The 71,721-nt window shown below is 37.6% G+C and overlaps 4 protein-coding genes and 1 non-coding gene across 15 annotated transcripts; 1 reads left to right on the forward strand and 4 right to left on the reverse strand.

Moving 5' to 3' along the window:
- Positions 1-1,721: 1,721 nt before the first annotated feature.
- LOC112169811 (TMV resistance protein N) lies at positions 1,722-24,673 on the reverse strand. The gene is made up of 21 exons (XM_040508140.1): positions 24,437-24,673; positions 23,750-23,826; positions 22,252-22,398; positions 21,344-21,533; positions 12,383-13,311; positions 11,130-12,240; positions 10,635-10,910; positions 8,822-10,543; positions 7,809-7,951; positions 7,594-7,727; positions 7,228-7,447; positions 6,957-7,134; positions 5,445-5,530; positions 5,023-5,098; positions 4,817-4,908; positions 4,315-4,560; positions 4,053-4,192; positions 3,730-3,899; positions 3,517-3,649; positions 2,777-2,927; positions 1,722-2,662 (listed from the first exon to the last, which is right to left on the reverse strand). The coding sequence occupies exons 5-8, from the start codon at positions 12,892-12,894 to the stop codon at positions 8,870-8,872; spliced, it is 3,573 nt and encodes a 1,190-aa protein (XP_040364074.1). The 5' UTR covers positions 12,895-13,311; positions 21,344-21,533; positions 22,252-22,398; positions 23,750-23,826; positions 24,437-24,673; the 3' UTR covers positions 1,722-2,662; positions 2,777-2,927; positions 3,517-3,649; positions 3,730-3,899; positions 4,053-4,192; positions 4,315-4,560; positions 4,817-4,908; positions 5,023-5,098; positions 5,445-5,530; positions 6,957-7,134; positions 7,228-7,447; positions 7,594-7,727; positions 7,809-7,951; positions 8,822-8,869.
- On the reverse strand, positions 14,394-52,803 carry LOC112169814 (long chain acyl-CoA synthetase 2). 2 transcript variants are annotated; one of them, XM_040508151.1, is made up of 19 exons: positions 52,407-52,803; positions 51,897-51,960; positions 51,699-51,788; positions 51,466-51,522; positions 51,216-51,264; positions 50,692-50,768; positions 50,377-50,416; positions 50,194-50,288; positions 49,925-50,089; positions 48,889-48,999; positions 48,676-48,763; positions 48,520-48,586; positions 48,368-48,443; positions 48,135-48,252; positions 47,616-47,861; positions 47,353-47,492; positions 46,980-47,162; positions 14,977-15,081; positions 14,394-14,608 (listed from the first exon to the last, which is right to left on the reverse strand). In XM_040508151.1, the coding sequence occupies exons 1-19, from the start codon at positions 52,550-52,552 to the stop codon at positions 14,561-14,563; spliced, it is 1,965 nt and encodes a 654-aa protein (XP_040364085.1). In that variant the 5' UTR covers positions 52,553-52,803; the 3' UTR covers positions 14,394-14,560. The 2 variants fall into 2 exon arrangements, with proteins under 2 accessions (XP_040364085.1, XP_024162641.1); XM_024306873.2 differs by lacking the exons at positions 14,394-14,608; positions 14,977-15,081 and adding exons at positions 46,428-46,699; positions 46,785-46,904 and having other exon boundaries at positions 52,407-52,800.
- Positions 34,554-45,877, reverse strand: LOC112169812 (TMV resistance protein N). 10 transcript variants are annotated; one of them, XM_040508146.1, is made up of 16 exons: positions 44,966-45,877; positions 43,726-44,830; positions 42,417-42,680; positions 40,781-42,325; positions 40,563-40,706; positions 39,568-39,716; positions 39,349-39,482; positions 38,982-39,202; positions 37,680-37,755; positions 37,466-37,557; positions 36,937-37,209; positions 36,701-36,840; positions 36,390-36,501; positions 36,178-36,295; positions 35,447-35,589; positions 34,554-35,369 (listed from the first exon to the last, which is right to left on the reverse strand). In XM_040508146.1, the coding sequence occupies exons 1-5, from the start codon at positions 45,466-45,468 to the stop codon at positions 40,611-40,613; spliced, it is 3,513 nt and encodes a 1,170-aa protein (XP_040364080.1). In that variant the 5' UTR covers positions 45,469-45,877; the 3' UTR covers positions 34,554-35,369; positions 35,447-35,589; positions 36,178-36,295; positions 36,390-36,501; positions 36,701-36,840; positions 36,937-37,209; positions 37,466-37,557; positions 37,680-37,755; positions 38,982-39,202; positions 39,349-39,482; positions 39,568-39,716; positions 40,563-40,610. The 10 variants fall into 10 exon arrangements, with proteins under 10 accessions (XP_040364080.1, XP_040364076.1, XP_040364078.1 ...); XM_040508142.1 differs by having other exon boundaries at positions 36,376-36,501; XM_040508144.1 differs by having other exon boundaries at positions 36,390-36,547.
- Positions 52,104-52,177, forward strand: TRNAI-AAU. The gene has a single exon. It is a non-coding gene; the product is annotated as a tRNA-Ile (tRNA).
- Positions 52,804-56,970: 4,167 nt separating the features above from the next.
- LOC112168780 (RING-H2 finger protein ATL65) lies at positions 56,971-59,236 on the reverse strand. The gene is given in 2 exon segments (XM_024305698.2): positions 56,971-59,065; positions 59,068-59,236. Coding segments are annotated over 2 exon segments (1,203 nt in total). The 5' UTR covers positions 59,126-59,236; the 3' UTR covers positions 56,971-57,920.
- Positions 59,237-71,721: the final 12,485 nt, after the last annotated feature.

Genomic DNA, 71,721 nt, shown 5'->3' on the forward strand with positions numbered 1-71,721 from the left:
TTCTGACTGGGAATCAACCTGAACTTCTCTCTTCGTTTGTCACCACTCTTAACAAAGAGTTTGAGCTCAATGATCTTGGTGGTCTTTCCTACTTTTTGGGTTTAGAAGCTAAACCAACTTCTACCGGTCTTCGACTCTCTCAGACCAAGTACACCATGGATCTCCTTCATCGCCACTCCATGACTGCGTGCCAACCTTGTACTACACCGGTTTGTGCTACTTCTCAGCTGTCTCACCTGCAAGGTTATTTGCTGCCTAATGGCACTGAGTATCGGCAAATTGTGGGCGCTCTTCAATACTTGACATTCACTCGCCCTGATATTGCCTATGCTGTTCACCATGTTGCTCAATTTATGAGTGCTCCTCGCACCTCTCATCTCATTGCCGCTAAACGTATACTTCGCTATCTGAAAGGGACTCCAGACTTTGGTTTGTCTTTTCGTCGCTCCTCGAGTCCTCTCACTCTTCGTGCTTATTCGGATGCGGATTGGGCTGGATGTCCTGACACTCGACGTTCCACCACAGGTATATGTGTGTTTTTAGGCCCTAATCTTATATCTTGGTGTGCTAAGAAGCAACAGGCTGTTTCTCGCTCCTCTGCTGAAGTTGAGTATCGTTCTCTTGCTCATGCTTGTGCTGATACTATCTGGATTTCATATCTCCTCACTGAACTTCAGTTTTCACCTCCTCGACCCATCATCCTTTTGTGTGAGAACCTCAGTACCACTTACATGGCCTCTAATCCAGTCTTTCATGCCCGTACCAAGCATATTGAACTCGATTATCATTACATCCGCCAATACCTTCTTTCTGGTGCTCATCGCGTTCAATTCACACCATCTCCAGATCAGATTGCCGATATCTTCACGAAAGGTCTTTCCCGCCAGCAGTTTGATCTTCTACGGTCAAATCTTGTCTCTCTTGGATCGTCAGATTTGCGGGGGAGTGCTAAATCACCTAATTAACCATCTCTGTCCAGATTCATTGTATTTTGTAATTGCTTGATCTTAGCTTCCTCTTCATTATGTAATTGCCTAGATTAAAGATCTAATTAGCTAACTCATTGTAATTGCTTAGACTAAGGATCTAGATAGCTTAGACAGAGGATCTAGATAGCTGTAATTTAGTAATTCTTTGTGTATATAATGCTTTCCTCACAATGAGAAGAATATACAGCAAATTCTATAAATCTTTTTATTGTTGATAACGTGAATTTTGTTCTGAACTTCCTCTGAAATTCAGCAAATGTTTGGTTATTTGTGATTCAGATAGTAAGAAATATAACTTCTGACCGTTCTTTCTACACATCAAAGAAGATGAAGTCTGCTCAAGTTTCAAAGAAGATGAAGTCTGCTCAAGTTTCTACTCATATTTTGAAGATTCAGATAGTAAGAAATATAACTTCTGACCATTCTTTCTACACATCAAAGAAGATGAAGTCTGCTCAAGTTTCTACTCATATTTTGAAGATTCAGATAGTAAGAAATATAACTTCTGACCATTCTTTCTACACATCAAAGAAGATGAAGTCTGCTCAAGTTTCTACTCGTATTTTGAAGATTCAGTAGAAAGAACACAAAATTTTCTCACACATTCTTCAAGGACCCTCTTATGTGATTGTTTGGGAAATGGAGTATTGTAACAAAGTGGGTTATCTCTGTTGAAGAGAACTACAAACTTACATTTGCAAAGCAAAAACAAAAACAAAGATGTATACACAATTGAAAGAATATCCACACATCTTATTGCAAATAAGTGCAGAGTGCGCTCTGATTTGAGTGATAAGTCGATAGTTTGTTCTTTTCTTCACCCCCAACATTAAAAGTAAATAAAATTACGGAGGCATGCAGCAAACTAAATCGGATAGTTTGTTCTTTTCTTCACCCCCATTCCCGCCCAACATTAAAAGTAAATAAAATTACAGAGCCACGCCGCAAACTAAATCGGTTGGCAAAGGAAATCTCCCAACCTCGAAAACAGAAAACAAACAAAAATGCAGCTGAAATTAGAGAAACAAAATCTACAACAAGCATAGCAAAAACTAAGCAGCAAGGCAGCACAAATCAGTAAAGCAAGTAACAACTCATACATCCCCAGGAAGCCTTGGTCAAGAATGCCATGCAAGTCGCCAAAAATAGCAGGCACCAGAAAACATTAATGATCACAAACGCTGGAACTAGGAAATAACTTGGAGATTATTCTCTAAAGTGAATGCAATTGGTTTTCCACTTTCAAGGTCATCATCATCATCATCTTTCATAATCATGACTGCCTATTGACCAATATATTCACCAAACCTTTATGAGAAGTCCCTATCTTCATGGACCATGACCTCCATATATAGAGAGGGTTTACATGCTACCGACGTGGCATTACTAGGAGCACCATGCAGCATCTGAAGAACACCACTACACTGCTATAAAGACTGGAAAATAACTCATCTACTAAGAAGGCAGCAGTAGACGGGATGCATAAACGAGATTTTAACAACTGGAGTTCCTGCAGCCACACATGACATTTGGTATTAGCTGATGACTCAATAATTTCAGCAGCCGCACAGACAGTGGGACAGGAGGACAGCCAATCTTGCATGTACTCTCTCATTTGAGAGTTCTGAGAGATCACTCTCCGTGTCAAAGTGATCTTCCCCAGAATCTGGAAACTGCAGGAATGCATTCCATGTCAGATGACTAGATGAGTACGATAGTGCATGCATGAAATTAGTAACAGGGAATTCATCCTTCAGACAATTGTCAACATACTAGCTGTTTCTTACCATTTACCTCATCCAAAATTCATATCTTGCCCTCAGGTTTTGACACAATGATCTAAAGTCATTGGTCAAATGATGTTCAGCTACCTGTCCTGTCCACCAAAGTCACCACAGCAGCAAGAAACGACTCAAAGTTGTTCCCGGAAACCCAAATCTGCCAACCAGAGAAAGTTAAGATATAAACAGGTTCAAAACAAAAAACAGGAACAAATTTGTATAAATCAAATGTTTGTGCAAAGATCAACTATACAAACTCATCCACTGAGGAATGTAGAGATAAGTCCTAATGTGGGGTTATCCTACTTCTATAGAAACTACCAACATAACCGCATATCCTTCAAACCAGATACTGTATTGGATTTCATTTTATGCTTTTTTCGTTTCACTTGCTCAGTGATTAATATGAGTACATGCAGTGGTGGTGAAAGCTTGCCTTTATATCCTCTGTTAATGCTATAGATCACTGATGTTGCCACTTGACTGAGGTTTGTACAATAATTATTCTAGATGTGTATATTCGTGTAAACTTTTTTTTAACTCGGCTTTTGACTATTTAATGAGGGAATAACAGGTTGTGAAGAACAGACAGAGACATCCCCAATACAAAAAGAAAAGTTCGATTGATTTTTAATCTTTAATAAAACACCTAATTGTAATACTTAGGTATTATGTCATTGCAAATTAATGACCAGTCCTTTGCCAACAAAAATGAGTTCTTGGATAGAAAAGTATAAAGAAATTACCTACTAAGAAAATTCCTCCCAAGAAAAGCAAGATAGGAGTCAAGAGAAGAAATTAGAGCCCACCTCATCATCTTCCATCTTTGCCATCTGAACCAAATTTTGAAGCTGCTTCTAACAACTCAAACCCTCGAAGCTGCAATTTAAATGTCTTTTTAGTCAGATGACTAGTCAATCAACATAGGATGAATTTAGGAACAGCGATGGAGCACATACTTGCTGTTTCTGACCCGTACTATTGAGCTCATCCAAAATGTAATTTCTTGTTTTCAGGTTTTGACACAATGATTTGTAATCATCAGTCAAATGATGCTCAGCAAGGCCTTTCTGCCAGGAACAACCACAGCAACAAGAAATGACTCAAAGCCGTTCCCATAAACCCATATCTGCCGACCAGATGAAAGGTAAGATGTAAAGATATCCAGCTGAAACTTCTGATAACATGAAAGAAGGGTAGAGGACACTACCACAAAATTCAAATGTAGCACAAAGACGAACACAAACTAATTTATTCTAGAATACAGAAGTTAGTGACATACTGATGTGATAAGGGGCCATTGCAAGTATTTGCTTTCAATGCTTTCCATAGCAACATATTCACCTTGAGACAGTTTAAATACTTCCATTTTCCTGTCTGCAACTTTCATTGCTCCATTAGGCTGCCATCCACCTATATCACCTGTGATCCATTCACTCCAAATGAATCATCAACAAAAATTTTGAAGGCACCCTCTTGAAAAGAAACCAAACGATTGAGCATCAACCAAAAAAGTACTTCATTTCTAGTATTGTAGACTTTACCTGTACGGAACCACCCATCAATAAGGACTTCTTCAGTTAGATCTTGTCGCTTGTGGTAACCAGAAAACAAGGTTTTTCCTCCTAGGAAAATCTCTCCACATGGCACACTAGAAAGTGCATCATATCCCAGTTCTGGGACCGACTCAAGCCACACTTCAATAGTTGTCAGGGGGACACCAACAGTTCCAATCATAGGATAAACATTGCCAAGGGACGTAAAACACCCACCATAGCTTTCAGTAAGGCCTACAAGATTTAACAAACTGATGAAATGTAGTTCTCTCCATTTCATATATATCTGCTTCTGATGTCTTGTGGTAGCGGATTTAGAAACTTGAGGTCATTTGAATGAGTACAAAAAAAGCATTCATACTGACATCTTATAGGTTAAACACATATACCATGAATACTTAACCTTGTACAATTTTCTTGATCTTCACTATGATTCAACTGATTCAAGTATAATATGTATCTATTCATTATGTTATGCAGTCAACCATACCATATCCTTCTGATAAATTCCTCCACATGCCTGGGCAAAGGTGCAGTACCAGACAACATTATACGAACTTGTCCTCCTAGCTCTTGTTTTATCTACCGCAAATAACACAGTTTGTTAGAATGTAACGCATAAGATAGAAGTAATGCATTGTTCGAATGTAAAACCAGATATTTCAAGAATAGAAAGATGAAGGAATAATAACTGACCTTGTCAAAAACAAGCTTGTCGAAGAGAGGTGCTGCTTTTGCTTTTGTTAGGCCCTTCTGCAGATTTGCCAACTTGCTGCCATATAAACGTTAGCCATGTATTGGTAATACTTCAACAAAGTTGCTTTGATAAAAAGATAAACTATAAAATAAATCTGCAAATAAGCTCCTTTCACATGATGATTTTACTCAAAATTGTATTAGTACCCTTAGTTTAATTAGTTGGTAGAAAATCTGTAATTTGATGGCCAACCACAAAGATTTCAGCATAATTTGATCAATATGGGATCCAACTTCTGCCAATATGAAAATATAAATTTCCCCTACTGGAGGGTTACAGTACAACCCCCAACTTTAATCAATCTGATAAAATTAAGATATGTGGAAGATGCAGTTTGAACCCCTTATCAGTTACCACTAACATCACCAAATAGAAAGCAACCAATCGGTCTAACAAGCTTCATGCAGAATGCCGTCCTCACATTTTTCTTGGCAAAAGCAACAAATCCTGAAGAATAAACTATAAGTGCTTGCTAAATTGGATTGTATCCACATGATTTAAATTTTTTTCTTAGAAAACCTAGCATTTTAAACAGGCAGAGCATATATGTATGGAAACAGATTAAGGATGGCAAATTTCATTTGAGAATGAAAAAATAATTTCATATTGATAATGCTACAAAATTCAAAATGAAAATAGTCTTGTATTGGCCTTTTCAGTAACAAAACTACTAAGTCTCCATGACCAAAAATGTTCCTTGCTTATTTGCCTCTTACACAAAAATGAGGTACATTTATGCTTTAAAACTGTGCAATAGACTAAACATAGGTACAGACCTGGTGAAAATCCATCACCAGATTGCACCCCAAACAACTCATGCCAAGTTACAGGCGCTATTCTGCCTCTTGTTTTTTCTTTTTTCTTTTTTTTTTTTTTTTTTTTGAAAAGAAACAGCTTTTTATTGAATAAACAAAAAGCGAATTACAAGGAGTCTGCTTTAAAGATCTAAAGAGGGCAGCTAGGGCTATAGGCTTAGCATCTCGTCTATTAATACTAAATGAAAGCTTAGGGGCTTATACTACAGCTGCTTGCTATTTCAAATTAATAGTAATGCAAAAGGAATAGTAAATATGCAGCTAAAGGCATTCTGAAGCAAATATGCAACTGCTGGAGATTGAGCAGAAATTATGTGCAAATGGAAGAAGAAGATCACCAAAAAGAATAGTGAGAAGAGGTATTGGGGTGTCCTTGTTTTACTGTTGATGTGTTTGTGGATTGATTTAGTAAGGAACTAAGGTGGAGAAGTTGAACATAAGGTGAAGAAGGGGGAGGGTATATAACTATATATTAGTGCATAGTTAGGTGAAAGGGAGTCATTTTAAGATGGAAAGACCATGTTATCCAGAACAGAGTAGTGTAACTCTTTCTTGGCAAGTAAGAGGAATAGAGAGGTAGGGAGTTTTGCTTGGCAAGGGCAGGAAAAATAGAAGGGTATGTGAACGAAGTCAGTGGGGTATGAGTGGGAGAATGATGGTTATGATTCTAAGTGTATTGCTTATTGTTTGGTGCAAACTTTACAGAACAAGGCTTGTATTTCCTGTCCTCATAATATAGGCAGTTACAGTACGACCAATTTCTGCCATACTTTGATTTTATGAGACCCTCTGATATAACATCTCAACAGAAAAGAAATTATGCCTAACTACCATAAGATTTCAAAGTTAACTGTAAATTTCAGATAATCTCCAAGTAAATCAATCAAAATCATATGGATGTGCTTAATATCGTATTTAGAAATTCGTCCATATCAGAATGAAATGGGCTGTGATCATTAACTCTACAATTATCCACTTACACATGACAACATACAACAAAACATAGCAAAAATTATGAAATAGAATTGGAAAACAAAAATTGGTAATCAAATAATCACCTTATAGAGAATGTATGCTTATCGGGTTGAGCATGACTATGATTTGAAGCTAATTGTGGCTGCGGCGGCAGAGGTTGCAAATCCCCAGGTGGGTTTTTCTGCTGAGATAGCATAGTAGGAAGATTGTAAAACGAAAATGGGGGGAAAAACCCAGTAGAAGGAAAGCTCGTATTCTAAGCTGGTTAGATACAAAATTACTCTGATTATGAGTATGCGAACAAAACAGCAATGAAATATGACTCGATACCCAAAAATGAAATATGAAATATACCTTGGGATGGACAGCTCTACAATCTCCATAACCAGGTGAGTAAAAATCCACTACAACCAATCTATCACCAGCATTATGCAAAGAATCAATGAGGTCTTAGCAGAATGGATCTCCACCATGTTCAGTTTTAGGGTTTTCTCCCACCATTTCATAGCTTTGCTTACACAGATTGATGCCTGTGCCTGAAACCCTATACATATCCAAAATTTCATGGTTTGCACTGCAAAATTGCAACTGCCTTAGAATTCAAAAGAGCAATACTTTTTTTCCCAAATAAGAAATTCACCAAACTTTGACATCCCAGGATTTTGTATTTTATGTGAATATCTGATACAGGTGTTATTACAGCAACACAGTAGGCCAGACCTGTATAAATGCAGGAGGTTTAGACATCCTTTGTTCAAAGGCCTTGGAGTCCCACTTTATTGAAAACTCCAATGCGATGTCAACTGAACCTTCTTCTCCAATGTGGGAGGCTTTGAAGCTATGTTCTCAACAAACTATCATTCAGGAATTCAGTTAGTTTCAAAGCAGTTAGGGATTCATAAAATTCCATCAAGTGCAGGTCAATAAATAATTACCTTTTAATCCACATAATAATCCAGAATTCACTTATCTCACTTGAAATAGTGGCCTAATGTCACAAAACTCTGGTAAATCAGAAAACCTAGCTGCAGTAACCATTAGTGATGCAACAGCTTCCTTAGATTCCTCAGGGCATTCCCTGCAATGACAATAAGGGAGAAAAGTAAACATTATGATGAGTTAACCCGTCCTTCTTTTAACTCATTAATGAAAGAAAGGTTTCAAACAAAAAAAAATTCATTTCCTTTAGCAGGAACTCAAACCACGTATCTGATGTACATTATTACATGATTCCGTCTGGTCAACAGAAAAACTGTAGTAATGACAGAATCATCTAAAGTTTCAAATACTCATGGTGTGAATATCTCTATACCAGAACCTAATCAAACTTCCTCCAATGAGTCTTTGCATCTAGTACAAATTTACATGGCATATACTAAAATCAATCAACCATGTGAAACCTGACATTCAGAGAATCTAGTAAACTGAAGTAATGCTATACTGCATCAGCAGCATAATCTGACACTAAGATGCAATCCAGGAAACTAAACTAATTAAGCGAAAGTAAGGGCTTTTATTCTTTCTCGCCAACATTTCTAAGGCCCATAAGCGAATGTATATATTAGCAGTTCAATCCGAAATCAAAAGAGCAGCTGCGTATTAATAGAGTAGTAGCATACCTTTGGATGAGGAAATAAATTCTGAAAACGATGCTATATAATCAGAAAATAGAAAGACCTTGAAAGTGGCTATCGGACGAGAAAACGTCAACAAGTTCATCAATGAGTTTAGTGAAGTAGATTAGTGCACTAGATCAAGCTTCTAAATTACAAATTTAATATTCCTTTCACTGATGCAATTTTGCACTTATTAGTTACATGGAATTGGGCATGGTAAACTAGTTCAACTCTATCCACACATATGGAGAATGCCAACAAAGAGTTGATATTACAAACCAATCTTGAAACTCCAAAGATATCAAAGAAAGGGAGAATTTGAAAATGTAAACCTGTATTCGTAACACTGGTCCATAGACAATGCCATGCTGCATCAGTAACTACAGCTTTTCGTTCTCCAGTTGTGCATCGGTATATAATTCTTTGCAGTCAGTCCTCTGCTTGGGACGATAATTGTCCCAGAAGTCCTCTGAGTCGTCTGCTTTAAAAGGAAACAATACCTTTTCAAGTTCATCAGAAGAAAGTTCACTGGTGAGGTTCTCTGCACGGATTAGCTTCATAGAAACGTCTTCATTGGGTGGCATTACAAGGTGGACACCACAGCTTTTTATGGAGGACCGAGATTTCTCATCTTGATAAATAAAGACTCGACACGTAAAAGGGGGCAACGGACGCATATAACCAAATCGCCACATTTCAAGGAAGGGAACATAGTGCAGCCACACATGATCCGACTCTCCTGAATAAACACGTTCATACTTGGAAACTTCCCATTTGGGAATTGAAACACGTACTTCATTGATGTGAATATAGAACGTGAAACCAGTCCAATGATCTTGCAGCTTTTGATCAACAGCAACACAGAGAGCCAATCCTGTGTTGTCCCATTTGAAATTTGCAAGTGTTTCGATATAAAATTCAAACCGTAGATGCCCCATGAAATCCATTTGACAGCTGAACCACTTTGGAATCTCGCTTCTTGGAACTGGAAATGTAATTGTGAATTTGGATTGCTGAGAAGATAGGAGTCGAAAGAAGAGATCAGCGTGCACTTCATCATCATCATCCTTGTTTGCCATCTGAACCAAATTTTGACAGAGTCTCCAGCAATTAGTCAAGTCCATCTCCTTAATCATTTGTGATTCTTTACGCTCCAAAATGTTTGACAACTTCGAAATTCTTTCCAATGATACGCAATCCCTCACATACAACCGGCGAATCCTTGGTGGAAGCTCTGGAATTTCTACGAGCCTCCTGCAGCCGATCAAATTGAGTTCCCACAAGTCGACAAATTTGTTGATGCATTCGGGAAGAATAACAATGGGGCTTCCTGATAAATTAAGTTCCCTTAAAGTGGATGCACAATCAAGGGACGCGAGGAAATCAATATTAGACAAATTGCATGGAGATGCGATGAAGTAAGATAGCCAAGGAAGCGCCGAATTGAATTCAGTGTCTGGCTCTGGCACCAATGAACTGCCTGCACGCCATCTCTTTCTTTTCGATAAAGAGTCACGGTTGTCATGTGAAACCTTTGAGTAAGTTGGAAGCACTTCAGACTCCACCTTATTTGGGAATCTTACGAGTTTTGGGCAATGCCACAAAAAAACAAAGCATAACTTCTGCAATTCATAAATGCCGCAAGGTAGGTCTGTGAGGTTTCCACAATTATCTAACCACAAGTCTTCAAGGTTAATTAGATATCCAATGGATGAAGGCAATGCTTTGATGCCAGTGTTGGATAGCCTCAAGGATGTCATGTATTTCAGCTCTCCCTCAATTTCAGGGAAACTCTCCAGCCTTGTGCAGTAGTTGAGATTAATGGATCGGAGGAATCTCCAGTTGACTTCTCCTGGTAGCCTCACAAGGTTAGAGCATCTTTCAAGATTCAGGTCAACAAGCTTTTTGAGGGATCCAACCGAAGGGTGAACCTTCTTTAAACTTTTACAATAGCTTAGATCCAGGAACTCTAAGTTTGGGCTTCCAGACAGGTCTGGGCTTTGTGCTAGGAATTTACATCCACTCAAATTTAAGGATTTCAGATTTTCCATACTCTGTCATACCAAAGTAGAAGAAAAAATCAAATGGAAAATTGGTAAGGTGTAAAGATTTTAATAAAGTAAACTCCTGAAAATTTATAATTACCTTGAATCCTTCTCCGAAACGTGAGATGCGGCTGCAAGGCATATTAAGTTGAACCAGATCCTTCATATTAAAATCAGAGGGCAAAGATTGTACCGGATAGTTACGCCAATAAAGTAATCGCAACTGATTCGGATAATAATCAACCTTTCCACAAAACTGTCCATTCACGTTTATAAAAATTTTAAGATTTCTCATCTTTTTGAAGCATTTAGGACTCAAGCGTATCTCATCTGTTGTAGGCATCTTTATCATTATACCTTCAATTTTACTTGTTCCCTAGTATGAAAAAGGCAATCGTATTAGCAAAATGAGTACTTATATAATAAAATGCAAGTTTTTTTAGTTTTATTCTTTCTTTAAGAATTCAACAGAAAATCATATAATACATATTATCCGGATATTGGTTGTCGAATTGGAATAAACTACACACATAGAGAATCACACTAACCTGACTCCATGTATATATGTAAATCTGAGCATATAGGAACTACATACCGTGTTTTCTGTTAGAACCTCCTGCACATCCTTGTGATGCCACAATCTGCTTCGCTCACCGGGCTCTGTAGACTCTTGCTGAACTATATCTTTTCCCATCTCTTGTAGCAAATCATGCATGCAAATCTCACTATAACGATCAACATATATGAGAGCCTTTTCTTCAAGAACTTCAATACTATGCGTGGGGTTGCTGCGGTCACAACCTTCTAGTATCTGTATCACATCATTTGTCTTCCAACCTTTGAAGAAACAAGCAATGTCGAGGAAAACTTCTTTCACTATTTTTTCCAGTCCATCATAACTTACTTTGAGAATACCTTGAATGCCTTCGAGAAGATTTCTTTTAAAACCATCTAGCATAGCTTGCCATTTATGTACCGGTCTAGCATAGAGATGTGAACCCAAAATTACCAGGGCTAACGGAAGGCCTTGAGCATATTCAACAACAGTACTAACTGAGTGCTTCTCATTGTCATCTAAAATTCTCTTATTCTTGAAGGCAATTGATCTGAAGAGCTCACAACCTTCGTGATGATCTAGTTCCCTGGCTTTGTACATAGGCTTGACTTCGTGAACAGTCAACAAACGCTTATCTCTTGTTGTGACGATAATTCTGCTGCCACGACCAAACCAATCAGGTGCTCCGGCTAATGTGTCTAACTGGTCCAATTTATTCACATCATCAAGAATTAACAGAATCCTTTTATTTCTCAACCTTTGACGCAACAAATTGATTCCTTTATCAACATTGATTACATTCAGTTCTTTGCCCCCTAGAATCTCAGAAAGAAGACTGTTTTGTAGGTTGACTAGACCATCATGTGGCACTGAACGTTCTCTAACATTTTCCAAAAAGCAACTATCTTCAAACTCATTAGCAATTGAATTGTAAACAGCTTTAGCAATTGTTGTCTTCCCTATTCCACCACTGCCCCATATCCCTACCATGCGTACATCACTTCCCCCAACATCTAAGAGTTCAAGCATGTCTTGTACACGAGATTCTATCCCGACTGGAAACTTTGCCTCATTCAAAGGGGTGTGTTTTATTACATGAGCAGAAATCTCTTTAATGATTCTATCAATAAATTTAGATTCATATTCATGCCTGTCATGTTAAAATCAAATGAAACATTTAATAAAAATAAAACCTTGCTACTTCGAAAAAGAGCATAGTATTGTATAATAATCACACACCAATAAAAGAACCAGACAAATTTGCTATAAGTGAAATTAAGTGCATGATATACCTGCCCGAGAAATGCCACCCAGATAAATTTGCTGCTTCAGAAAGAGCTGTTCTCCATCTTAACACCTTGTTTATTCTGTCATCTTTGAATATGCGTTCATGCTCTGCAAGTGCCTCACCAAATGTGCCTCTTTGGTGTCTTACGTCCGATGGATCCACTTTGTAAAAGATTGGCCGAACCATTTGGTTCTTTGATATTCTACATTCAAGAATATGAACTAGTTCATCCAAACACCACTTTGAGGATGCATAGTTTTCAGAGAACACAATGAGAGAGAGCCTTGATCCTTCAATGGCTCGGAGAAGTGCTTCTGATATTTCCTCTCCTCTTGGAAGATCATCATCATCTATGAAAGTGTTGATCCCCCTTTGAACCAAATTTCTGTGCAAATGACCTGTAAAATTGTAGCGTGTATCCTCGCCTCTGAAACTCAGAAACACATCGTGTGTGTATGAACGGGTAGAAAAAGGAACAAAAGATAATGAGGAAGAAGCACTCAATTGGGTGGCCATCGAATCTAGCTTTTTGTTTGATTTCACGCTCAGCTCGCTGATGGAATGAAGAAGGAGCGGAAGAGGAAGAGGAACAGAAAAGGAACACTGCTTGATCACTGTTTCCTGGTAGCTTCGATCAACGTCAATGTGAAGTCAAGGGCGTGTAAGATGAAACGAAACTGCCAAGAAACAGATTGTATGTGTATGAAGTATGAACGGGTGGAAAAAGCAGGAACGGTTGTTGTTTGAGTGCTGGTGAAATGAAGGATCACAGTTTTTCCCGGAAGACGAAGCGAAACTACCGAGAAAAGAAGAAACGGTAACGGAAGACTCTTCCAGGAAGAGGACTGGATATTTTGCCAATGCAATTGGTTTGGTTGATAGGTAGATGCAACTGCCAGTTTGTCACCAACTAGCTCTTGATAAGCGGTAAAACTGTAAAAGAATGAAGAAAGAAGTTCATTTAGAAGCAAATCTTAATGAACATGACAACCAAGTGAGATTTTTTTTTTTTTTTGATAAAATAGAACATACAAATAGTATGCTCCGGTTCATAGATAAAGAATATTACAGAAAACTACTTCATTGAAACATTTCTACTCAGAGTAGTCTATGCCACATAAAAACACCTCCTTGCAAGCAATCTAGTTTACCTAACTTTACACGCCGAGCACGCAATTGTGGTACTCAAAAGCTAAATACTTCCACAAGACTCATAGAGACGTTCTTACTAGCATAGACAATTAATCCAACTAAAACAACTAGACCACTACGGGCTCTTCCCCTCTAAAAGGGTTAGAGCTTTCGACAGGCCCTACCAGCCCAAACATGCGACCAAGCCCAAAAGCCCAGGCCAAGTGACAACCAGAAACAATGGCAGAAACTCCAATCTGCATCAGCCAATCCAAGTGAGATTGGTTATTGAGAGTTTGTAAAATGAGAGACGACACATTTGTATATCGACCGGTGGAAGGAGGACTCATTCCTTTCTTCTTTTTCGAGAAACATGACAGAAGTACTTTTATTTTTTATCTTTCCAATACCTATATTTAATTCGGTGTGAATTTAAAATACTTGCTCAATTATTGATTATAAAATACTAATTTTATTATTGATTTTTTTTCTTTTCTGAGAATAAAACTTTATTATTGATTACTTAACCCATACTTTTATAAAATTAAGTTCACTGCTACCTGCTGGTTAAAGCGAAACAGTTGGTTAAAGACATATTTATGTAGCTCTAATTTCACAATTGTCAAGTCTTTTGTTTATTTTGACCTTACTGTTTCAGAAGTTGTCCCCAAAAAATAAAGAGAGAGTGAACCAGTTGGTCTTTCACACATGATTTTAATCGCTTTCGGAGTAAGTAGCACACTAATTTCATCATCTGAAATGATCAACTGAATGTTACACCTCCTTAAATGCGAGCACAACATTTGGGACCAACACGAATTCTAGAATAAACAATAAATATTTTATCTTGGATGAAAGAATAAACATGAAAATTTCATACGATCTTTACTTATCTATACACAAACTTAGAACAAATGTCAATATGGGTAAATCCCCGCTAGATATTCTTTTACAGTCATATGTGGTTTTTCATCAACAAAAGATCAGGCAATCGAAATTTTGGGAAAGTGATGTAGCTAGATTTATCCAATAGTTGCTTCCAGCTCTGTTCTTATACTTTTGCACCCTTTGCTCCACTACAAAGTTTTTCAACTTGGTCCTGCAGATGATATAATTCAACACACATATTTAGGATTGTTGTAAAACGATAGTAAAAGAATTTGAAAGAGGGAGAGTTTAGACACCAAGAATGAAGTATGAGAAATGGAGTGATTCTATTCATCTCACAATGAGGTTTATATAGGAGTACCTCAGGTTTACAAAAGGTAACTATTTAACGATTACATCAATCACTCGTCTGATTACAATCAATCAATCGCTAATTATATTCTGTTAATCACCAATCAATCTTAATTGGCGTATATCACGTCACACTAATTGCTATTACATGAATAGCCACATTAATATTTACAACAAGGATTAACTTATCAAAGTTCCAACCTTTTCTTATCCAAGTAGAAATCATACCTTGTAATATTTGAGTAATTGCGGTCTTTTCAGTTTGGAAGTTGGAGTCATGAGAACCCTCTCTATCTCCAAATGAACTGCTTTTAACAACTCAAACCCTCGAAGCTGCATAAAAATGTCTTTTAAGTCAGATGACTAAACTTAAGCAGCATAGCATGAAACAGGGATGGAGCACATACTTGCTGTTTCTGACCCATGCTATTGAGCTCATCCAAAATGTATTTTCTTGCCTTTATCTTTTGACACAATGATTTGTAGTCATCAGTCAAATGATGCTCAGCTGTCCTGTCCTCCAAGGCCTTTCTGTCAGGAACAAGCACAGCAACAAGAAATGACTCGAAGCTGTTCCCATAAACCCAAATCTGTTGACCAGACGAAAGTTAAGATATCCGTCTGTAACTTCAGAAAACATGAAAGAAGGGTGAAGGACACTAGCACAAAGTTCAAATGTGGCATACATATATTAATTATTTTATGGTAGGAATACAAATGCAAACAAAAAAGGAGGTCTTAGTGAGACGTACTAGTTATATGCATACTGGAAAAGGGCCTTCCTAAGCAAACCACCAGATGAAACTTTACTAGCAGTCTCGGAAACAATATTTAAGCCAAATATTAACAACAACGAAATTCAAGGACATACATCTATACAGTTCAAATTGATGAATCTGTTTTACCAGTGTATATACGATCATAAACTCAAGGAACCCCACAAAACATAGTAGGCTTTAATTCCTGAAGCTTGTCCAGTAAAAACCTGACATCCTGCAAGTCCAAAGCAATCACATTGGACAGATATTGAAGTTGGTAAGTAAGGAAGAGAATACCAATCAAGTTTAATACGGAAACTAAAGAAAAAGAACATAACAAGAATGTCACATATACTTACGCCTCGCCAGAAGCCTATTGAAGATCCCTTGTAGATGCAATAGCTCTCGATTATTTGGTCATATATATGGGCCAACAGGAGACGAAAAATATGATTCTTCTTCCGTACACTGTAATAGAATTTATTTTATGTCAGTAGTCAATATTATTGCCATCAGGGAAATGTCAAATTGCTAATTGCGTTCAGTAACTAAACTTCATAAAAAAATATATAATCCTTAACCACCTATTGGTAATACTTCATCTACGTTACTATGGAAAAAAAGAAAAAATATGAACTATAAAACAAATCTGCAAATAAGCATCTTTCAGAGGATGACTTTACTCAAAATTGTATTAGTACCCTTAGTTCAATTTGTTGGTAGAAAATCTGTAATTTGATAGCCAACCACAATCTGTAATTTGATAGCCAACCACAAAGCTTTCAGCATAATTTGATCTAATATGGATCCAACTTCTGTCAAAAAGAAAGTAATAAATTTCCCCTAGTTGAGGTTTAGGGTACAACCCCCAACTTTTATCAATCATGTCTTGGCAATAGCAACACGTGTTGAAGATGTTACTATAAACTATAACTGCTTGCTAAATTGGATTGCATCTATATGATTTAGATTTTTGTCTGCATAAAAGCATTTAAACAGGCACCACATATATGTATGGAAACAGAATAAGGATCGCAATTTTCATTTAATAATGAGGAAATAATTTCATATTGATGATGCTACAAAATCCAAAATAAAATCGGCCTTGTATTGGCCTTTTCAGTGACAAAACTACTAAATCTCCATGACCAAATCATGTTCTCTGCAAGTCTATTTGCCTCCTGACATATAAATGAGGTACATTTATGCTTCAAAACTATGCAATAGACCAAACATAGTATTGTGTAAGCCCCCTTTAGGATCTTTGTGTTTTACTAAAGCAAAATCAGAAAATAGATGAACTGAAAACAGAAACAACACAGCAGATTTTAGAGTGGTTCAGCCAAAACTTTAGCCTACGTCCACTTCGTGATCTCTCTTGCGAGATTCACTAGCACTATGAAGAATTTAGGTGTTTACAAGTACTTATTGCAGATCCCTCAAACCCCTCTGACTAGTTCTTATCTCTCTATCACCTTGACTCTCAGTTTTCTGCACTTTCTGTCTTAATTCCAGAAAACTGACTGCAGCTCCTATTTATAGGTCATAGAGGCTGCTGATACAACATGGGATTAGGATTCCTAATCCTAATAGACTAAGCTTTTAATACAAATCCTAATAGAACTTGAAAGACTAACTTTCCTATAACTTATAGAAAAGCTGCGCGCAAACCTCTTTCCTTTCTAGACTTGGATTTGAATTCTGCATCCTAATTTTCAGATTGTATCAATGAGCCAAAAACACAACACATAGGTACAGGACCTGGTGAAAATTAATCACCAGATTACACCCCCAAACAACTCGGGACAAGTTACAGGAGCTATTCTGCCTCTCTTATTTTTTTTAGAGAGGCAGAGTAAGCATTAAGTCAGAAACATCAAGATAGAATAAAAAGCTAAAATATTGAAGATGTTAACTGTGTCAAGTTATTTACCACTCTATCTGTTAGGCAAAGTATATGTCTGTTGACAATACTTCTGACATTAATGCTGCTTAGTAATGATTACACCTTTTGGTTCTCCAGTCATTCCACTTGTATACATTATTGTGCACACAGCAGTCCTCTGTTTTGGATGTAGTTCAGAATCTGAATTTCCCTGAGAATATGAAAGATAATATATGATTTTATATTGTTAAAAGATAATGGCCAATCCTTTACTGAAAACAAGAACTTAACTGAGAAAACAGTGTTGAGAAGTTACCAACTGAAGGAATTCCTCCCACAAAAAGCCAGATACCCCCAGTTCTTCTGCTTCCTTCTTTTGAGTGCTAGAAACATTTGTGAAGCTGACAATTGCTGAACAATGCAGATGTATACCTTAGATACAATCCTAACAACTTGGCCCTTAAATTTGGAAGTATTTAAGGAAATAGTATATGACCTACTTTTTAAATGCGTAGAACAGTTTGGAAGGATTGATATAATCTGCATAAAAAATTACCATGTAAGGATCTTAGAAAGCAGGAAAAGGAGAGGGAAACAAATTTTATATAAATGGAGTGCATATTTGGAAAGGAACTAAGATTAACCATCAAGTATACAACGCAAGTTGGTCTTTGTATTTATATCATGTTTACTATAACTAAATTGGATTATGAATGTTCTAGTACCAAAATATTAGACATCAGCGGCTTCAAAGTTCAAACAAATATCTAGTTATGAACTTATGATAATAACATATAGTTTGGAAAATAACTTACAGCAGGGATTTTGTTCTCTTGAACAAAAGCTATTGAAACTTCAGCACGGTTGATGATGAACTCAACTGCATTAGCACCTGCAACAGAAACCATGAAATCTCAATCAAATAAATTTCATGGGAAACTGAAAATGCACCTTCCAATTTTCTCCCTAGACCGCCCACAACTTTTTTCCCAAAACTTCCCCTTATACATGTAGAATTCAAAAACTGTTTGGCATGTTTGGTGGTTGACTACTAAACTTTTGTTGTGGCTAGCTAGCAAACACTTGTTACTGTCCAGTAGTTTCCGATAGACAACTATCAAGCATTCAGCAGCCAGCCACTGAACACAGCTCAATCCAGATTTACAAACGATGGCGAAGTGGCAGATTTTATAAAGGAAAAAGTTAACACAATTTAGAATTTCCCTTCAGTTAATCAAACTCGAGCACCATTATTGAAGTTCAGTATCTGCCACTGGAAATTTTACAATGCACTAAGAATTCTTGAAAAAGAAAAGGAAACATACCGAGGGTGTCATAAAGTGGAACATATGTAATGGCATGGCTCTCACATGCCTGTAAAAAAAAAAAACAAAAAAAATTAAAAACACACACACACACACACAAGTATAAGGCTAAAAAGTCGCAATCTTTCTAGTAAGATTCAGTCCCCAATATCAGATTCAGTTGTTCAATCCTTCCACCAGTCACGAAAATGTGCTCCCAACAGTCAACATAGCATTTCTTCATTCAAGTCTCTTGCATAATATCCACAAAGATGAAAAGGAAAACATGACAGTATTAATATAACCTCCATTGCAATAATCCATTGGGGGCTATTTGATCCATATATAGTTATATACCACAATTATCTCCCGGCAAACATTGAAACAATATAAAATAAAAAAACAATATCTTTCCATTTCACAGTTACTATTCTCATTACCACTACCATCAACTCTATAACACATACACCTATATTACTAAGGACACATTTTCTTCCATAAAAATGTTATACACACACACACACACACATGCATAAAAACATAAGTGGAGAGGTGTGACTTACAGGATTGACACCATGGCTTCTGATGGCTGAACCCACACGAATGGCTGCATTATACACCTCTTGATATACTACCCTAAACACATATGGACCCGCCAGTCATTTTGCATTAAACAAAATTGGCATTAGTATTCCTATTAGCAAAATTGAGCTCCTTGGTTTCAATTGGTTGCTGCCATTGCTCAAATGGAAATGGAAGGTAGCTTCTTCCCGTTGACTTGGCGTTGACCAAGCATTTGACCTATTGGGTTCCTCTTAACAGTCAATGCCAGTGAAAAGAGAGTTTCAGCCATCATCTCATACTAAAAATTTGAATCGAATCACACCAGTGTGCCTTTCTAAGTGCTCATATCCCACTACCATATTCACTCCTTGTATCTAATTCTTATCCAACTTATCAACTGGCATATTAGCTCAGCTGGTTTAAGCGTCGTGCTAATAACGCGAAGCTCTCAGTTTCGAGACCTGTATGGGCCGTTTTTCGTTTACACTTTTTCAATTTTTACCCATTTTTCTTTTCTGGCCGTTTGACCTGTTTTCTGATATTAACTTCTTCCAAGTTCCAATTAACAGACTGAAAAATGAATAAAAATATGATATGCTATGATTCTGCTTTTTTTTTTTGGCTATGATTCTACTTTGTATAAGCTCAGTAGTATTCACAATACATGTGACACTTGATTTAACGTACATGATCAATCCCATAACTGCCACGGTGTCTGATACTTGAGAAACTGCCGCGGTGACTCCAAAAACCCCTCCAGCAACTCCAACAGCCCATCTTTAGTTAGATCTTGCAGCTTGTGATAACCAGAAAACAAGGTTTTTCCTCTCAAGGAAATCTCTCCACATGGCAAACTAGAAATTGCATCATATCCCAGTTCTGGGACCAACTCAAGCCATGCTTCAATAGTTGTCGGGGGGAACCAACCACAGCTTTCAGTAAGGCCAGCACGATTTAAGAAACTGAAGAAATGTAGATCTCTTCTTTAAATATATATCTGCTTCTGATGTGTTGTGGTAGCTGATTTAGAAAATTAAGGTCATTTGAATGACCACAAAAGCATTCATACTCGACATCTCAAAAGCCAAACACATATATCATGAATTAAGGTGAGAAAGCACGTTGAGTTAAATAACCAACCTTGTTTAATTTCCTCAATCTTCACCATGATTTAAACTGATTCAAGTATATATTAATTATGATATGCAGTCAACTTATACACAATCCTAACAACTTGCACCTCAAACATCAAGTATTCAAAGAAATAGCTTATCATCTACTTTTTAAATGTATAGAACAGTTTGGTAGGCAAGATAGAATCTGTACAAAGAATACCACGTGATAATAGAAAACAAGAAAAGGAGAAGGAAATAACTTTTATAAAAACGGAAGTTGTGTAAATCAACAAGGCACCTCAATGTTCTACATAAGTTACTTACCTCTACATCAGCTCAATCAAACTATAATATTGTCCTTCAATCCTTAACAAATTCAGTTCGTCATAGCCCAAACTCTGATATTACTTTGGTTCTCAACAGATTCACACTAAAATATTGTCCTTCAACTCTCAATAAATTCAGTTCGTCCAAGCCCAAACTCTGATATTACTTTGGTTCCCATTGACTCATAAATAGCTACAGATCTGAGATGTCATAATAGTTCAGAACTCTTTGTTTCCTCTCTTTGCGAATCTTGATTGAAATCAAATTGAGTCTGAGATTTTATGATAGTTAAGGACTAGTAGTACATTATTCCACTACAAATAAAAAGGTCCAATAAGGACCTATGAGACCAATAGCGTCTACATCTCTAATATGACCAATAAACAGAGTAAAAGCGAATAATATATGCATTTGTTTTATTGTAAACCATAGCAATAAAGCAACACCCTCTACTCATAGTTTTCAACACCTGCTTATCTTACGGGAAAGTTTTCTGTATTCTGAGGTAAAGTTGGACGAGACTGATTGTCTCAGAAACACACTAGACCACAAGTACAAATCAATAATATCCAAAGCAACCAAGCAAATTGGTAAACAAAATTCATAATTGGGGGAAAACAGTCTCAGTATTCTATTACTGACCTTTTTAAACTCAAGCTTGTGCTTTATCTTGTGGAAGAGACTTCTTCAGACACACCAACTTCTTGTTATTTAAACCTTTCAGTAGCTTAGAATAAGACTGCCAATGAAAATGCCAACTGCTGAGCTGCCTAACTTATATGCATATTGGAACAGGGTATGGTTCCACCGGAGGAAACTCTATTTGCAATACCTGCAGGAACAAATTTAGGCATAAATTTTACGATAACAAAAAACAAGGGCAAATATTTATCAAGTTAATTATAATGTAGTGGTACTCAACAAGAAACTGATCAAATGAAGAAGAAAAGCATTGCAATTACGTAAAAATAATTGGACACTGCATATGAAAAACTTAATCTCACTTTTCTTAAATCATGCCTTCAAGTATATATCATTCTAAATCAGACACCGAAAATATATGTTTGGTGATCGATCAACACAATTCTGAACTTTTTACTTTTGAATAAGGAAATAATTTCAGATAACAATACTATAAACTCAGAAAATAGAAAGACCTTGAAAGATCGATCAACACAATCATGATCTGAATTTTTTAGTTTTGAATGAGGGGGAAGTAATTTCAGATAACCATGCTCTAAACTCAGAAAATAGAAAGACCTTGAAAGAATTTAGTGAAATATGACTAGTGCAATAGATCAAACTTCGAAAACAAATTTAATATCGCTTTCCATAATGCAATTTTTCATGTATTAGTTACATGGAACCAGGCTTGGTAAACTAGTTCAACTACTATATCCACACAAAAGGAGAATTCACCCCTAACCACAACTGATCCGCTGATTCTTCAACATCAGTCAGTTCGGACTGCCAAACAGAGTTGATATTAATTATTACAAACTATTTTGAAACTCCAAAGATATAAAAAAAGGGAGAGTCTAAAATGTAACCTGTATTCGTCACATTTGGTCCATAGACAATGCTTTACCAACATTGCTGCATTAGTACTAATTACAGCTTTCCAATCTCCAGATGTGCATCAGTATATATTACTTATGCAGTTGGTCACTGTTTGGGACAATAACTTTCCAGTAGTCCTGCAATAGCATTATTGTTCAGATGTCAGTCCTCTATTTTGCTACAAATGTCTGTTATTATCTCTGAAACTACTGAAGCAAATATGAGAAAAATTTCACAAAAGAAAACGATGCCAATAAACACAAATTCATATTGAGGCAACTACAGCTGTATAACCAAGTATTGGTAATACCTCAACGAAGTTACTTTGGAAGAAAATATAACCTATAAAATAAATCTGCTTTCACAGGATGACTTTACTCAAAATTGTATTAGTACCCTTAGTTTAATTAGTAGGTAGAAAATCTGTAATTTGATGGCCAACCACAAAGATTCCAGCATAATTTGATCTAATATGGGGTCCAATTTCTGCCAATATGAAAGTATAAATCTCCCCCAGTTGAGGGTCAGTACAAACCCCAACTTTAATCATACTGACACAGTTAACACCACTAACATCACCAAATAGAAAGCAACGAATTGGTTTAACAAGCTAGTTGCAAACTGAAATTTTTATTCCAAGACAAAACCGTCTTGGAGAATGACGTCCTCACATGTTGTCTTGGCAAAAACAACAAATGTTGAAGATGTTACAATAAATTATAACTGCTCGCTAAATTGGGTTGCATCCACATGATTTAAATTTTTGTCTTGGCAAAACTAGCATTTTAAACAGGTGGAGCATACATGTATGAAACAGATTAAGGATTAAATATTTCATTTGAGAATGAGGAACTAATTTCATATTGATAGTGCAACAAAAATGTAAATAGTCTTGTATTGGCCTTTTCAGTAACAAAAATACTAAATCTCCATGACCAAACTGTTCTCTGCTAGTTTATTTGCCTCTGACATAAAATGAGGTACATCTATGATTTAAAACTGTCCCATAGACCAAACATAGGTACAGGACCTGGTGAAATCCATCACCAGATTGCACCCAAAACAAGTATGCCAAGTTACAGGAGCTATTCTGCGACAAATTTTTTATTTTTTTTCCCCTTTGAAGAGGCAGAATAAGCACTAATTCGGAAACATGAAGATAGAATATCTTAAAAAGCTAGAATATTGAAATTTCTAACTGTGTTAAGTTGTTTACCACACTGTCTGTAAGGAAAAGTATATGGCCTGTTGACAACATGAAAAGGAGAGGGGAATAAATTTTATATAAACAGAGTGCCATAATAGGAAAAAACCAAGAGAACAATCAAAGGGTCAAACTATACAAGGCAAGCTGGTCTTCGCATTTTTATCATGTTTAGTACAACAAAATTGGATTATGAAGGTTCTACTACCGAAATATAATTCATCAGTGGCTTCAAAAATATATCTACTTACGATAATGACATAATAGTTTGGAAAATAACTCACAGCAGGGATTTTGTTCTCTTGAGCAAAAGCTATTGAAACTTCAGCGTGGTTGATGATGAACTCAACTGCATTAGCACCTGCAACATAAGCAAGAAAAGTTGGTCAAATAAATTTCAAGATAGACTGAAAATGCACAGTCCAATATTCTCCCTGAACCCACCACAGGTTAACTCCTATAGAATCGAAACACTGTTTGGCAAGTCTGGTCGCTACTGAACTTTCTTTGTGGCTGGCTTTCAAACACATGGTACTGTTCAGTAGTTTCCAAACTAAAGTCATTGACTAGAGTTCGATAGGCAACTACCAAGCAATAAGTAGCCAGCCACTGAGTTCGATTTACAGAAGATGGTGAATTGGTATATTTTGGAAAGGTAAAAGTCAAGACCATTTAGAGTTGCCTTCATTTACTCAGAAGCAAGCACCATCGCTGAAGTTCACTAACTGTAAACTGGAAAGGAATACATGCATGATGCACTGAGAATTATTGAAAAAGAAAAGGACCAAAGCACCAACACACAATTCCTTATCCTCCCTGTGTTCTTTCGAAACACCAAAGCCAAAAAAAATCCAGTCCCAACCTCCAAATTTCCTTTCCAAAGCACCAATTCAAACAAACCAACAAGTGCAAGAATTTAAAAGAAGAAGAGATAAAAAAAAAAAACAAGAGTGAAGAAGTGCTTTGATTACCAGACCGCGATGAAATGCGAAGCGCTTTCCCTTCAATGGCACGTGCAAAGAAAATACAAGAACCAAGCTTTGAGTGTGATCGCCTTTTTTTTTGCTATTGAAGAACAATAACGCCGCACACCACTTGTTCGATAAAATGCGGCAGCAAAATTCGGACACCCAGAGTGAACAAGGACGCTCCTGAGAGGATCTTTTCAGTTTTGGGCCTCCCACAATCTTTTCTCGGGTGTCCTTGCCAAATTTGGGCTTTTGTGGCGGCTGTCCATTTTAAAATCTGGTGCCCAGAAAGAAAAAGACTTTGATGCATGTCTCCGGGATTTAGATAAGAAAATTGAGACTTAGAGTTCACTCGGTATATTGAGAGTTTCCACATCAAATTTGGGGTTGAGAAAACTTTACGGTGTTTTTGGATGAGAGAAAAAATAATGGAATTTAATTGAAAGTGAGCATTTCATAATTCTTAAAAGCCAATTCCCTCGTTTGGCATTATCTGATTGGAAATTTTAAATTTCTCTGTGGAAAAAAACGAAGGAATTCGTTATTTAAATTCCTCACTTCAATTTCCACCAAAATAGGTGTCATTTACAAATTCATTTGCTATATTCAATTTTTATTTCCAAAACAAGACTTTTTTCTATTTTATCTTTTTATTTGTTTTAAACTTTCTTAATTTATTACACATTTCAAATCCTAAATAGATGCAACCAAACAATAGAATTTGCAATTAATGGAATTTTATATTGATGGAATTAAAGATTCCATCATTTATAAATTCCTACGGATTTTATAATTTTCTCATCCAAACGCACCCTTAGGGATCGAGGATCATGAGTTCATGACTCACAAGGAAACAGAAAAGAAGCCCATTTTAAAATTTGGGCCCATTTGAAGAGTTCAGCCAAAGCATGAAGCCACAAGTGTCCAAATCAAACTACCCGAGCTTTGGTTTCATTAAAAAATGAAAAATAAAAGGGTTCTTAACCCAAAGCACCAAAATCAACAAAAAATGTCTCACTTACCCCAGCAACAAATTTTTATTCTCACTAACCCAAAATGAAACAAAATGATAATTTTAACCTTAATCTAATTAATAAATTACACTTGATACCACTCTCCTCTCTCCCCAGCACAACTCTCTCTCCTTGATCTCTCTCTCTCTCTCTCCCCCCTTCAAAATCGGATTCCGGTCTCTCCCCTCCAAATTCCGATTCCACCTCCTCGAATAGCGCCTTCTCTCTAATTCGAATCAAATTTGGTGAGTCGAGGAGTGCCTCTGGAATTTTGATCCTCCGATCTCCAGTGAGTCGAGGAGCTGCATTAGACAGCTTCAAAGCCTTTCCCGCCGGCGGCGATCGCGATGTTGACGCAGTTGACTCCACAGCCACACGGCTCTTCTGTTTGTCACAGGTCTGGGATCCGAGCCTTGCATCCGGGTTCTGGGGGAGGCCGGAGCCAACCTCGATCACAGGAATGAGCCTCTTTCGCCTCAATTCCACAGCAGCCCACCGCAGAACAATAATCTCCGGTGAGATTCGGGTCTGATATTAGGAATTTTGGAAGCAGGGATCCCCGGTCTCTTCATGTCCGGCCAGTTCAACTGTGGGCTAGTGGTGTGGTTTAGATATTCCCTGAACCAGTCTCCTCCTTGAACATCGAAAAGTTGTGCTCGGCTTCGAGAATATGTTCGAAAGAAGAAGAAGGAGAAAGAGAAGCTGCAGCCGCCCAAATCATTTTTTTTACAGGTGAGAGACATCGGCGGCGAGCTCCTGTGGTTTTTGTCCGGCTCTTAACTTGGGTGCCCAGAGTATTTTCTGGGTGCCCAAATCATTTTTTTTTTTTAAAGTAATGGGACAGAAGGAATGAAAAAAAATTGAATGTCTATTAGGGGGCAATAGACTTCTATTGGACCTCAATAGACGTTTTAAATTGATGTAATCTCTCGTTTTTTTTTTTAATCAAAGTTTTATTTGTGTAATTTTAAAAAGATTAGTTCCCATTTCGGTAATTGAAAAGTCTATTGGTGGCCAATAGACCTTTTAAATTGATGTAATCTCTTTTTTTTTTTTTAATCAAAGTTTTATTTGTGTAATTTTAAGAAGATTAGTTCTCATTTCAGTAATCGAAAAGTCTATTGGGGGACAATACATGGTTGATAGTCGTCTATTGGGGGGCAATAGATGTCTATTAGGGGGTAATAGACTATTGGGGCAATAGAAGTCTATTGGGGGGCAGTAGACCTCTATTGCCCCTCTATTAGGGGGCAATAGAAGTCTATTAGGGGGCAATAGATGTCTATTGGGGTAAAAAAAAATCTTTCCGGTGACATTTTCAGCAAATTCCGGTGGGCGGCGGCCGGTCACCTGAATCTGGCGACTGGAATCCAGCGAAAGTTGGCCGGATTCCCGAGACCGGTGACGGGGCTCCGGCGAAGTCTCCTATGGTTTCTCTCTCTTCCATTTTCTCTCTCTCTCTCTAAGTAATAAATGGGTGAGGGTAAAATGGTATTAAAAAAAATTAAAAAAACAAAAAAAATAATCTTAATGGGGTATTAGGGAATACCTCCTTAGAGTGTTTTGGGTAAGAGGGAATTAAAAAAACTTAATGGGGTAAGTGGGAAAAAAATCTCTAAAAATGGGGTAAATAGACAAAAACCCTAATAAAAAAATAAAAATTCGTCCAAACTTAAAATGAAAATCTTTTAGTGCAAAATCAAAAAATCTCAAATACCTAAAAATAACTTTGAAATACAATGGTTTTATCCCTTCACAAGGTATGCAAGCAATCCGGATTTATATCTTGATGCGTCCACAACTTAAACCGAACCACTAGTTCTTTCAAAACCAAATTCACCCAAATACCTAACTAAAATATCTCGACATGTCATGTATCTATCGAAGCCCCAGAGCAACAAACTCTGGAACTACGAGTGGCTTGATCCCTCCCAAGTAGGCAACCTGTAAAACAACCTACATGCAACAACAAGTTTTCACAAACACACACATCTCTATTTATTAGGTTTGTATTTCATAATCAAAGGGTTTTCCCTTGAAGCAAAGGGATTGTAATTAAGAGATTTTCTTATCTTGAATGGGTTGAATCTAACATAATTAAAAACTTTATTTTCATCAATAAAATAGAACGAAATTGTGTTGGGTATGTTTAATTACATTTTTTGCTCAACATCAAGGGTGTCATAAACTGGGAAGTAATCGGTAAAGCAATAACTCTTGAGGCACCAATTGAGCCCCGCAACCGCAAGAGATTGTGCTTGTACGATGATGTTTTCGATGTTTAACACAAGGCAGAGTGAGTAAAATACACAATACCATGTATTTACACATAATTTTGAGTTTTTATCACAAACAGTCTTTAAAGTTTGGGTCATCCACACTTTGGTTTTTAACATTTTAAAACTATCACATTGGTATCTCAAATTAATCTTCCACATAAATTTATTAACCCTCCATTAATAGCACTGCTAACTAATTACTTTTCGTTTTGCATGTACTAGTACTATTTATCCACTTTTTTTTTTTTTTTCTAATTTTTAGTTAATTGTTATCTCAATCAAGACGGTGATAGATCTGTGATGGGGAGAGAGAGAGGGCAAGATGAAAATGTTCTTGGCAAAAAGGAGTTGACGATGTTACTAAATGAGGGTATTAAAAGTATGTTAGAGATTAATTTTAAGGTACCAAATTAATAGTTTTAGAATGTCGGGAATCAAACTGTCGAATAACTTTGAAGATTGTTAGTGACATTTACTCTCTAAATTTTACTCTCAATAAGGATGAAATCCGGAATAAAGAAAAATTTGGGTTCTTGACCAAATGCCCAAGAAACTCAATTACTCCACTAAAGAGATTTTTGTACTCACTTACCCCATTTAAAATTAAAAAGACATTTTTAGACTCCTAAAATTTAAAAATTTCCCACTTCTCTCTCCCGCGATGGCTTCCCACTTCTCTCTCTCAGCCTCCTCCCCGCAACCGCCGCGCCGGACAACACCTCCAACGTCATCGGCGCAACCAATTCCTCCTCCACCGGAGCGCGTGGCCTCCTATCCTCCCTCGGCCTCTCCTCGCTCCGCCTCGACGTCTCCGACCCCAATTTCACCTCGTCCCAATTCTAATCTCCCCTTCAGCGGTGGAGGGGGGCATGGAAAGGAAGAGTAGGCCACCGGAGACTTGAATCAAATGGGAACTGGTTATGTACTGCAGTCCAGCTCCGGTGCCATCCCGGCAAGCCACCACAGTCAGATTCCGGCGAATTTTCAGATGCTGTCTAATTCCAAGATCGGTGGCTGGTCAAGATCAAAGAGGACGATCCGGTGAGCATTTTCGCTGCTGCACTCTCAGCCTTCTTTGTTTCTTCGATTCTGTAATGCTTTTTGTTTGGTTCTGGGGTTGTACTAGTTCTTTAGGGATGCAAGAGTTCTGAAGCTTTATTGTTCTTGATCGAATGTGGGCTTTATGGATTGCGGTTGATAATGTATTTACTCTGTGATTACGTAGTGGATTAGCTTGAGATTTATTTCTTAGTGTTGGATTCAGTGCTTTCATTTGGGAGATTAGAAAATGTGAGGTAGAAGAATTGTTGTAAAATTTAGAATCTTGATTCATGTTCCTGGGAAATTAGCAATGTTCAAGTCTGTGGAGAAGAGATGGACTATAATTAAATTTCCTTTCATTATATTACTTGTTTGTGTGATGCAAATGGTTATTTGTGGAACTGATTGCATGGTTTTGTTGACTTGATTTTCTAGAACTTAGCCACAATGATGCTTCTGTGATATGCTCAAACCTTAACCCAATGAAATGATGTGTTGCAGGAGATCTATAGGAATATGTTAGAATTTGTGGTTTTGATACCACTGTTGGAATTTGGTGCGGAAGCTTTAATAGTAGTGGGCTAGGACAATGTGTTTAGGAAAAGATGTTTAGGAGCTAGGTGAGATAGGACTAGAAGTAGAGGAGTTTAAAAAAGCAGAGGAGGTAACAGAGGAGAGGTTTGTATATATTGACAACAGGGGAGCTTTGGGTTATTAATAGAGGAGCTTTTTTTATTTTTTATGATTAGAAGAGTACATCATGCAGACATATATAGAGATGATTAACCAACTTACTCACTAGTACCAGTGTACCACCGACCTTGATGGACTAGTCTAGATCATGCTAGACCATGTTACACTATTGATTACATTCATAGTTACATGATTCTTCTAGATACTTACTGTAATAACTTGATAATTCTAGAACAATCTACTCTTGGACTTCTCTTGGTTGCTCTAGACTTCTCTAGATTGATGTAGATTATTTTAGATGATCAATGTGCATTAACTTTCAACACTCCTCCTTGATGCACATTGATGATGCTCCGAGCAATCTCGTAGTAATTCAAGTCTTGATCTTGGAAGTGCCTTGGCGAAGGTGTTCTCGCTCTTGCTTTCTTTTTCCATGGCCTTCCTTCTGCTTTCTTCTTCCATAGCCTTTCTCTGGCTTTCTTCTTCATCGAAACTTCACAACTTTTTGGTTGTGGAGGATTTGAACTCCCTTCTTTATTTACTTGCTGTGGTAGAGTCCTCGGCTGCTTTTTCTCTAGGCAAATATTTTTCTTCTTGACTTCTGCTTTCATGGCCATTTGTTGCCATTGGATGGGGAAATTTCTATTTTTCATCCTTATTTTGAATATCAACCTTCTTTTCTTGTCAAATATTTTGCAGAAGTCTCCATGAAATAATATAGCATAACCATTTTCCAGCATTTGTCCGACACTTAGGAGATTATGCTCCAAGCTAGGAACTAATAGAACATCATTAATCTTTTTAGTTCCTAAATTAGTCGGGATGGAAATCGTACATTTGCCTTTAGTTTTCACCATTTCTCCATTTCCTAGTTTCACTTGAGACTTTTGTGAAGTATCAAGTTTGGAGAAAATGGTTTTGTCTCCAGACATATGATTGCTGCAGCCGCTATCCACGTACCACTTCTTATTTTTCTCTTCAATAGTCGAGTGACATGCATAGAAGAGCTGCTCATCTTGCTCATTTTCTTCTGAAAAATCTGCTCGGTGATTTTTCTTGAGGAAACAATTTTCCTCAATATGACCAAATTTGTTGCAGTTTCGGCATTTTGGTTTTCCCCGAAACCAACAATCTTTTTCTTGATGATTATTTTTGTGGCAGATTCCACATGGAGAATAATTTCTTTTCTCCTTTATATCTTTTTTATTTGCCCAATATTTGGGTCTATCTGCTTCTCTAGAAAATTCTTCAAACTTCTTTTCTTTTTCATTTTTCTGAGATCGAATATTGAGTTTAGATCGGAATGCACTTTCTATAAGACTTTCATTCCGACTACTCAATCTTTTCTCATAAGCTTCTAAAGAGCCTATTAGTTCTGTCACCGAGAGATTCGATATGTCTTTCGAATGTTCGATGGCAGTTACTATTGGGTCATATTTTTCAGTGAGGCTAATGAGTATTTTTTCAACTACTCTAGTCTCACTAATATTTTCACCATAGGCTCTTATTTGATTCACAATTTCCTTGAGTCTGGAATAATAATCTTTAACGATCTCAGAATCTTTCATTTTCAAGTTTTCTAGATCTCTCCTCATTGTTTGTAGTTTAACAGCACGTACCTTTGCCGTCCCTTGAAACTCCTCCTTCAACATGTCCCAAGCTTCCTTCGCCGTAGAAGCTCCCATGATTCTTGAGAAGTTCGCATCATCTACGGCTTGTTGAATAGCGTAGAGAGCATTCGCATCTCTTTGTTTCTCCTTCTTTTCTTGCTGTAATTGCTCCACCGTGGGATTTTCCGGCGTTGAGAACCCTCTGTCAACTATGTCCCATAGATCTTGAGACATAAAATAGGTTCTCATTTTGATGCTCCAGAAGTTGTAATTCTCACCTGAGAAGATTGGAAGAGGAAGAGATGTTTGATTGGATGTAAAGGCTGACATGGTGGACTCAAGTGTTACGCCCCGAATTGATCGGAACAGCTCTGATACCACTGTTAGAATTTGTGGTTTTGATACCACTGTTGGAATTTGGTGCGGAAGCTTTAATAGTAGTGGGCTAGGACAATGTGTTTAGGAAAAGATGTTTAGGAGCTAGGTGAGCTAGGACTAGAAGTAGAGGAGTTTAAAAAAGCAGAGGAGGTAACAGAGGAGAGGTTTGTATATATTGACAACAGGGGAGCTTTGGGTTATTAATAGAGGAGCTTTTTTTAATTGTTTCATTAATTAGAAGAGTACATGCAGATACATATTTATAGAGATGATTAACCAACTTACTCACTAGTACCAGTGTACCACCGACCTTGATGGACTAGTCTAGATCATGCTAGACCATGTTACACTATTGATTACATTCATAGTTACATGATTCTTCTAGATACTTACTGTAATAACTTGATAATTCTAGAACAATCTACTCTTGGACTTCTCTTGGTTGCTCTAGACTTCTCTAGATTGATGTAGATTATTTTAGATGATCAATGTGCATTAACTTTCAACAGAATAGGTATTCAGACTGAGCAAAGTAGGCCAGGTCATCGATGGTAATGACTTGTCTACAGCTAGTGCAGTTCTCGGGGTACTGGGTTAAGAAAGCCAATGTAGCTTTGAATAAGGTCCCTCCTTTACAAGTGTGTTCTTTAATTCTAAACAATATGAATTGGCATAGAGAACCTCAATGATCAAACTTTATATCAGTAACTATCATCTCTATCTGTTTTTGTTCTGTTTGAATATAAATGTATAGCTTTTTGATTGTTTTCTGTGTACATTCTCAACAGTTGAAATCGTTTTACCTGAAATAAAATTATTATTGGGTATTAATGGGGAGCAATAAAAAGTTTATTGGGTATTAATGGGGGCAATAAAATGTTTATTGGATATTAATAGAGGGCAATAAAAAGTTTATTCGGGGGCAATAAAAAAGGATGCGGGACTCCGGTCACCTGTCCGGAGGTTGCCGAAAGTTCGCAAAGAGGACGCCGGAGACTTTTATTAACCCCCAATCAATTTTTATTGGGGGGCAATAAAAAATTTATTGTGAGCAATAAAGTTTATTGGCGAGAAATTAAAAATTTATTAGGGGGCAATAAAGTTTGTTAGGAGGCAATAAAAAGTTTATTGGATATTATTGGAGGTAATAAAAAGTTTATGGGGGGGCAATAAAGCAGGACACCGGTCGCGGATTTCGGCGGCCGGAGTTTGGTGAAGTCTCTCTCTCTCTAAGTGACAAATGGAGAGAGGGCAAAATTGTCCCAAAAATAAACAAAAATTAATAAAAAATAAATTAATTAGGTATTAAGGCAAAAAATATGTAATTTGTTGGGTACCGGGCAATCTTATAAGATGTTTGGGTAAATGGGGTTAGTATAGCTCAAATTTGGGTAAATGAACATTTTCCCAAAAAATTAACTAGCAATTTTCTTTTGATAAGGAGTTTTCTTTGTTAACACTGAATCCTTTTTCATTTCAGGGAACAAATGAAATTGAAGGCATCATCATGTCTCCCGCACAAATATATGATAAATCTCCTCCTGTTCTTGAACAAGACTTACCAGAGATAGAATTGAATGCTAGAAGCTTCTCAGGGATGAGAAATCTTAAATTTTTTAAAAACAGAGATGCACCCTGTTCTGGAGAGATGGAATCGCTCCCCAATAATTTAAGGCTTATTGATTGGCCTCACTTTCCGTTTAAAGCTTTACCATTGGATTTTGATCCAAAGAAGCTTGTTAAACTCAAGATGCCTGGCAGCAGCTGCATGTTACAACTGGGGGCCACATTCAAGGTATTCTAGATTATTTCTTGAAGATAAACTTTCGAAATGAGATTATATAATTCTAATAAGTCTCAGTCATTTATTTTTCTTGTTTTACTTGACAACGCCAGAGTTGCAAATGTCTGAAATATATGAACTTAGAAAGCTGCTCATAACAGTATATGTGTATATGCTCGAACTTAAGAACACAAACATACCTGGAGCTGCAGCCATTGTGGAAGATGACAAAGTTGGTCTTCCTGATTTTATGCACTTGGTTAATTCTCCTCTGAGCTATCCTTGATGAGAGTTCTCTAATGGGCAGAGCAATGTATTCTCAGGTGCAGGTAATGATAGCTAGAGCAGGCCAAGTGGTTCCTTATATAGGCCGACGAGTCTAGGTACCTTCCCATAAAGGTTTCCTATACCGATTAGCAAAAGGAACAACATTCCTGATTCATGTACATAACCTAATGCAGTGAGGTATGATCAATCATGTAAGTTTGCTCAATGAACTGGGAATCCTAATTGAAATATCAATGACTAGTCTGATTGCTTGTTCTACATCAAGAGTAGCAAGTTGCTTGTTCTTTAAGTTGACATTCATAAGTCCAAATATTCTTACAAGATGAGCACTTCAGCTGTGTGCTGCTGGAGCTCACTTTTCTCTTTCCGTTTTCCATGTGTTGGGGGCAGATTGTATTTTGACATTGTGCATATTTCTAGATCAATAGTTTTGTTCTTTTTGGGTTAGTTCAGCAAGCCTTCCTACTCCAGAGCATTTATCATGGCAAAATTGTAACATGTATTATTTGAAAGGAGCAAAAGTCGGGGTTATCCAAGCAGAGTGAATTGGTGAGAATAGATGATGTATCTTACAAGTTACAACTTATGAAGTTATGCCGATGGAGATAATTTTCACTGGAGAATATGACAGGCTAATGGAGAGAATCGAGAGATGATACTCTGGTCTTTAGGGGTTTTGAATTCTATACTAGATTTTTCTCAGATTTTATTATGTCACGCATTCTTCAAAATTTTCAAAAATGGTCAGAAATTATATTTCTTACTATCCAATCGTCAGAAGTTATAGTTCTTTCTACACATCAAAGAAAATGGTATGTTCAAGTTTCTACTCATATTTTGATGATTCAGATAGTAAGAAATATAACTTCTGACCATTCTTTCTACACGTCAAAGAAAATGAATTATGCTCAAGTTTCTACTCATATTTTGAAGATTCAGTAGAAAGAACACAAAATTTTCTCACGCATTCTTCAAGGACCCTTTACGTGATTGTTTGGGAAATGTATTGTAAAAAAGTGGATTAATGTATATCTGTTGAAGAGAAATATAAACTTACATTTGCCAAGGAAAAACAAAAACAAAGATTATCCACACATCTTTTTGCAAATAAGTGCAGAGCACGCTCTGACTTGAGTGACAAGTCGATAGTTTATTCTTTTCTTCACCCCCAACATTAAAAGTAAATAAAATTACACAGGCACACAGCAAACTAAATCGGTAGTTTGTTCTTTTCTTGACCCCCATCCCCCCAACATTAAAAGTAAATAAAATTACAGAGCCACGCCGCAAACTAAATCAGTTGGCAGAGGAAATCTCCGGATCTTGAAAACAGAAAAAAAAACAAAAATGCAGCTGAATTAGAGAAACAAAATCTACAACCAGCAAGCATAGCAAGAAACCAAGCAGCAAGGCAGGACGAATCAGTAAAGCAAGTAACAATTCATGCATCAAAACAAGCCCCAAGAAGCCTTGGTCAGGAATGCCATGTATAGAGGGTTTACATCCTATCGTCATGGCATTACTAGGAGCACCATGCAGCATCTGAGGAATGCCACTACGCTGCTATAAAGACTCGAAAATAACTCTTCTACTAAGAAGGCAGCAGTAGTCGGGATGCATAAACAAGATTTTAACAAATGGAGTTACTGCAGCCACACACGACATTTGATAATAGTTGATGACTCAATAATTTCAGCAGCTGCACAGACAGTGGGACAGGTGGACAGCCAATCTTGCATGTACTCTCTCATTTGAAAGTTCTGAGAGATCCATGTCAAAGTGATTTTCCCCAGAATCTGGAAACTGTACGAATGCATTCCATGTCAGATGACTAGATCAGTACGATAGTACCTGCATGCATGAAATTAGCAACAAGGAGTTCATCCTTCAGACAATTGTAGACATACTAGCTGTTTCTTACTATTTACCTCATCCAAAATTCATATTTTGCCCCTGGTTTTGACACTATGATCTAAAGTCATCGGTCAAATGATGTTCAGCTACCTGTCCTGTCCACCAAAGTCACCGCAGCAGCAAGAAACGATTCAAAGTTGTTCCCGGAAACCTGAATCTGCCAACCAGAGAAAGTTAAGATATAAACAGGCTTCAAAACACAAAACAGGAACTAATTTGTACAAATCAAATGTTTGTGCAAAGATCAACTATACAAACTCATCCACTGAGGAATGTAGACCAAATGTGGGGCTATCCTACTTTCTATAGAAACTTACCAACATAACTGCATATCCTTTTCAAACCAGATACTGTATTGGATTTCATTTTATGTTTTTTTCGTTTCACTTGCTCAGTGATTAATACGAGTACATGCAGTGGTGGTGAAAGCTTACCTTTATATCCTCTTGTTAATGCTACAGATCAGTGATTTTGCCACTTGACTGAGGTTTGTACAATAATTATTCTAGATGTGTATATTCGTGTATACTTTTTTTTAAGCCTTAGCTTTTGACTATTTAATGAGGGAATAACAGGTTGTGAAGAACAGATAGAGACATCCCCAATACAAAAAGGGAAGTTTGATTGATTTTTAATCTTTAATAAAACATCTAATTGGTATTATGTCATTGCAAATTAATGACCAGTCCTTCGCCAACAAAAATGAGTTCTTGGAGAGAAAAGTATAAATAAATTACCAACTAACCTCCCAATAAAAGCAAGATTGGAGTCCAGAGAAGAGATTAGAGTCCACCTCATCATCTTCCTTCTTTGCCATCTGAACCAAATTTTGAAGCTGCTTTTAACAACTCAAACCCACGAAGCTGCAATTTAAATGTCTTTTAAGTCAGATGACTAATTAATCAACATAGCATGAATTTAGGAACAGCAATGGAGCACATACTGGCTGTTTCTGACCCGTAATAAGCTCATCCAAAATGTAATTTCTTGCTCTCAGGTTTTGACACAATGATTTGTAATCATCAGTCAAATGATGCTCAGCTGCCCAGTGCCTTTCTGCCAGGAACAACTACAGCAACAAGAAATGACTCAAAGCCGTTCCCATAAACCCATATCTGCTGACCCGATGAAAGTTAAGATGTAAAGATATCCATCTGTAACTTCAGATAACTTGAAAGAAGGGTAGAGGACACTACCACAAAATTCAAATGTAGCACAAAGACGAACACAAACAAATTTATTGTAGAATACAGAAGTTAGTGAGATACCGATGTGACAAGGGGGCATTGCATGTATTTGCTTTCAATGCTTTCCACAGCAACATATTCACCTTGAGACAGTTTAAATACTTCCTTTTTCCTGTCTATAACTTTCATTGCTCCATTAGGCTGCCATTTTTCTATATCACCTGTGACCCATCCACTCAAAATGAATCATCAACAAAAATTTTGAAGGCGCCCTCTTGAAAAGAAACCAAAAGATTGAGCATCGACCAAGAAAGTACCTCATTTCTAGTATTGTACACATTTACCTGTACGGAACCACCCATCAATAAGGACTTCTTCAGTTAGATCTTGTCACTTGTGGTAACCAGAAAACAAGGTTTTTCCTCTTAGGAAAATCTCTCGACATGGCACACTAGAAAGTGCATCATATCCCAGTTCTGGGACCATCTCAAGCCATGCTTCAATAGTTGTCAGGGGGGCACCAACAGTTCCAATCATAGGATAAACATTGCCAAGGGACGTAAAACACCCACCACAGCTTTCAATAAGGCCTACACAATTTAACAAACTGATGAAATGTAGTTCTCTCCGTTTCATATATATCTGCTTCTGATGTGTCGTGGTAGCTGATTTAGAAACTTGAGGTCATTTGAATGAGTACAAAAAAAGCATTCATACTGACATCTCATAGGTCAAACACATATACCATGAATACTTAACCTTGTACAATTTTCTTGATCTTCACTATGATTTAACTGATTCAAGTATAATATGTATCTATTCATTATGTTATGCAGTCAACCATACCATATCCTTCAGATAAATTCCTCTGCATGCCTGGGCAAAGGTGCAGCACCAGACAACATTATACGAACTTGTCCTCCTAGCTCTCGTTTTATCTACCGCAAAGGCATAAGATAGAAGTAATGCATTGTTCAAATGTAAAACCAGATATTTCAAGAATAGAAAGGTGAAGAACCAGATATTTCAAGAATAGAAAGGTGAAGGAATAATAACTGACCTTGTAAAAAACAAGTTTGTCCAAGAGAGGTGCCGCTTTTGCTTTTGTTAGGCCCTTCTGCAGATTTGCCAACTTGCTGCCATATAAACGTTAGCCATGTATTGGTAATACTTCAACAAAGTTACTTTGATAAAAATATAAACTATAAAATAAATCCGCAAATAAGCACCTTTCACAGGATGAATTTACTCAAAATTGTATTAGTACCCTTAGTTTAATTAGTTGGTAGAAAATCTGTAATTTGATGGCCAAACACAAAGATTTCAGCATAATTTGATCTACTATGGGATCCAACTTCTGCCAATATGAAAATATAAATTTCCCCTAGTGGAGGGTTACAGTACAACCCCAACTTTAATCAATCTGATAAAATTAAGATACGTGGAAGGTGCAGTTTGAACCCCTTATCAGTTACCACTAACATCACCAAATAGAAAGCAACCGATATTGTTCTAACAAGCTTCATGCAGAATGACGTCCTCACATGTTCTCTTGGCAAAAGCAACAAATCCTGAAGAATAAACTATAAGTGCTTGCTAAATTGGATTGTATCCACATGGTTTAAATTTTTTTTCTTGGAAAACCTAGCATTTTAAACAGGCAGAGCATATATGTATGGAAACAGATTAAGGATGGCAAATTTCATTTGAGAATGAAAAAATAATTTCATATTGATAATGCTACAAAAATCAAAACAAAAAATAGTCTTTTATTGGCCTTTTCAGTAACAAAACTACCAAGTCTCCATGACCAAAAATGTTCCTTGCAAGTTTATTTGCCTCTTACACAAAAATGAGGTACGTTTATGATTTAAAACTGTGCAATAGACGAAACACAGGTACAGACCTGGTGAAAATCCATCACCAGATTGCACCCCAAACACAGTTACGGGAACTATTCTGCCTCTTGTTTTTTTTGTTTTTTGGTTTTTTTTTTGTTTTTTTTGTTTTTTTTGGGAAAAGAAACAGCTTTTTGTTGAATAAACAAAAACCGAATTACAAGGAGTCTGCTTTAAAGATCTAAAGAGGGCAGCTAGGGCTATAGGCTTAGCATCTCGTCTATTAATACTAAATGAAAGTTTTAAGGGCTTATACTGCAGCTGCTTGCTATTTCAAATTAATAGTAATCCAAAAGGAATAGTAAATATGCAGCTAAAGGCATTCTGAAGCAAATATGCAACTGCTGGAGATTGAGCATAAATTATGTGCAAATCATAATCAGAAATTACTCTGATTATGAGTATGCGAACAAAAACAGCAATGAAATATGACTCGATACCCAAAAATGAAATATGAAATATACCTTGGGATGGAGAGCTCTACAATTGCCACAACCCAGGTGAGTAAAAATCCACTACAATCAATCTATCACCAGCATTATGCAAAGAATCAATGAGTTCTTAGCAGAATGGATCTCCACCATGTTCAGTTTTAGGGTTTTCTCCCACCATTTCATAGCTTTGCTTACAAAGATTGAAGCTTGTGCCTGAAACCCTATACATATCCAAAATTTCATGGCTTGCACTGCGAAATTGCAACTGCCTTAGAATTCAAAAGAGCAATACTTTTTTTCCCAAATAAGAAATTCACCAAACATTGACATCCCAGGATTTTGTATTTAATGTGAATATCTGATACAGGTGTTATTACAGCAACACAGTAGGCCAGACCTGTATAAATGCAGGAGGTTTAGACATCCTTTGTTCAAAAGCCTTGGAGTCCCACTTTATTGAAAACTCCAATGCTATGTCAACTGAACCTGGTTCTCCAATGTGGGAGGCTTTGAAGCTATGTTCTCAACAAACTATCATTCAGGAATTCAGTTAGTCAATTTCAAAGCAGTTAGGGATTCATAAAATTCCATCAAGTGCAGGTCAATAAATAATTACCTTTTGATCCACATAATAATCCAGAATTCACTTATCTCACTTGAACTAGTGGCCTAATGTCACATAACTCTGGTAAATCAGAAAATCTAGCTGCAGTAACCATTAGTGATGCAACAGCTTCCTTAGATTCCTCAGGGCATGGGCATTCCCTGCAATGACAATAAGGGAGCAAAGTAAACATTATGATGAGTTAACCTGTCCTTCTTTCAAACAAAAAAATTTCATTTCCTTTAGCAGGAACTCAAACCACCTATCTTATGTACATTATTACATGATTCCGTCAGGTCAACAGAAAAACTGTAGTAATGACAGAATCATCTGAAGTTTCAAATATTCATGGCGTGAATATCTCTACACCAGAATCTAATCAAACTTCCTCCAATTAGTCTTTGCATCTAGTACAAATTTACTTGGCATATACTAAAATCAATCAACCATGTGAAACATGACGTTTAGAGAATCTAGTAAACTGAAGTAATGCCATACTGCATCAGCAGCATAATCTGACACTAAGATTAGCAATCCAGGAAACCAAACTAATTAAGCGAAAGTAAGGGCTTTTATTCTTTCTCGCCAACATTTCTAAGGCCCATAAGCGAATGTATATATTAGCAGTTCAATCCGAAATCAAAAGAGCAGCTGTGTATTAATAGAGTAGCAACATACCTTTGGATGAGGAAATAAATTCAGAAAACGATGCTATATAATCAGAAAATAGAAAGACCTTGAAAGTGGCTATCGGACGAGAAAACGTCTACAAGTTCATCAATGAGTTTAGTGAAGTAGATAAGTGCACTAGATCAAGCTTCTAAATTACAAATTTAATATTCCTTTCACTGATGCAATTTTGCACTTATTAGTTACATGGAATTGGGCATGGTAAACTTATTCAACTCTATCCACACATATGGAGAATGCCAACAAAGAGTTGATATTACAAACCAATCTTGAAACTCCAAAGATATCAAAGAAAGGGAGAATTTGAAAATGTAAACCTGTATTCGTAACACTGGTCCATAGACAATGCCATGCTGCATCAGTAATTACAGCTTTTCGTTCTCCAGTTGTGCATCAGTAGATAATTCTTTGCAGTCCTGCAATAGCATCCTCTGTTTGGGACGATAATTGTCCCAGAAGTCCTGCAATAGCATTGTTGTTCAGATGTCACATATTATCTCTGAAATGAGGAAATTTTCACAAAAGGAAACAATACCTTTTGAAGTTCATCATGAGAAAGTTCACTGGTGAGGTTCTCTGCACGGATTAGCTTCATAGAAACGTCTTCATTGGGTGGCATTACAAGGTGGACACCACAGCTTTTTATGGGCTTAGAGAGGTGATATTGATAAATAATGACTCGACATGTAAAAGGGGGCAACGGACGCATATAACCAAATCGCCACATTTCAAGGAAGGGAACATAGTGCAGCCACACATGATCCCACTCTCCTGAATGAACCCACTGGTGGGGTAGAGTTGAAACACTTACTTCATTGATGTGAATATAGACCTTAAAATCAGTCCAAGGCAGAGTATGTTGCAGGTTTTGATCAAGAGCAACACAGAGAGCCAATCCTGCGTTGTCCCATTTGAAATTTGCAAGTGTTTCGATATAAAATTCAAACCGTCGATGCCCCATGAAATCCATTTGACAGCTGAACCACTTTGGAACCTCGCTTCTTGGAACTGGAAATGTAATTGTGAATTTGGATTGCTGAGAAGATAGGAGTCGAGAGAAGAGATCAGCGTGCACTTCATCATCATCATCCTTGTTTGCCATCTCAACCAAATTTTGACAGAGTCTCCAGCAATTAGTCAAGTCCATCGCCATCATTTGTGATTCTTTACGCTCCAAAATGTTTGACAGCTTCGAAATTCTTTCCAATGATACGCAATCCCTCACATCCAACCGGCGAATCCTTGGTGGAAGCTCTGGAATTTCTACGAGCCGCGTGCAACCGATCAAAGAGAGTCTCGACAAGTTGACAAATTTGTTGATGATGCATTCGGGAAGGATAACAATGGTGCTTTCTGATAAATCAAGTTCATATAAAGTGGATGCACAATCAAGGGACGCGAGGAAATCAATATTAGATAAATTGCATCGATACGCGAGGAATTCATGTAGCCAAGGAAGCGCCGAATTGAATTCAGTGTCTGGCTCTGGCTCCAATGAACTGCCTTCATCACTCCATCTGTTTCTTTTCGATAAAGAGTCACGGTTGTCATGTGAAACCTTTGAGTAAGTTGGAAGCACTTCAGACTCCACCTTATTTGGGAATCTTACGAGTTTTGGGCAATCGGAGAATGAAACCGACGCTAACTTCTGCAATTCATAAATGCCGCAAGGTAGATCTGTGAGGTTTCCACAATCTTCTAACCACAAGTGTTTAAGGTTAATTAGATATCCAATGGATGAAGGCAATGCTTTGATGCCAGTGTCCCGAAGTATCAAGGATGTCATGTATTTCATCTCTCCCTCAATTTCAGGGAAACTCTCCAGCCTTGTGCAGTAGTCGAGATTAATGGATCGGAGGGATCTCCAGTTGACTTCTCCTGGTAGCCTCACAAGGTTAGAGCATCCTTTAAGATTCAGGTCAACAAGCTTTTTGAGGGATCCAACCGAAGGGTGAGCCTTCTTTAAACTTTTACAATTGCTTAGATCCAGGAACTCTAAGTTTGGGCTTCCAGACAGGTCTGGGCTTTGTGCTAGGAATTTACATCCACTCAAATTTAAGGATTTCAGATTTTCCATACTCTATCATACCAAAGAAGAAGAATAAATCAAATGGAAATTTAGTAAGGTATAAAGATTTCAATAAATTAAAGTCTTGAAAATATATAAATACCTCGAAACGTGAGATGCAACTACGAGGCATATTAAGTTGAATTAGATTCTTCATGTTAAAATTGCGGGGAAAAAATTTTAGCGGACAATCACGCCATTCAAGTAACCGCAACTGATTCGGATAATAATCAACCTTTCCACAAAACCGTCCATTGATGTTTATGAAAATTTTAAGATTTCTCATCTTTTTGAAGCATTTAGGATTCAAGCATATCTCATCTGCTATAGGCATTTTTATCACTATACCTTCAGTTTTGCTTGTTCCCTAGTATGAAAAAGGCAATCGTATTAGCAAAATGAGTACTTATATAATAAAAAACATGCAGTGTTATTCTTTCTTTAAGAATTCAACAGAAAATCATATAATACATATTACCGGATATTGATTGTGGAATTAAAAAATTGGGACCTCCAAATCTGCTCACTTCACCTCACTCTGTTATGAATTATTAAATGACATATATAACCTACTATAAAATGGCTATTAAGGACATTAATTATACCAAAAAAATATTATATTTATTTTATGTATACTTTCCAATTCAATAATATTAGATTGTATTCCTTATTATTTTCCTTATCTATTTTCATTTTCCAATTTCACTACATACTCATTAAAGCATTCATATATATTTAATAAGAATTAAAAATATGATCAAGATCATGTGACATAAAAATATATGATATATATGTTGAATGCATATTGGTGAGGGAAAATAAAATAAATCCTCTTATGATTTAGGACATAAATCTAAGTCAATCCATTATATTTGAAAATAATAATAAATAAATATTAAAAATAAAAATATTTAAATAATTAATCATGTGGTACAAAAAATACAGAAAAAAAAACATTATAAAACGAATGATTTTTGTTTGAGAGAATAAAAACAAATGATTTCTTCAATTTTTTTTTTTTTTTTGCATAGCTAAAATAGAAAAAAAAATTAAAAACATAATAGTTCATGGCATTTTCTTATTTATTAGACATTAATTTTTGAAATTCAAGTTTGATTAAGAAATGTATATTTAGTTCAAATTTATAGAACGATTAAATCATTGAAATGACTAAATTTTTTCTTTTAAAGATAATAATTTGTTTGCAAATTATATGAGAGATTATTTGAGGAAGTTTAGTGAGGTTTAGTGAGTAAATTTAGTATTTGATAAGACGTATAAAAAGCATAGAGGTCAAGTGAGTAAATTTGGAGGTTCCAATAGAAAAACTCTTAGAATCAACTATACACATAGAGAATCAGCTGACTTGACTCATGTATATATATAAATCTGAGCATATGGAAACTAGTTACCATGTTTTTTGTTAGAACATCAAGCACATCCTTATGATGCCACAATCTGCTTCGCTCACCAAGCTTTGTAGACTCTTGCCGAGCTATAGCTTTTCCCATCTCTTCTAGCAAATCATGCATGGAAACACAACCATATTCATCAACATTTATGAGTGCCTTTTCTTCGAGAACTTCAATACTATGCTTGGGGTTGTTGCGGTCACAATCTTCTAGTATATGTATCACAACCCTTGTATTCCTACCTTTGAAGAAACAAGCAATGTCGAGGAAAACTTCTTTCACTGTTTCTTCCAGTCCATCATAACTGACTTTGAGAGTATCTCGAATGTCTTTGGGATGATTTCTTTTATAACCATCTAACATAACTTGCCATTCATGTATAGGTCTACCATATAGATGTGAACCCAAAACTACCAGGGCTAACGGAATGCCATGAGCATATCTAACAATAGTGCTAATCCAGAGTTTCTCATCATCATCATGATTTTTCTTTTTCTTGAAGGCATATAACTTGAAGAGCTCACAACCTTCGTGATCATCCAGTTCCGTGGCCTTGTATATAGGATTGACTTCGTGAGCAGTCAACAAACGCTTATCTCTTGTTGTTATGATAATTATGCTGCCACAACCAAACCAATCTGATGCTCCGGCTAATGCACGTAGCTGGTCTAATTTATTCACATCATCAAGAACTAAGAGAACCCTTTTATATCTCAACGTTCTACGCAACAAAGTGTTTCCTTCATGAACATTGTTTATTTTCAATTCTTTCTGCCGCACAATGGTAGAGAGAAGAGTATTTTGTAGGTCGACTAAACCTCCATGTTGGTCTGAATATTCTCTAACATTTGCCAAAAAGCAGCTACCATCAAACTTATGGGCAATTGTATTGTAAACAGCTTTGGCAATTGTTGTTTTGCCTATTCCGCCAATTCCCCATATTCCTACCATGCGTACATCACTTCCTTCAACATCTAACATTTTAAGTATATGTTTTACCCGAGAGTCTAGCCCAACTTGGCACTTTGGCATATCCAAATAGGTAGGTTCTTTTACTTGTGCAGAAATCTCTTCAACAATTTTACCAATAAATTCATATTCATATCTGCCGTGTTAAAATCAAATGAAACATTTAATAAAACAAACCTTGTTACTTAGAAAAAGAACAGTATTGTATAATAATCACACACCAATAGAAGAACATAAAACTTATGCTAGATTAAAATGAGTAAAATCATACCCGCCCGAGAAATGCCACCCAGATAGATTTGCTGCTTCTGAAAGAGCTGCTCTCCACCTTAACACCATGTCCATGTCACCTTTGAATCTGCGTTCATACTGTGCAAGTGCCTCACCAAATGTACCTCGTTGGTTTCTTACGTCCGAGGGTTCCACGTTGTAAAAGATTGGCCGAACCATTTGGTTCTTTGATCTTCTACATTCAAGGATATGAACTAGTTCATCCAAACACCACTTGGAGGATGCATAGTTTTCAGAGAACACAATGAGAGAGAGCTTTGATCCTTCAATGGCTCGGAGAAGTGCTTGTGATATTTCCTCTCCTCTTGTAAGCTCATCATCTATGAAGGTGTTGATTCCCTTCTGAAGCAAATTCCAGTACAAATGGCCTGTGAAAGCAGAGCGAGTATCCTCGCCTCTGAAACTCAGAAACACATCGTGTGTGTGTGAACGGGTGGAAAAAGCAGAGGAGAAAGAAGAAGAAGCTCCCAATTGGATGGCCATCGAATCTGGCTTTTTGATTGATTTCAGGCACAGCTCGCTGATGGAATGAAGAAGGAGCAGAAGAGGAAGAAGCTCTCAAAAATAGGTACACTGCATGATGACAGTTTCCTGCTAGCTTGGATCAACATCAATTTGAAGTCAAGGGCGTGTAAGATGAAACGAAACTACCTAGAAAAGGAGAAGAAGAAAAGGTAAGTGGAAAAAGCAGGAACACATTGTATGTGTATGTGTATGAACGGGTGGAAAAAGCTGGTGAAATGAAGAAGGGGCAGAAGAGGACGAGGGTCTCAGTAGGCGCACTGAGTATTTCGTGTTAGATGAAGCGAAACTACCAAGAAAAAGAAGAAAAGGTAATGGCAGAGGACTGGATCAGTCAAGTCACCAGCGACAGAGCATCTTATACTTTTTTTTTTGCCATGTAATTATTGGTTTCGTTGAAAGGTCGATGCAATTGCCTGTTTGTCACCGACTAGCTCCTGATTTCGTGGTAAAACTGTACGTTGTACAAGAATGAAGAAAGGAGGTTAGGACTCATTTCTTTCTTCTTTTTCAAAAAACTAGTTAATAATATCTCTAAAAACATAACACAAGTACTTTTATTTTTTATTATTGTTAAACCTCAAAATTACTTTGCTCAGTTATTTTAAACTTGTCAGTTTTTTAATATTGTTGATTACTTATTATGCCACAGTTTTAAAAAATTGGGTTCACTTCTGCATATTGGTTAAAGCGACATATTTATACAACTCTAACTCCTCGATTGTCGAGTCTTTTATTAATTTTGACTTGAGATCTGGAAGTTGTTCCTCAAACAAGAGAAGACAGAGAGAGAGAGAGAGCCAGTTGGCCTTTCAACTGAATTCTTTTTTCTTTTTTTTTGATGACAACGGATCAACTGAATGTTGCACCTCCTCGTTAAATGCAAGCACGACATCTGGGGCTGACACAAATTCTAGAATAAACATGAAATATTTTATCTTGGATGAAAGAATAAATATGAAAATTTCATATGATCTTTACTTATTTATACACAAACTTAGAACAAGGTCAATATGGGTAAATCCCGACTAGATATTCTTTTACAGTCATATGTAGTTTTTCATCAACAAAAGATCAGGCAATCGAAATTTTGGGAAGGTGATGTAGCTATAGATTTATCCAATAGTTGCTTGCAGCTCTGTTCTTATACTTTTCCACCCTTTGCTTCACTATAAAGTTTTTCAACTTGATCCTGCAGATGATATGTTATCAACATACATATTTAGGATTAACTTATCAACGTTCCAACCTTTTCTTATCTAAGTAGAAAATCGTACCTTGTAATATTTGAGTAATTGCGGTCTTTTCAGTTTGAAAGTTGGGGTCATGAGATCCCTCTCTATGTCAAAGGGGTTTGGTTCCACATGAATTGCTTTTAACAACTCAAACCCTCGAAGCTGCAATAAAAATGTCTTGTAAGTCAGATAAATAAACTTAAGCAACATACCATGAAACAGGGATGGAGCACATACTTGCTGTTTCTGACCGATACTATTGAGCTCATCCAAAATGTATTTTCTTGCCTTCATGTTTTGACACAATGATTTGTAGTCATCAGTCAAATGATGCTCAGCTGCCCAGTCCTCCAAGGCCTTTCTGTCAGGAACAACCACAGCAACAAGAAATGACTCGAAGCTGTTCCCATAAACCCAAATCTGCCGACCAGATGAAAGTTAAGATGTTAAGAAATCCATCTGTAACTTCAGAAAACATGAAAGAAGGGTGGAGGACACTAGCACAAAATTCAAATGTAGCACAAAGACGAACACAATCTCATTTATTGATGAAATAAAGGTTAGTCCTGTCATTCATCATACAAGTAGAATACAGAAGTTAGCGACATACCGATGTGACAAGGGGGCATTGCAAGTATTTGCTTTCAATGCTTTCCACAGCAACATATTCACCTTGAGACAGTTTAAATATATTCTTTTTCCTGTCTATAACTTTCATTGCTCCATTAGGCTGCCATTCTCCAATATCACCTGTGATCCATCCACTCAAAATTAATCATCAACAAAAATGTTGAAGGCTCCATCTTGAAAAAGAAACCAAAAGATTGAGCATCAACCAAAAAGTACTCCATTTCTAGTTTTGTAGACATTTACCTGTATGGAACCACCCATCAATAAGGACTTCTTCAGTGAGATCTGCTCGCTTGTGGTAACCAGAAAACAAGGTTTTTCCTCTTAGGCAAATCTCTCCACGTGGCACACTAGAAAGTGCATCATATCCCAGTTCTGGGACCGACTCAAGCCGTGCTTCAATAGTTGTCAAGGGGACACCCACAGTCCCAACCATAGGATAAACATTGCCGATGGACGAAAAACAGCCACCACAGCTTTCAGTAAGGCCTACAATATTTAACAAACTGATGAACTCTAGTTCTCTTCGTTTCATATATATCTGCTTCTGACATGTCATGATAGCTGATTTAGAAAATTAAGGTTATTTGAATGAGTTCAATAGCATCCATACCCTACATCCCAAAGGTCAAACACATATATCACGAATTAAGGTAAGGGAGCACAGTGAGTTGAATACTTATGCTCATATAAACTCCTGAATCTTCACTATGATTTAACTGATTATATGTTATATTCATTATGCTATGCGGTCAGCCATACCATATCCTTGGGATAAAGTGCTGCAGCTGGTGACCCTCAAAAATTCCTCCACATGCCTGGGCAAAGGTGCAGCACCAGACAACATTATACGAACTCGTCCTCCTAATGCTTGTTTTATCTACCGCAAGTAACTCAGTTTGTTAGAATGTAACACATAAAATAGAAGTAATGCGTTGTTCGGATGTAAAACCAGATATTTCAAGAATGAAAAGGTGAATGATAGAATGACTGACCTTGTTAAATACAAGCTTGTCCAAGAGAGGTGCCGCTTTTTCCTGTGGTAAACCATTCTCCAGATTTGCCAACTTGCTGCCATACATGTATTAGTTAGTTTATGGTAGGAATACAAATGCAAACCCAAAAAGGAGGTCTTAGTAAGACGTACTAGTTATATGCATACTGGAAAAGGGTCTTCCTCAGCACACCACCAGATGAAACTTTACTAGCAATACCTTTGGAAACAGTATTTAAGCCAAATATTAACAACAAAGAAATTCAAGGACATACATCTATACAGTTCAAATTGATGAATCTGTTTTACCAGTGTATATACGGTCATAAACTCGAGGAACCCCACAAAACGTAGTAGGCTTTAGTTCCTGAAGGTCGTCCAGTAAAAACCTGACATCCTGCAAGTCCAACAGCATTCACATTGGACAAATGTTGAAGTTGGTAAGTAAGGAAGAGAATACCAATCAAGTTTAATAAGGAAACTAAAGAAAAAGAATATAGCAAGAATGACGCTTATACTTACACCTCGCCAGAAGCCTATTGAAGATCCCTTGTAGATGCAATAGCTCTCGATTATTTGGTCATATATATGGGCCAACGGGAGAAACGAAAAATATGAATCTTCTTCTGTACACTGTAATAGAATTTATTTTATGTCAGTAGTCAATATTATCGCCATCAGGGAAATGTCAAATTGTTAATTGAGTTCAGTAACTAAACTTCATAAAAAATATAATCCTTAACCATCTATTGGTAATACTTCAACAAAGTTACTTTGGAAAAATATGAACTATAATCTGCAAATAAGCACCTTTCAGAGAATGACCATACTAAAAATTGTATAAGCACCCTCAATTTAATTAGTTGGTAGAAAATCTTTCATTTGATGGCCAACCACAAAGCTTTCAGCATAATTTGACCTAATATGGATCCAACTTCTGTCAAAATGGAAGTATAAATTTCCCCTAGTTGAGGGTTACGATACAACCCAAACTTTTATTAATCATGTCTTGGCCATAGCAACACATCTTGAAGATGTTACAATAAACTATCACTGCTCGCTAAAGTGGATTGCATCTACATGATTTAAACTTTTGTCTGTATAAATAGCATTTTAAACAGGCACCCCATATATGTATGGAAACAGAATAAGGATCACAGTTTTCATTTACGAATGAGGAAATAATTTCATATTGATAATGCTACAAAATCCAAAACAAAAATGACCTTGTATTGGCCTTTTCAGGGACAAAACTACTAAATCTCTATGACCAAAACATGTTCTCTGCAAGTTTATTTGCCTCTGACATATAAATGAGGTACATTTATGCTACAAAACTGTGCAATAGACCAAACACGGGTACTGGACCTGGTGAAAATTAATCACCAGATTGCACCCCAAACAACTCATGACAAGTTACAGGAGCTATTCTGCCTCTCTCTTTTTTTTTATCTTTTTTTTTAGAGAGAGGCAGAATAAGCATTAATTCAGAAACATCAAGCTAGAATATGTTTAAAAGCTAGGAAATTGAAGATGTTAACTGTGTTAAGTTATTTACCACTCTATCTGTTAGGAAAAGTATATGGTCTGTTGACAATACTTCCAACATTAATGCTGCATTAGTAATGATTACGCCTTTTGGTTCTCCAGTCGTTCCACTTGTATACATTATTGTGCAAACAGCAGTCCTCTGTTTTTGAGGTAGTTCATAATCTGAATTTCCCTGAGCAAATGAAAGATAATAGATGATTTTATATTGTTGAAAGTTAGTGCCCAATCCTTTACTGAAAGAAGAACTTAATTGAGAAACCAGTGTTAAGAAGTTACCAACTGAAAGAATTCCTCCCACGAAAAGCAAGATACCCCCAGTTCTTCTGCTTCCTTCTTTTGAGTGCTAGAAACATTCGTGAAGCTGACAATTGCTGAACAACACAGATGTATACCTTAGATATAATCCTAACAACTTGGAACTCAAATTTGAAGTATTTAAGGAAATAGTATATGACCTACTTTTTAAATGCGTAGAACAGTTCGGAAGGCATAATATAATCTGCAGAAAGAATTACCAGGTAAGGATCTTAGAAAGAAAGAAAAGGAGAGGGAAAGAAATCTTATATAAACGGAGTGCATATTAGGAAAGGAACTAAGATTAACCATCAAATATATATATACAAGACAAGGTGCCCCTTGTAATTATATCATGTTTACTACAACAAAATTGGATTATGAATGTTCTAGTACCGAAAATATAAGACACTAGTGGCTTCAAAGTTCAAACATATATCTAGTTATGATAATGAGATACTAGTTTGGAAAATAACTCACAGCAGGGATCTTGTTCTCTTGAACAAAAGCTATTGAAACTTCAGCATGGTTGATGATGAACTCAACTGCATTAGCACCTGCAACATAAACCATGAAATGTCATTCAAATAAATTTCAAGGGAAACTGAAAGTTCACCTTCCAATTTTCTCCCTACACCTCCCACAACTTAATTCCCAAAACGTCCCCCTTATACCCTGTAGAATTCAAAAAATGTTTGGCACGTTTGGTGGTTTGCTACTAAGCTTTTGTTGTGGCTAGCTAGCAAACACTTGGTACTCTTCAGTAGTTTCCAACAGAACTGTAAGTTGTTGTGAAAAGTCCAATAGACAACTACCAAGTATTCAGTAGCCAGCCACTGGATACAGGTCAATTCAGATTTATAAACGATGGTGAAGTGGTAGATTTTGAAAAGGAAAAAGTTTAAGATAATTTAGAATTTCCCTTCAACTAAATTGAAGTTCACTATCTGCCACTGGAAAATGATACATGCACTAACAATTCTTGAAAAAGAAAACAAGCATACCAAGGGTGTCGTAAAGTGGAACATATGTAATCGCATGGCTGTTACAGGCCTGTAAAAAAAAAAAACAAAACAAAACAAAAGCATAAGGCTAAAAAGTCGCACTCTTTCTAGTAAGATTCAGTCCCCAATAGTTCAATACTTCCACCAGTCACAAAAATGTGCTCTCAACAGTCAACATAGCATTTCTTCATTCTAGTGTCTTGCATAATATGCACATATATGAAACAAAGAAATACAGTATTGCTATTACCTCCATTGCAATAATCCATTGGGAGCAATTTGATCCATATATACCACAACGATCTCCCTGCAAACATTGAAACATATAAAAAAAGCAATCTTTTTTCCATTTCACAGTTACTATTCTCACTACCATTATTATACATCAACTCTATAACACATACACCTATTTCACTAAGAACACATTTTTCTTCCATAAAAATGTTACACACATAAATACATAAGTGGAGAGGTGTGACTTACAGGATTGACACCACGGCTTCTGATGGCCGAACCCATACGAATGGCTGCATCATAGACCTCTTGATAGGTACTCCACACATATGGACCCGCCTGTCATTTTGCAGTAAACAAAATTGGCATTAGTATTTCCTATTAACAAAATTGAGCTCCTGGGTTTCAATGGGTTGCTGCCATTGCTCAAATGGAAATGGAAGGTACCTTCTTCGCGTTGACTTGGCGTTGACCAAGCATTCGACCGCTTGGGTTCCTCTTAACCGAGTCACTGCCAGTGAAAACAGAGTTTCAACCATCATCTCATACTAACAATTTGAATCCAATCAGACCAGTGAGCCTTTTTGAGTGCTCATATCCCCCTACCACATTTCTTTTGAGAATTGTATCCAGTTCTTATCCTACTTATCAACTGGCCTATTAGCTCAGCTGGTTAGAGCGTCGTGCTAATAACGCGAAGGTCACAGGTTCGAGACCTGTATGGGCCATTTTTCATTGAAGCTTTTTTCCTTTTTTCGATTTTTACCCTTTTTCTTTTCTGATTCTAATTCTTCCAACTAACACAGTCAAAAAATTTCAGAAATGCTATCATTCTACTTTGAATCATTGCATGCATAATTTCCCAAGAAATAAACACATTAGGATTCACAATACATGTGACACTCGATTTAACGTACATGATCAATCCCATAACGCACACGAACAAATGTCAGATACCTGAGAAACTGCCACGGTGACTCGAACCCCTCCGGCAACTCCAACAGCCCATCTTTAGCATAAATGCTCCGATACACCGGCCCTGCCGACGGCCTCCCATCAGCGGCCGGCCTCGCCTCCTCCACCTTCACCGCAAACTGATCCATCTACCCTAAATTTTGATGAAACCACCGCCCACCAAGCTAAACTCAAAGATTCCGAAACTAGCTGGGTCTGATCGATACAGACTTCAAAACAAGTATAACATGAAGATGGAGCTAGCTAGCAAGCAACTTGGTGAAGAATGAAGATAACCATAAACAGAAAGAGAGGTGGGGGGAGGCTTGGTTCAGCTGAGGGCAATAAATTGTGGGTATTGCTTTGGGGAAAGATAAAATATCTGTCTGATCAACCAATTTATAGCGGCGTTTATGAGGTTTTTGATGAAGCTAGCTGGATACATATGCATGTTAGGAAAATACAGGTGGGAAAATATAACTGTTTGTAGTACTGCATTTAATGGTAGATGAGTTTGGTGAAGTTGCTAAGCTAGCTCTTGGACTACTTTTGTTTCTTGGTTTCTAATTACTACTACTGAACTTAATGGTGAAGCCTTAAAACTATGTTGATGATGAGGAGGACATTAAGATTAACAGGTTTTTGGGTCCATTTGGTTTGATTTGGTGAGATGGGTTTTCTTTTCTACATAGCATAAATAGAATGATTCTCTTATTTTTTTAGGAAATAATTGATTAAGCAGTCTAATAGGGTGATTGCATGCAGGCATGATTGTGATGGTGATACATGGTGATGCCATATGGAGCATTAAGTGCATGCGTGATATATCCACTTCCAGCTAAGTGTACATTGTTATGCATATACAACAGGACCAAGTAGTGTACTAGGAGCAAGAAATGGGGATATTCTAATTATTTATACTTGATCAACAAAGATCGTTTCTAGAGGGTTAGAGCGATTAAAACGATTAAAACGCTCTCGTTCTCTCTCATAGCTAGGGTTTTCTCTCGACAAAAATCTTCCTCGTCCGGCGGCGCACCCGCGTCGGCGTGGGCCTCTGGTCTCGTCGGCGTTTGGCGCGTGCAGCCGGACGGGCACTTTCCTCCTCGGAATTCTCAGATTTCTGGCAACTTTGGCAGGTTTCAATCTCAAGCGTGGTCTAGGAGAGATGGAAGGGAGGTGGATGTCAGGGTGGGTAAATCGATTTCGATCTGACCTTCTATGGTCGTGGGCGATCGTAGGTGCAGAGTGGTACTGGAGTGGGGTTGATCGGCGGCGGGATTGGGGTTCTCCTATCAGTGGTGATTCCAAAAGGGATATGCTGCTCTTTTGGGGTCGATCACTGATTTGGGCGGAGGTCTATGAAGGTTGGTGGTGTGGTTGGATGGCACCGGATCGTTCGCGGCGCGGCTGGCGGAGGAATGAGCGATCTGCAGCTCTGACGGTCTTGGCTTGGAAGATTGGTGGTTGGGCCGAGCTTGGCGGGAGGGATCTTGGTAATTCGCTGGAGGTTCTTCTAGGCAATTCTATGGATTCCGATGGTATTTTTTTGTTTTTAGTGCTATTTCAGTTTTTAGTTTAGGTTTTTGGCTTAGTCTAATAAGTCCCTACTCCTTTGAGCTAGGGTTTTGGAGTATTGTTATGGTAGGTGTGTCGTGTTATTCCCTGGAACTCAATTTACCTTTTTGTGGTCAAAGTAATGGGGAGAAGCTCCTGCACATGGTCTGGCGGTTTTGGGCCATGGTGTTGAAGGGAGTATCTTTCCTCTTGAGATTGGCTGTGAGGATGTACTTTGTCTCTTGGGTTAGTATGGATGAAGTGCCGTTGATATGGCGTTATGTCCGGGGACTACATGTTTTACTCTCGGTGTTTTCTTGTTGTCAATGTGGTAGTGACTTGCTCTTGCACGTGGTCTGGTTGGATTGGGACACGGTGTGGATGAAGGGGAAGTGGCTGTTTGTTATGTTGGCTGCAGGGATTTATCGTGACTCTCGGAAATTGTCTTATGCTGTAGCCCGAGTTGAGGGGCGATTGGTTTGGTTAGGGGTTGGGCCCTTTCGGCTCATGGAGGTCATTTTTGATGACGGACCCGTAACTGGTTTAGGTTTTAGGGAGGAGAGTGGGGAGTTTATGTCCACCACCGGTCATTCCCGTATGATGTAATTTTGGTTATTATCAATAAAGGTTTCTTATTCTCAAAAAAAAGATCGTTTCTAACATTTTTATAACTAAGATTTGCAGTGTTTGATAACATTGTTTCAACATTAAATTATATTAAATTTGAGTGATGATTTTAACTCACCAAATTGTTATATATTTTCCATTTACATATATTCATTTTAGCGATATTTCCATTTACATATACTCATTTTAGCAATATATTGCAAGTGATAAAATGGAGTGTTGGAATTACTCTCATTAAATTTAATAATACAGGGACTGGACCCTAAAGATAGAGTAAGTTTAATATAACAAATTTGGCTCAATTTACATATCATCCTTGCGGCCTAATCAATCTTCTCTCTCTCGTTCCAATATTATATGGAGTGTCTGGGACAGAGGAAGTACAATTTCTACTACATGAGTCGGGACATTTGGAAAACCAGTCCAACTCCAGCATAAATTTCCCTCTGAAGAAGTCAAATTTGAACGTAAATATTCGTTTGCGGAAAGATAAACAATATAAAAGAAAATAGGAAGAAAAAGAATGAAAAACTCCATTGATGAGTTACTATTCGGGCAATCCTACGATGGCTTATCCACTGAAACAAGCATGAAGGATGCATTGCATGTATGCAGGTGAGGTTAGATGTGACGAAAAGAACTTAATGCAAAGATTATCGTTGCCCCAAATCTATGTAGCCCCCAAAATTGTTGAACCGATTTTTAGGCTTTCTTTATTGGGTACTCAATCCAACTAAATGTCACACTGTGTTTGACATTTGGTTCAAGACTTAAAGTACTGGTATCTAACAGCTGGCCCACAGATCTAACACCATGGTGATGGTTAGGGCTGTCAATTCCGACACGACCCGATAACACGACTCGAAACCCGCACGAAATAAAGCGGGTTGAACCCGCACGATTAAAAAGCGGGTCAGCCATGGGTCAACCCGCCATGACCCATTTAATAAATGGGTCGGCCACGGGTCAACCCGCCAATACAAAGTGAACCCGTATAACCCGATTATGCTATACTTCATCCTGAAATTTTAGACGTTGAGAGTATTTGATCATAGGATTAGACAATTTGAAATATTTTACTTTATAATTATTGGATTTAATTATTTATGAATTATATATAATTATTTATATTCTTCGTCTTGTAGAGTTTTTTGTGAATTTAATCAATTTATGCATTTTTTTAGTTAAATTGGTCGCATTGTTAACCCTTAAATTGGTCATTTTGTCAAACACGACACAACCTATTTATTAAATGGGTTAAGCGGGTTGGAAACGGGTAACCCGTTTAATAAATAGGTTGGGTTTGAGTTTAAATTTTTTACACGATTATTAAATGGGTTGGGTTTGAGTTTGTATCTTGCCACACGACAAATACCTTGACCCGACACGAACCCAACCCGACACGACCCATTGACAGCCCTAGTGATGGTAGTCACAAACTCACAATCTGAAGCTTCTTCAACGTAAGAAATGAGAAAGTCACCTTCAGTTACCATTCCTACTGAAACCAAAGGAGCCCATGTACCAATAGGTTTTCGATTATCAACTACATGGATGATCCGTGCAGACCGTTCTCTTGGTCTTGGATACACAAAAAAGCGAATTGCGCAGCTCACCTTGTTGCTTCACTTAGTGTGAAGAAGACGTCCTCGGATGTTTGGATTGACTGACCGCCGTCCTCCCTAATCCACATACTTTCACGCGATGAGTTGCGGTGTCCTCCGCCGGAAATTTCTGTGGGTCTGAATTCATAGGAGTTCTGTTTTTTTTTTTTTCTTTTTCTTAATAAAGGCGTTCTGTTTTCTTCTTGCTGTTTCTTTTCTTCATCGACGTACTGTTTCGTTTAATTAAGCTTGGTTAGTTTGTGCTTTTTTTCTCTTTGGTTTGGGCTTATCTAGTCTTCCCTCTCTTTTGGGCTTGTGACTACGAACGCTATGTTTCTGTTGCTAGGCCTGTTGGCTGGTTGTGCCTTTTTCTGGCCTTTGTTTGAATGTTTTTCACGACCAAAAAGAAAAAAGAAAAAACTACATGGATGATAAAGAAAATTCCTTTACAAGGCTGGCAAAGCAATTCTAGTGATCAAGGTGGCTGCAGACGCGATTCCATATATGTAACCCTATGTGCATTTTTGGACTGAATGGGTGGCTAAATTTTGTGATGGAGATAAATGGGATACATATATACGTGCTAATGGGAGGTGTAAGTGGATTTGGATTCTGAGATTTAGAAGTGTTCAATCAAGCGTTATATTCGCTAAAATGGTACATAACTACATATGACGAGTAAATAAAATATGCGTAGTGAAGAAATGATCAAACAAACTACCAGACTGCAAAAGCAGCCTATCCTTGAGCAATACACTGGCCTCAGAGAACTAGAGAACTATAGCAAGCTCACCTATCCTTGGAGCAATATAAACACTACTGACCAACAAGATCAGCGGTACATTCTTCATCTAAAACAACAATCGAAAGCGCGATTTATTTCTTTTTACAAGATGAAGAGCACACAAATTGTATCCAGTAAAACGTAGTTGATCTTGATCCAAATATGCAACACAAAAAATTGCTCCAATTAATCTCTACAAAGAAATGAAAACTCATTGTCTCAATAGAATTACACGTAATCCTTCCCTCCCAAAAAATGAAGCACGACTCTCCAATTCTCCATCATCACACAATTGTAACCCAAAAAGAACCCCCACAAAACCCACTTTCGCATTGACCTTTTCCCCCCAATGTGGACACCTGCTCCCTAAGTCAAACAACTGAAACAAGGACAGTGACAAACACTGACTTAGCTCTGATATCACCACCCTATCTCAAATCCCAGAACCCAAATCCCACTTCAAATCCTGAGTCCACCTTTCTTCTTCTTTAATCCACCAAAGCCAGAGTGACACCACGCCACCCACACCAAGCCCTAAACCCTAAAAACGACTTGTCAGTTTCCCCCACATGAACATTGTCGGTGAAGAAAAATGAGGTAAAGCTCTGCATGAAAAGGCCACCCCAACCTTTTTCTTCCAAACAAATAAATGCCGCCAAAACCCATTTAATTTTCTGCGTTTCGTTTTGTTTTGCGTGCGTTTCACTCCCTCTCTCGTCTATTCTGGGCATTTAATGCCTTCTCATCCCTCCATTAATGACCAGCACCAGCCTTCTTTAACTCTTCATCATCCCCCCATTAAAACCGACCCCATTTCCTTTAATTCCACCCAGACCCCCATCTCCCACCGTCCGTTTTACTCCGCCTTCCCTCCATCTCCTCCCTCCACGTGTCCCTTCCGAAATTTTAATTGCGCTCTCTGATGTAACGCACGTTCTTTACCTCCTATCTTCTGTTAAACCTCTCCGGCGACAACAGCGCCTCGGGGTCGCCGCACCGGAGCCGGCTTGACGAGAACGCCGCCGCGGTCAACGCCGACGACCTCATGAACATTGGGCTCGTCATCGACTTCGTCCGCCGGGAAGAGCCGCCGCCGGTGGAGAATCTCGCGCTTGACTCCGACAGCGGGAAGAAGCCTTTTCGCCGGAAGAAAGGCGACTTCATGTTCATGCCTCGGTGGGACCGGAACGAGAAGACCCGGGGCTTCGTCAGCGATCCGAACGGCGACGGCCTCTTGCTCCAGAAGCTTCCGCCTCTCCGGTAACGCCACGGCGACGCCGTCGTCGGCTCCGTCACCATCATCCGCTCCGAAGCGGAGCTCCGCTCGAATCCGAACGAGTACGACCGCTTGAGGACGAAATCTCCGCCGTTGATTCGGTCCTCCCAGTAATTGAACGTCCTCCGCGGCGACTGCTCCTCCGCGCAGGGAGTTATCTCCGCCGTGGACTCCGTCTCTCGCGGCGGAGTTTCCGCGAGAGGCTCGAGAGCCATGCTGCGAAGGAGCGCGTCGTCGAGGCTCGGCCGGATTCTGGCGGCCATTAAGGGAATGAAGGGAGACTCGGGACGGAATATTCCGGCGCGGCAGAGCGGACAGTTGGCGTGGGACCTGAGCCACATGTCGATGCAGTCGACGTGAAAGGCGTGGGAACAAACCGGAAGCGTCCGGACGTACTCGTCGTCTTCGAACTCGATCAAGCAGACGGCGCAGTCCTTGCTCCGGAGGCCGGTCTTGGCGGTGTATAGCGACAGCGGTATGGTCTTGATCACCGACTCGTCGAGGCCGTATGGGGAGAAGACATGGAAGCCGTCCGTGGGGTCGAACGACGAGTCGTAGGGCGGGGAGTCGAGGTCGCCGATGGAGGAGGGGAGGTAGGAGCGGCGGCGACGGCGGCGACAGTGGCGGGAGAATCGGATGATCGGGGGGATGACGTGGCGGGAGATGAGACGGGAGTAGGTGACGATTAAGAAAGCGGTGGCGACGACGACGACCATGGCGATGAGCGGCGGGGAGAAGTCGATGGGGAGCTTGGACGGCGGATATGATGAGGATGATGCATGGAGGAGAGTGTCGTTGGGGTTTGTGAGGGGGTGGAGAATGTTGGGGTGGGGGAGGGTGCAGGGGAAGGGGATGGGGACGCGGCGGGAACCATTTTTACGGAGGAGGAATCATGGCGGTGGTGGTGCTGCTGCTGTTGGGGGGTTTAATGGAGAGTGGGGGGCAGTACTGTAGTATTGTAGAGTCTGTTGGAAGGGGAGGGCTTTGGGGGTTGTGTGTGGGAGGGGTTTAATGCGAATTATGAAATGGTTGACTGTGTGGTCTTATGACACGTCAGCCTCTGATGAATTGAAGGCCGCCAGCTAGCTTTCTTCCACTTGGATTCCCTAGGGGATATTTTACCCTTTGTTTTTTGGATTCCCTTGGGGATATGATATTTTGCTTGTTGAGACTTACGACTTACGGGAAGTAAATACTGTTAATTACGGGTTTCTTTCTTATTTTGGGACTAAAGTTTGATAAAATGTCGGCCTGAGCTCGGGTCGGGCCGGGCTCAAAATTTGGTGAGACCGAGACTGAGATCGAAATAGTCGGTTCGGGCTTTTTCAAAAATAGAAACCAATAGAAACCGATCTCATTCGGGTCGGTTCAGTCTTTCGGATTTTTTGGTCCCAAAATTCAGATAGTCGGAGATTACTGTTTTCTCACTTTTTCAAAGACTCATCTGAAATTCTGGATTTCCTGGCAATTTTGCCCCTCATTTTGTTACCTAGAAATCTAGGATGCATATCAAATTGACAAACTCATTAACATAACTGATCATACAACACTACAGCCTTAATGGCTGAGATGGTTTATTAAAAGTTTACAATGCAAAGTCACAAATCACAATTACATTGTCCAACTCATTAAACAACTATCCATGAACTGTGGGATGAATTCATGAACTCATTAAACAACTCATCGAATGACGAATTGTGGGATGAATTTTCCGTTGATGCCATGAACTGCAATATAGGAATGAACTGGCAAGAAAAATTTCCTTAAAAAAAAAATGTTAATCTAACCAAACTTTTCCAATCTTACCAAGCTTTTACTATTCGAACAAACATAAACAAAAGTATACAATAATTGTACCAAAACCCAACAAACAAAACTAATTAACTAAAAGAACTCAACAAGATTGAGATAATATGTAGAGAATTCAAGGATAAATGTACCTATGAGTTGAAAGTCAAAGGGACGAAGGCCTAAAACTAGGCCTGGGGATGGACATTCAAGCCTCTCTGATCACAGCAAATGCTTCCTGGGATGGACATTTCTTTTGAATTGGTCCGTCAATAGCGAAAACAGTCAATACTCAATAAAAACAAACTAATCATAGAACTGAATCCTGAAAGGGAAACTAGCATAGAGAAAAGCATACATGTTTCTTCTTTTGATCAACTGCACACTCTTTCTTCTATTTTCTTTGCTCTCCAAATGGCTTACAGGGTAAAGACACAGCCACTTCGTCGACAGTCCCAATCAACCACTCGAATCCCAAATTCGAACACCCTAAAACATGGACACCCAAATCAATTCAAAGACAAGGGGAGAGAATTTCCGGATTTAGTTCGATTCACGCAACGATGACAACCTCTCTCTCTCTCTCTCTCTCTCTCTCTCTCTCTCTCTCTCTCTCTCTCTCTCTCTCTCTCTCTCTCTCTCTCTCTCTCTCTCTCTCTCTCTCTCTCTCCTCTCTCTCTCTCTTCTCTTGCTTGATAAAGATGGGGAATGAATTGAGGAAGAACTAAAGAACACGGATTAGTTTCGAGAGAGAGGCTGAGATGTTTTGAGAGGGAGGCTGAATGGATCACGAAAATGGGTTAGGGTAGGCCACTAGGCTGTGTTAGTGTTTTAGGGTTTATTTTATTTATTAAATATATAATAGTTTTTATCATCAGCCAATCATATAATGGGAAGTGGCATGAGAGGAGAAATCGGTCTCCTTCGGTCTCAAAAATTATGAAGCCCGAACCCGAACCGAAAAACTGTATTCGGGTCGGTCCATGAACCGAACCTATTTTTTTCAATATAAAACCGAACCGAATCGGGCTTTTTTGATCGGTTCGGTTCGGGTTGGGTTGGGTCCTCGGTTTTTCGGGTTCGGACGCCCAAGCCTAATAAAATGTCATGTGGGGATGATATTTACTGTTAAATACGAGTGTTTTTTTTTTTTTTTTCAATTCTAAGATGAAGAAATTTCATTGGTTATGATTGGAATCTTTTCGGAGAAAATCTAGACTAATGTTAAGAGTAACAGAAGATGAGGACGCAAAATTAAGGAGATTAATTTTCCAGAAAAATTAGTAATGGAGTCTCAAGTAATTTTTGTTGTTTTTTCAATGCTAATAAGTTAACACAATGAGGTCGTGCTGCATTTCTTACGTCATTACACCAACAACTAATAGTGATGATCATGAGGTTATACCATATTTCATCATATTCATTCAATAGTTAAGAGAAGGAGATTACTGTAGCTTATATATTTATTCGTGGATTATGACTTAGTTAGTTTGTCAGCATTTCGTTCTAACTATTATAGGGCTTGTAACAAGTTTGATGGCTATCTTTGTTGCCTCATGTTATTAGAGATTTTAAAGATCTTTTTTTTTTCTTTTTTTTCTTTCTTTTGGGTACTTTTAGATATAAGAAGGAATGTTTAAGTCTATTTATATGAATCTGAGTTAGAAATAAGCCTTCTACAACTCTTGTGTTGTATTGCATCTTACTTATTACTATTTTATTAGTATTATCACGCCTAAAAGGCTAAAACAAACTAAGAAACAACTTACAGAAATAAAAAAGAACAGCAACACAAAGGACATATTTACGTCCAAAGCCTTCAAGAAGAGGTGTTGATTTTCCATTCCATAGTACTTGTTACTTTTTGTCAAACTTGAAAGAGATTTTATTTATTGTAATAAACAAAGGGTGGGGCTATTAGCACCACACCAATTACTTATTTCAACAACCAATTTTCCTCAATATTTATCAAAGGTCTAAAAGATATCATACTTTCATAGACCTTACAGAGGATTTTTTATCTCAGTATCTACACTATCATTTACTAGTGGAGGGTCAGGTGTAGATGCATTAGCTTTTGCAAACTCTTTAAACCGCTCCAAGGATTGATGCCCAAAAAAATAACGAGATATGGTGTATGCATATTCCAACACTAAGGAAGGGTGGGCTTCTAATAAGAATCATTAAAATGAGACTTTCATGATAATTAGAAAATCAAAGGTTGTGAAACTCACTTTTCGATCACATTTCGGCAAATGAACCTTTAGCTATTTAGATATTCATCAGTAGATCATTTATGCAAATTTTTAATAATGAGATATGTTGTATGCATGTTCCAATTCTAAAGAAATATATATATTACACACACACATATATGCAAATCTATCATCAAATTCACCACAAAAAATTGTTATGTTACTATGCATGTAGACCCAAGTAACAACCACACTTTTGGGGCCTTATAAAAGTGTATATGGTGTGGGAGGTAACAAATTACAGAATGCTTTTTCCCAATTTATATCATTAGTGATTTTGGTTTGTTTGGTATGAAGTCCATCTGCAATGGTTTAAATTAAACTTTAAATTGATAATGAAATGGTGAACAAGATAAATGAATCTCTTTTGATAGCCCAAAACCCATGCCAAGAAACCCAATTTCTCTATCTCTCTCTTTCCTTCAATCCCGAGTCAGTGTTATATACAAACAGCGACCCAAAATCCCTAAGACTGAATAATTTCCTTTACTTGATAGTGAAGGAGGAGCCTTTCTACCAGATGAGAAATGTTCATTCTTCATTGATGAGTTTTCAACAGCTAACTTATCTCATCCATCTCATATGTGTTTCCCTCGCCTATACTGAGTCATTATAGATGCATCTACCATAGTAAACATATGCGGCAGTGATTACGTAATCTCAAATCCCAATCTCACAAGTCACAGCTAAGTGTCTCGTCTTCTGAATTTAGGACATAGATTAATCTCATAAGCAAGTGTCTTATCCCTTGAATTTAGAGCACAAATTATGTACAGTCTAACCGAGTAACCTTAATTTACCCAAAAAATCAAATGTTATGATTGAATCACAAAAATACCCTCCACTAAAGTCTATAAAAAGAGAGCTTTGGCAATGAAAGTTTTCAATCCAACAAGACCCAAGAAATCAAGCGTAGTCGGTCCCTAGCCATTCCCATAACCCCTCTTCAAACCCTGCATACAAAATTCGCACTTAAATCCATCCAGTTCTCTATCATTGCAAAATGTTTTTAGCTCCTATAAGCCACATCATTCTTACAGTCTACCTTTTTCTTGCATTTTATCATGAGAATAATCTAAACCACTTACAAAATTATCTCATTGATGGCATAATCTTGTTCACTACTAGAATTTTGTAAATAGACATCAGTTCAGAACCGATGTCAAACTAAATTTTGACCGATGTCCTAGTGGATATAGAGAAAGATAAAAAATAAAAAAATTAGACATCGGTCGACAACCGATGTCCATAACAACAAAGAATATCGTTTCCGAAACACAAATCGATGTATAATCATTATAATCATCATAATTTTGTATGTTAACTATATTTAACTCTTCATATTTTCACATTTTATGCTCAATAAAGTCTATATCAAACAATACCTACGTGAACATTTGCATCGATTTCTATTTCAGAAGTGATGTCTCGAACCATTCTAGACATCAGTTTCTATAAACTATTGTTTGTTCTAGGACATTTTTACCTGTAGCAGGCACATTATTTTCTTAGGAACGATGTCTATATCTTTAGGCGTCATAGGTTTTATTTTTTATTTTTTTATTTTTTTTCAGGACTGATGTTTCCTTTAGCATATCATTTTCATTAAGCAAATCGATGTTCAATGGTTTTATGTACATCGTTTGCTTTTTAGAACCGATGTGTTGTTTCATTGTAGACATTGTTTATTGTTTCTAAAACCAATGTGTTGTCTCATTGTAGACATCAGTTTTTTTTTTGTAAAACTGATGTGTTGTTTCATTGTAGACATCGCTTTTGTTTTGTAAAATCGATATGCACTGGTTTTGAGTACATCGGTTCTGTGGACACAATTTGATATATTGATAATCATAAGACATCGATTTTCATTTTGATACTGATTTCTAATCTCTCAACTGACTTCGTTTTCTTTGGCATTACTATTTTGTTATGCTTTTATATACTTCACTTCATTTTGACAAGCATGATGTGGTAAGTTTGCATCTAGCTGCTGCTAGGAAAACAAATGCATTTCATAATCATTCAAAAATTGGGGCTTCCCATTAATTTTCTTTCCAAATTCATGATTCAACATATGTCACAAAAGAAAACCCCAAAACCTACAAAGGCTTGGAAACATATGAGCAACAATCTACAAAAGTTCTACACCAAACTTTGCTTCAAAGCAAAAACTAGCCTTACTCAAAAATCATATTAGTAGTCAAAAGTCCTACACCAAACTCTGTATATAATCTGCCACTTCAATGCGCACCTTGTCAATTTGATTTTGGCTATATGATTTCCTCGTCTTTGCTGCCCACTAGAAATGTATAAACAACATATAAATCACAATGATGGGGTAAACAAGCTAATATTTAATTAAACCAAAATGTTCTTTGAAATATAATGCATATACCTTGGTTGGAAATGAAAGTGTCTCATCCTCCATAATCTCTTTCATGTATCGCATAACATAATCATACAAATGACCCCTAATGACCCTAATTTGACTCTTTTTTTTAAGTTCACGCATCTTGAACAAAGACAACGAATTCTTTTATGGTAGCATTTTCTTAAGCAAAAATTAAAAAATTCTCAACACCGAATTGGTACTTTAAAGTATCCCCATCTTCATTAATCCAATATTTATCCATTGCTGAAACATCATGAAAAATTAAATTAATTTAAACAATCAAAACTGGACAGCAAACCAAAAATTGAAAGTCATCATTTTTAACACTTCATATACAAATTCAAGACTAATTATCAACTTGCCATATAGTTCATGCACAAATTAAAGACTCAAAATCATCACTTCATACACAAATCATCAACTGAAAATTAGCAAAACACTTCACACAGTTCATAGACAAACCAAAGGGCAGAAGAGTTGGATTGCTAACCTGAACAGTTGGATTTCACTATTAAACACTGGTTTCGCCTTGAAGACCCGCTCTTAACCTGCTGCTCCTTCCAAGTTCCAAGCAACTTGGTATCTTACAATTTATTGAGATAAGCAACATCATATTATCGCAATATTAAATTTGAATAGGACTTTACTACAACAACATAGATTATGGACAAAAAAAAAGTACAAGTGATTTCAGTTCATGCTTTTAATTCAAGTATTTCTCAATATATTACTGATCATATTTATTCATTATAACAAAATAATTGCTACAAAATACATGGCGGACCAAATCTATTATATGATCCGATTTATTATTAGACCATGTAGAATAGTAGTATTTCAATATGCTAAACTAGTGTTGCACCATAAGTCACAATCTTGCACAATTATTGCAGTTACAAAGAATCATTGACGATCAAAGAGCTTACCAACAAGGCAATAGTAAGGAAGTTTAAGATGCTACCAATATTAGATGCTACCCACAACAAAACAGAAACCTGAAAAAAGTGAGTGCACAAATCATTAAAACAAACACACATGGAAATGGGACTATTCTCTCAGACCATCACTCATTAAACCTGAAAAGGGTAATGTGCACTTAAACCATATACAAAGCCTAATAACAACATTACTGGGCAAAATTGACTTTGCTTGGAAAGTTATAAACTCAAATAGAACCCAATAGAGCTAATATGATCCCAAGTACAAAGATTTCAGAACCCATTACCTAGTTGTAGGTAACCCAAATAATAAAGGTTTATGGATTTAATCTTTCTTACCAGTCACAGAAGAAGCCATTGATATTGGTATTGTTCGAAGAGCTGCAAAAGGGGCTTATGCGCAGAGCTTGATTTTGGAGAACTCACTAAATTGAGTAGACCCAGAAGAAAATCTGAGGACCAAACAAGTAGACTGATTTTGAAAAACCAATTTTCAAATTTACAGATAGTTGCAAGAATCTAAAATTCCCACGTGCCTATCAATTCTTAGATTATTTCATACGAGTATAGAGAGAAACAGTTCAAGATTAAAGGTAAACAGCAAGTAGTAAACTACAAAAGAGAGAAGTAGATAATAGAGCTATTAATTACTCATACCACACTAATCCAACCGCAACTGTGAATAGAATGAATAGGAAATCAAAACAGGCAATGAAGGATTGAAGGGTACCGTTTAGAGATTAATTGCTTATCAAAGAAAGAAAACAACATAGTTTGTAATTCTATAGCCTCATAGACCATATAGTATCACATCTTTCCCAAAGAATCAAAGCAGCAACTGTGATTTCATTCCAAGAAACAGAATGAACCTGAATGAACACAAAACAGAATGAACTGGAAGTTTAGTCAAGCAATCCTCAAAAAATAGAAACCCATTCAACTCCAGTTTATGGGGTTTGCGGATCAATAAATCTTGTTCACTTTTGCATTTTACTACTCACAATTAACTCCAAACCCTTTTCCTCTCCAGTCAACTCCAGACTGTCCAATCTTAAAAGCATAACAAAATCCGAGTCCAAACTCAAGGTGACCATACAAATAAGAGAATAAAGCAATTAAAACCAAAATTGCATAGCTCACAATTTCAATTGATATAAAGATTGAAAGGAAGCAAGAGAGAACATACCCAAGATGGACTTGACTTTCTCTACAAATTCATCGTTCTTGAAGCCACCCACAGACTCTAAAAAAAAACAATCATACTTCAACAATTGAAAACATTGAAGAGCGAAAAAGAAAAGGAGGGGCTGGGTTTAGAAATTCATACACCGATTGGAGATGAGAAGCTGCGATGAGAAGCCACTCGCGCTGAATCGCCACCGCTCTCTTGCAGTCGTCGAGTTTTGATTCAAGAAAGTAAGACGCGACGACGTCGTCGTCCTAGGAGTTGTCTTAGTGGGAGGCGCGTGAGATAAAGGACTGGACAAAGTCGATGCCGAAGAAGCCGAGGAGGTAGATGAAGGAGGCAATGAGGGTAACAATGGTGGCAACTTCGAGTGAGGAGGAGGAAGAGGAGGAGGAGGAGCTCAAGTTTGGGAGGAGCTCGAGACTAAGCTAGTGAGCTTAGGGTTTCGATCTGTTTCAGTTTTGGGGTCGGGCACTAATTTTGTCTAAGTGTGAAAGTTTTAAGTTTTAGTACCTGCTTCCTCAATTCACTTAAAACACTTAGTGCTTTTACTGCATATTTTCAAACGAAACTTTTAACACCGGTCATTTTAGGAACCGATGTTTTTTTTTTTTTTTTTTTTTTTTTTATACGAAAAGACTATAGATTAAAGATGGAAGCCTCTCAGGCATCCCGAGTTTACAAGATCGAACATTAAGGCTCTTGAAGCCTCCATAGGGACTCTATTTGTCCACACATTTCCACTAGTACAATTATGGCCTAGATTAGCTATAGCATCTGCTACAAAGTTTGCTTCCCAGAAGATATGTTGAAATGAAATTGAGTTGAAACTTGTAGCAATGGCTTGGATATCTTGAATAATCTTGAGTAAGCGCCAGGGACTTTATTGACAACATCAATGACAAGTTTGGAGTCACCCTCAACTTCAACTCTGTTGTGTCCTCGTTCTAAAGCACAGACAAGTCCGTTACGTAGAGCAATAGCTTCTGTTAAAGGAACTGTAGTAGTACCCACTTGTTCAGTGGCAGCTACCAGGGGCCTTCCATGAACATCACGAATAACAAAATCACCAGCAGCGGAGGTTCCATTTACTGATCCATCAAAGTTGAGTTTAACTGCACAAGCAGAATGAGCTGTCCACCTAACGGTGGTTTGTTTGTTTTGGGAAAAAACTCTCTCTGCTTGTCCCTCTGTAGATCTGACATTACCCATATTCGCAGCAGAAGCTGCTACCACAGATTGTGGGTTTGGGTTTGCATGTCTGAACACTTTATCATTTCTGGCTTTCCAGATTTTCCAACAGGAGGTGATTATTTTTGCAAAGAGGCTACTGTTAAAAGGTTGAGAAATGAACAGATCATGGAAGACTTTGAGATATCCCTCATTCCAGTTCAAAGTTGCAGGCATACCTGTCAATCTCCATACTTCTGCAGCAAAACTACAACAGCCAAAAAGATGGTCTGCAATTTCATTGTCAGTATTCACATAGGGTAGGAATTGTCATCTATCATTCTAAATTTAGAAAGTCTATCTCTTGTTTTCAATCTTCCTCTTAGCAATAGCCAACCAAAGAGTTTGATTTTTGGCTGGATCTCTAGTTTCCATAATTTGCTGATAAGAGCAATTTGGTTGTGCTTTTCTTGTGTATTAAGTTGCAACCAAGTAGCTGATTTGATGGTAAAAAGACCATTTGAAGATGGTCCCCAAATGAAGTCATCTTCTTGTTCAGTTGTAGGAATAGGAATACTTGTAATTTGATTATTGATGTTATGATAAAAAAAGAGGGAGAGCTTACCCTTATTCCAGGCCTTGACCTATATATAGTTGTCAACAGTATCATCCCAATTGATTAGGTGACTTTTGTCTTCTGCAACATAAATATGCAAAGGGTGATCAAACACCCAATTGAATATCCAGAAGTGGATTGATTTCCCATTGCCTAAGATCCATCTCATGCCTTTAAGGATGAGGTCTCGTGCATCCAGTACTCCTTTCCATGCAAGAGAGTTTGACTGCTTCTTCCTAACCTGGAAAAAAGAGGCATTCCTTAGATACTTTTTTCTCATTATTTGAGCCCACCAGTTATCTTGTTCTTTAATTATTTTCCAAGCCAATTTGGCTATAGCTGCATTGTTGAAGAAAGCAGAGGGCCTTATACCTAAACCCCCCCATTGACTTGGGTTGACAAACCTGCTGCCAAGCAATCAGGGGGCATTTCATGTCCGATCCCCATAAAAAGGACCTAGCCTGCTTGTCAATACTATTAGTTATCTTCTTGGAGCATTTAAAACAAGACATAGCATGGTTTGGCATCCCAGCTAGATTTGATTTAATTAAAGTGAGTCTACCTGCTCTTGAGAGAGTTCCCTTCTTCCAACCTGCAAGCTTGTTGGAGATTCTTAATAAAAGTTCGTTAGTATTGATAGGATTTTTCCAAAAAATTACATTATGGATACCAAGATATTTTCCAATTGTAGCTTTTTGGTTTATGTTAAGGATATTAACTATTTCATTCCTTAATCTATTTGGAACATTCTTAGAAAAATAAAGTGAGTATTTGTTAAAATTGATTTTCTGACCTGAGGCTTCAATGAACCTGGTAATGACATTTGAGATGTTTCTGGCTCCTTTCTTCGTGGCTTTGGCAAACACTAGACAATCATCGGCAAACATTAAATTTGAGATTCTGAACCCAAGAGGAGAAGAGAGTAGTCCAACCTGAGATTTATGGCTCGTAGCCAGATGATTCAAATGTCGGATTAAGGGTTCCATTGCTAAAATAAACAAATAAGGAGAGAGTGGATCTCCTTGTCGGATGCCTCTTGTTGGCTTAAACCAACCTGTTGGCTTCCCATTAATTAGCAAAGAAAAAGAGGTTGAGGTAATACAATTCATTATTATGTTAATCCAATTGTTATGGAAACCAAACCTCCTAAGGCAACTGGATAAATAGTCCCAGCTGATAAGGTCGTAGGCCTTTTCCAGATCCAGTTTTGCAGCTAACGCTCCTATTCGGCCCTTCTTTTTTTGGAAATCTGAGAAGATTTCGTGAGCAATCAAAATGTTATCATGAATTGATCTGCCTGGTGCAAAGGCTCCTTGGTTATTAGAGATGCATTTCTCTAGCAAAGGCCTTAACCGTTTTATCAAAATTTTTGCCATAATCTTATAGGAAACATTACAAAGGCTTATAGGTCTAAAATCTGTGACTTTTTCGAGGTTCCCCACTTTAGGGATGAGTGCAATGTTAGTATGATTTAGGAGATTTAGAGGATGGTTATTTGCGAAAAAAAATCTTTAACTAGGGGAATAATGGTGTCTTTTACCTCAGTCCAGCAGTTTTGATAGAAAGCTGCATGTAGTCTATCAGGTCCAGGAGCTTTAAATGGTCCTATGGATATGACCACATCATGGATTTCCTCATCTGTTACCTGTTTCATAAGCAATAAGTTATCTTCATTAGTGATACAGGGATTGATAATAGATATAAAATTATTTATGGAATTGGCACTAGGTGTATGATCAACAGAGAATCTTTTCTTGAAGTGTTGGACTAGCATGTCGGCTATTTCCTGGTTTGTAGTAACCCAGGTTCTCTCATTATTTTTGAGTTTCATAATATAGTTATTCATTTTCCTCATATTAGCCTGCATTTGGAAAAATTTGGTGTTCCTATCTCCAAGCTGCAACCAATTTGCTCTTGATTTTTGCAGCCAGAACAATTCCTCATCTTTATAACATTGTGTTAATTACTTGCGTAATTCCTGATCTTGTTCCTGCAAGTAAGTAGAATCAGGTGAGAGCATTAACTGTTGCTGAACAATGTAGTTTTGTTCATTGAGGTTTTCTATTTTTTTAAAGAGGTTACCATAAACGTTTTTATTCCAAACCTTTGCCTGGTCAATGAACTGATTACAAATAGTAAGGAAGTTGTGAAGGGAGTTTTCCTCAACCCTATGCTGCCAAATGTTTTGTACCATTGGTTTAAAACCTCTGTGGGAAAGCCACATTGCCTCAAATTTGAACCCCTTACCAACCTGCTGTTCTTTTTGTTTCAGGGTAAGGCAGATAGGTCCATGATCAGAGCCAATAATTGGCAAGTTTTCAAGGCGTAAGTCTGGAAAGTCATTTAGTAAGTTGGCATTAGCACAAGCCCTGTCTAATCTTTCAAAGATAAGGGTATCATGAGTGTGTTTGTTAGTCCAAGTATAAGGTAAACCAGAAGCATTGATAGAGAAAAGACTCTCCCTATTTAAGAAATGAATGAAGTTAAGCATATAATTCGTTACCACTTGGTTACCACCAAGTTTTTCGCTCATATTGGCAATAATGTTGAAATCTCCAATTAGGAGCCATTTATTAGTGCGGGGAGGATTTAACTTAGAGATTTCATCCCAAAGTTGGGCCTGTTTCTCTTTTTGAGGATAGGCATAGATAAAAGTAGTATACCAAAAATCATTTGTAACAAGGTCAATAATAGTGCAGTGGATAAATCTCTCATGGGGTTGAATTATGTCTACTGTAACCATTCTAGACTTCCAAAATAGGGCCATGCCACCACACTGACCAATTGCAGAGACATTATAAACACCATCATAAGGTAACTTCTTCAATTTATTTAAGATTTGATCATATGATCTAGTATCCATGATAAACAAAACATTTGGATCAACAGAAGAAGCATAAAAAAGGGTCTGTGCTACAAAACCCGACCAAGCACTACCCCTACTATTCCAACTAAGAAACTTCATGGTTTCTGGATCTTCAGAGAAGAGGCGCTGTCCTCCTCATTTTCAACACCAGCGGCAGCCATGTTCTGGTCATCCTCCATGTCTCTGGTTATCTTCCTTGAGCCTGAGCTCATTCCAGGGTTGTCAGTCTTAAAAACCAAAGCCCTCCTTCCATTTATCA

The sequence above is a fragment of the Rosa chinensis genome, chromosome 6 (assembly GCF_002994745.2).
Source record: "Rosa chinensis cultivar Old Blush chromosome 6, RchiOBHm-V2, whole genome shotgun sequence".
Taxonomy (NCBI): Eukaryota; Viridiplantae; Streptophyta; class Magnoliopsida; order Rosales; family Rosaceae; genus Rosa; species Rosa chinensis.

Coding starts and splice junctions, on each gene's coding strand:
- LOC112169811 (XM_040508140.1), bottom strand. CDS start 12,894: ATGGCCACCCAATTGAGTGCTTCTTCCTCATTATCTTTTGTTCCTTTT. Junction 10,911..11,129: donor AGGTTCTAACAGAAAACACG/GTATGTAGTTCC, acceptor TTTTCATACTAG/GGAACAAGTAAAATTGAAGG. Junction 10,544..10,634: donor GTTTCGGAGAAGGATTCAAG/GTAATTATAAAT, acceptor TTGGTATGACAG/AGTATGGAAAATCTGAAATC.
- LOC112169812 (XM_040508146.1), bottom strand. CDS start 45,468: ATGGCCATCCAATTGGGAGCTTCTTCTTCTTTCTCCTCTGCTTTTTCC. Junction 44,831..44,965: donor GGGTGGCATTTCTCGGGCGG/GTATGATTTTAC, acceptor TTAACACGGCAG/ATATGAATATGAATTTATTG. Junction 40,707..40,780: donor CTCATGATGAACTTCAAAAG/GTATTGTTTCCT, acceptor ATGCTATTGCAG/GACTTCTGGGACAATTATCG.
- LOC112169814 (XM_024306873.2), bottom strand. CDS start 52,552: ATGGATCAGTTTGCGGTGAAGGTGGAGGAGGCGAGGCCGGCCGCTGAT. Junction 51,523..51,698: donor GAAGCCGTGGTGTCAATCCT/GTAAGTCACACC, acceptor CAATGTTTGCAG/GGAGATCGTTGTGGTATATA. Junction 48,587..48,675: donor TTATGACCGTATATACACTG/GTAAAACAGATT, acceptor CTGTTTCCAAAG/GTATTGCTAGTAAAGTTTCA.